At 35.8% G+C, this 72,089-nt stretch overlaps 2 protein-coding genes across 2 annotated transcripts; both read left to right on the top strand.

The window, feature by feature from the left end:
• The first annotated feature begins 32,784 nt into the window (after positions 1–32,784).
• Positions 32,785–33,221, top strand: LOC115960948. The gene is made up of 2 exons (XM_031079989.1): positions 32,785–32,897; positions 33,005–33,221. Exons 1-2 carry the CDS (start codon positions 32,785–32,787, stop codon positions 33,219–33,221), a joined length of 330 nt encoding a protein of 109 aa, XP_030935849.1.
• An 18,068-nt stretch (positions 33,222–51,289) lies between these two features.
• Positions 51,290–57,949, top strand: LOC115974902. The gene is made up of 9 exons (XM_031095465.1): positions 51,290–51,547; positions 51,770–51,972; positions 54,175–54,356; positions 54,437–54,721; positions 54,812–54,870; positions 54,981–55,017; positions 55,147–55,218; positions 56,695–57,019; positions 57,391–57,949. The coding sequence occupies exons 1-9, from the start codon at positions 51,430–51,432 to the stop codon at positions 57,748–57,750; spliced, it is 1,641 nt and encodes a 546-aa protein (XP_030951325.1). The 5' UTR covers positions 51,290–51,429; the 3' UTR covers positions 57,751–57,949.
• Positions 57,950–72,089: the final 14,140 nt, after the last annotated feature.

The raw sequence follows: 72,089 nt of genomic DNA on the forward strand, positions 1-72,089 counted from the left end.
AGAGTTTTCCTTTACACAAACTTAGGGTTTTCAAGGAGGAGATATTTTCAACACCTTGACGATCAATTCAATTGCTGCCATTAAAGCTTAAAAAATACACAAGCGGGGGTGCTTGTAGCTGGTGGGAATCCAAGAAAGAAGGAGTCCGTGGATTCAGAGCTTGTACGTGGTCGTGTCAGTAAGTTCTACTGGTTGGTAGCATTAGGAAGTCAAGCGAGGGTACTTGTAAGTCCTTTTGTATGAATTTCGATTCTTTCAAGATAGTGGATTCAAGTTTACCTTGAGGATAGCTAGGTCAAATCCTCCCCAGGTTTTTACCGGTTTGGTTTCTTGGGTGATCATATCGTGTGTTATTTATTTTCCGCTGCTTTGGATGATTTGATCTTTATTATTGTGATAACCTAGACTTGTTTAATTGGACTAAGTAACAACTTGACTAATTACCTAAGTTTAATCAATTGTTTGAGGGGTTTAAAAACTGTCAAGTGGTATCAGAGCGGGTAGCTCTTTTGTTTTTGATCCTTTGATCTCTGAGCTGATCCTTGACCCCTGTTGTCATGGAACACAGACACTCTCTAGTTATTCCTCCTCACTGGAGTAATTATGCTTACTGGAAAGTAAGGATGAAAACTTTCCTGAAATCCATTGATGAGAGGGTGTGGAACTCCGTTGAATACGGATAGGAGAAACCCACTACTCCTGTTAGTGAGTGGCAAACTTCTCAGAAAGAAGCAGTTTCGTTTAATAGCAAGGTTATGAATGCGATTTTTAACGCTGTTTCTATGGAGGAATTTAAGAGAATCTCGAATGTTGAGATCGCTCATACTGCTTGGAATATCCTTCAGACTGTGCATGAAGGCACAAAGGCTGTCAAAATAAATAAATTGTAGAAATTGACTTCTAAATTTGAAAGCATTAGAATGTCTGATGATGAATCTTTTGATGAATTCTATGCTAAACTGAATGATATTGTTAATTCTGTTTTTAATTTGGGTGAAATCTATAATCAACCTAAAATTGTTAGGAAGATTCTTAGATCTTTGACTGAGAACTTTAGACCCAAGGTGACTGCCATTACTAAAAGCAAGGATGTGGACTCCATCCCTGTTGATGAACTTGTAGGATCTCTTCAATCCTATGAGTTGAATCTACCCAAAACTACCAAATCCAAATCAATGGCTCTTAAGTCAGTTGATGATGTTGATAGTGGTGGATTTGATGATGAGCTCTCTGCTACAGAAATTGTCTATCTTACCAAGAACTTTAGAAACTTTCTCAGGAATAACAATAGAAAGGCAAGAGGCACAAACACTGCTGAACCTAGAAATTTTAGGAAGCATGATCCCACTAAGGTGAATAACAATGATAAACCTAGAGAAAGAGTAGGTCAATCTTCCAATAATTCTATGGGCTCTCAATGTTTTGGATGTCAAGGGTATGGACACATGAAATCTGAATGTCCAACCTATTTGAAGTCTATGGGTAAGGCTATGGCTGTAACCCTTAGTGATGGTGAAGTTTCTAATCATGAGTCCGATTATAATGAGGACGGAAACTTCATTGCTTTCACTGCTACTACTGTAGTTGATGAGAGCATATTTGTTGAAGAGAACCCTTCTGATGGGGAACTCTCTGAAGATGCAGATCTTCAAGAGGCCTATAACAAACATTGTAAAGTTGCTGCAAAGGATGCTATGAATGTTGAACTTGGCCTAAAGAAAATTGAATCTCTTGAGCTTGAAAAGAAAAATTTGCTTGTTAAATTGTTTGATGCTAATGATCTTTTGAACAATGTGAAAACTAAAAACATGCTATTGCTTGATAAAGTTAAATCTTTGGAACTTGATTTATCTGTTGCTAGATCTGCTAGTTCTAAACATGATCAAATGCTGAGTGTTCAAAAGTCGTCTTCTGACAAAACTGGTTTAGGTTATGTTGATAGCATCTGCGTGTCCGCTCCCCATTCCACTAAGTTTGTTCCTTCATCTTCTTCTTCTGAACCTTCAATGAGTGAGATAGTGAGTGAGACTGTCAAACCCTCTATGAGTGAGGTTGCTAAACCCTTAGAAGGTTCATCATCTAGGAAAATTAGGGTTGATCTGAAAGAATCTAAGCCTAAGAAGCCTACCCTATCTAAGGACAAGACACATGATAAACTTGCATGGGTTTGTCACTTTTGTGGAAAGAATGGACACATACGTCCAAATTGCTACAAGCTGCAAGCTGCAAAGAGAGCAAACAAACCAAAAGTACCTGTGCCTCAAGCACTTGATCCTATGGTACTTATTGGTGATTTGGTAAAGGCTTTAAACCTTTATTCCAATCCTGGAGTTGGTAATCATTCTCAAGTGAATAAGAACTCCAATGCTCGTGGTGCATCTAAAAAGTTTTGGATGCAAAAGACTCGACCTAACTGAGTCTTTTTGACATGGTCCTTGTGCTTCATTTGCTCTACCCTTTGTGACCATTGTTCTTTGGTTTTGTTTTTTTTGTTTCTAGGATTTGCATAACATAACATTCATGCATTTCATTCTAGGTGTTTTTTATTTTTATTAAAATAAAAAAAAAAAGGAAGAAAAAGGGAGCACATTTTGTTTTGCACTATTCTTCTTGTTTTTTTGAGAACAAGGTTGGTCAATTTATTTTCACATAACATGTCTTTTGTACCTTGTTTAGCTTTGATGAGCTTATTTATTGCACTTTACTAGTTGAAGATTTGTAGTGCATGTTGTGTGGGAAAGATGTGTATGGTTTTTGATTACTATGTCTTAATCTTGAAGTCACATGTTTTTAAATGTTGGACTTGAACTTTTAGAGAAAGGCATAAATAACCATCTCATCACTGTTCACTAGCCAATCATGAACACTTTAGTGCATATCATAAGATTTTGTGCTCGAGAAAGTGTAGAACATGCACAAAAAGAACATAAGGTGAAGCCTCGGTTAAAGTGCTTAATTCTTAAAATCAAAATTGGTGTGTACTATTAGGCTTGATGCCAAACTCACATAACTTAAAATTGGAATGTATATTATGAGGCATAAATACAAGAAACTTACATGATTGCAAGCTTATGATCTAGGAGATGTGGGAGTTATATGATGTAACTCTTTAGGTGATAGTCTCTTTTAAATTCTTTGTGATGAATTTTGTAAACTTTGTGATTGATTGCTATTCACATATCACCTCATATGTATCTCAAGTCTTTGCTAGTCGCACACACTACACAAGTTACTCTTTGCTAAACATTGTACATGTTATTGTGTGTGTTTATGGTTTGACCAACCAAGTTTTTGCAATCACTTTGAATTATGTGCAAACTAAACTTGTTGCTTGAAAATTTGTGAAGAATGCAAGATTTTGTTTTTGGGAATATTGGGCTTAAAATTCTTGTTGGAAAATCATATCATCTCATACTCATGCATTTTTGTTCTTAAATTTTAATGCTTTGAGTTAAATCAACTTGTCTTTCAAAAATTGTGTTTTTCCTGAAAAATATGGTGAGCGTCTGCCTGATTCGATCGGTCCATTCTGTTTTTCGACCGATCGAAATTTTTAAAATTTTAAAATTTTTTAGAGAAGGAGTCTCTGTCTGTTTCGACCGGTCGAGGCTGATTTTCGACCGATCGAAACTCGTGAATCAGGTTTTTCAAAAAGGCAGAATTGGACTTTTTCAAACGTCTTTTTCAAATAGTTCTTTTCCCTTCTCTCTCTCTCCGCGTTGGCTCTTGGCTCCACCAGTCAATTTTTGTCGTTTTCCTTCAAGATTTTTGCAAGGTTTTTGTCCTTAGAAGCCGGTAAGACCCTTTTGCCCTTCTTTTTCAAGTTTATTTCTTGATTTCATGCATTATCATGGGTATTTTCGGCATCTTCAAACTTTTTGGGGTTTTTGATGATTCAAGCCTATTCTTGTGTAATTGATCAATGGGCTTTTGTGCCATGATGTTATATTGATGTTCCCTATAGTTTAATTTGATCAATTTTGGGGTTTTTGAAAAATTGGAAATTCTAGGGTTTTGAATTTGTTCCGAATTGGATATTTTGTCAAATTGGTTTAAATTGATGAAATTGGCTTCTCCAATTGATGTATTTGGTCATTATTTTTGTTATTATATCATGTGTAATGATCAATTCGTCAATATTTTTTAAAATTGATCAAGTGGTTTCTATATTTTGGAGTTTTTGTGTTAAAAACCTTAATGTTCAAAGCCAATTTTGTAATTTGAACCTTTTTGAGTTAATTCACTGCATTAGAACATACATCATGACATTTAAATTTGTTCATGCATCATATAGATTTTGATTCTATATTTTTGTTTTTGTGCTAACTTGCAGTCTGCCCTTAGTTTTTGGTTTGTGGTTTTTGTTCTTTCGCTCTGTGTTTTGATCCTTATCTTAGCACCATGCCTAGGAAAACTAGAGCTCATAGGACCACTTCCACTTCCTCTGAGTCTCCCCCTAGAGTAGAGCTGTTTAAGAATGATAAGTGTAGAGAAGCTTTTGACACCTTAAACTGTAGGCGTAAGATCTGGTCTGAGCGAGCTGTTGTGTTAGATGCGCTTAATCCAGCCATTAGGGCCAATTTTGAGTCTAGGGGTTGGTTGCCTCTCGGAGAGATAGATTATCCACCTTCGACCGCCCTGATTAGAGAGTTCTACTCGAACCTCTCTTGCCACATCTATGATTCCAACACCCTAGTTAGGAGTTGGATACGAGGTGTAGAGTTCACCATTACTCCTCGGGTAGTGGCTGAGGCTTTTGGGCCGGTTGTTCGGGATGCTGACTATCCCTATGATGAGTCACCCTCTTTAGATGTTGTCATGTTGTACATCACTGGGTCATCTATCTAGTGGGGTTCTGATCCTCAGATCACGTCCGCTGAGCTTACCGAGACTGCCTATCTCTTCTTTAGGATTGCGTGTCATTCTTTGTGGCCTATCTCTCACTTCCACACCATCCCTTTAGAGCGATGTGTGTTTTTGTACGCCTTTGCTTCTGGAGCGTCCATCGGTTTTCCTTACTTGTTCCTTCGTTCTTTGAACGAGGTTCATAAGAGTTCTGCCGTAGGGCATGCGCTGATTCATCCTATTTTCATTTATAGGATTCTGCCCTATTTAGGTCTAGATGATTTTCCGTCAGGTGAGCCTGTTCATGTGATAACTCCTATAGGTGCCACCTTTCTTCGTCAGAGGGTTGCTCAGTTGAGAGTTCCTCCTTCTCGTCCTAGAGGTGCATCATATAGTAGTGTTCCCCCTCCTCCCTCTTCTACAGGTACAGCTGCTGCTGAGACTTTAGGTGCTGCTGCTGATGCTAATGCTGTTATTCCTCCACCGACTGCTATGGATGATTCAGACATTCGTCGCACGTTGGATCATGTCTTGACCGTTCAAGCGGCTCAAGGACAGATTTTGGTGGACGTGCTTGATGAGATCCGTGTCTTGCGTGCGGAGTGGGCGCAGTTTAGACCACCTCCCTTTTGATGATGGATATCTTGTTTGCCCTTTGGCATTCCGTCATAAAAAGGGGGAGTACTTGTAGGTTTTTTGTTTTCAGGGGGAGACTTTTTGTTTTTGGTTGGAGCTTGTGGAGTTTTTAGATTGTATCTAGGTGCTTCACTGTGTATTTAACATTTTTAGCTCTTACCTTGTTTTTGATGGGATATTCATGTTAGGGGGAGTTTTATATTTTTGTTGGTACTTTATTTATTTCTTGTTTCAAACTGCTTATTGATTTATATTTATGAGTTATTCATTGATATATGTCTTTATTTGTGTGTTGTTTGAAATCAAGAAATTATTTTGTTTACTTGTATTATTTTCACACATGCGATTATGCATTTTGTTTAGTGTTTCATGAAATATACAAGTTGATTCAATTGAGTTACTGTCTACACTTGCAACTAATGGATAGTAGTTAGGATTGAATTTGGTTTATGAGCATTATTTTGTAAAAGGCTTTTCATTTTGTAAACTTTGAGCTTCTAAGTTGTGTTTTGTCACGGATTGCCAAAGGGGGAGTTTGTTAGGTTCTAAAGTTTAAGATTTTATGTATTTAGAACTCTAATTTGTATTGTTGGCAAACCATGATCAAAACAATGTATTTAGAAGTGTTTAAAGCTAGCTCAAAGTTGTATGTCAATGTAAAGTTGGAATCAAGTGTAAAGCAGGAAGCACTGTGGCTTTCAGCTTGGCTCGATCGATCAAAGTTTAGGCTTGACCGATCGAATCTCGGGCAGATCGCTTTTCTTGCAGAATTTTCCAACTCAGCCCTATTTGTTTTAAAACGTTTTTAGGGTTTCTTATTTGTCCTAAGTATAAAAGGCAAACCCTAGCCACGTTTTAGTGTTGCTCATATTGCGGTTTGTGTAAATCTCTTGTGAGATCTAAAGGAGCTTTCCTTTACACAAACTTAGGGTTTTCAAGGAGGAGATATTTTCTACACTTTGATGATCAATTCAATTGCTGCCATTAAAGCTTAAAGAATACACAAGCAGGGGAGCTTGTAGCTGGTGGGAATCCAAGAAAGAAGGAGTCCGTGGATTCGGAGTTTGCACGTGGTCGTGTCAGTAAGTTCTACTGGTTGGTAGCATTAGAAAGTCAAGCGGGGGTGCTTGTAAGTCCTTTTGTATGAACTTCGATTCTTTCAAGATAGTGGATTCAAGTTTACCTTGAGGATAGCTAGGTCAAATCCTCCCCAGGTTTTTACCGGTTTGGTTTCCTGGGTGATCATATCGTGTGTTATTTATTTTCCACTGCTTTGCATGATTTGATCTTTATTATTTTCCGCTACTTTGCATGATTTGATCTTTATTATTGCATATTTTGCTTCTTAATGAAGAATAAGGATAGGTCTTCTTCTTGTTGCAATAATCGTTGCGGGCAATCCAGCAAACGTTTTTGCAATTTTTGCAAACGTTTTGGTCACAATATTGAGACTTGCTATCATAGCAACAAATCAGCTGTTTCAATTTCTACTACTACTGTTGATAACACTGAGAGTGTCGAACCAATGGCTCCCGTCTCTGCACAGTTTAAATCTTCAGGACGCACTTTCACCATGTCCACAGATGACCTTAAAAACATCATCGCCAATGCATTCATATGGTTGGTAATACATCTTATTCCTCTTCTCTCTCAGCTTTATCTGGTATGTCTCATTCCTCTTGGCTTATGGATTCTGCTTGTTGCAATCACATAACTCCTCACTCGTCCTTATTTTCTGAACTTAAACCTACACCACACCCTCTTAATATTCACACAACAAATGGTTCCACAATGTCTGATCATAATATAGGTTCCGTTTCGATCTCCAACCTCTTGGTTCTTGGTATCTTTAATGTTCCTAATCTTTCTTACAATTTATTTTTTGTGGGACAATTAGCTGAGTTAGGTTATCGCATTATCTTTGATTATTCTAGGTGTATTGTGCAGGATCCAAGAATAGGATAAGAGCTTGGGATCGGTCCTAGAGTTGAGCACATGTTTCCTATGGACAACCTTCGTCTTCCACTTGTTGCTCTTGTTTCTGTTGCTGCAACAATTGCAGTTTCTTCTACTCCTTCCCTTGCACTTTGGCATGCTCATCTTGGTCACGCATCTTCCTCTCGGGTACAACAATTCGCTTCTAGAGGTTTTTTAGGTTCAGTGTCTACAGAAAATTTTGATTGTGTTTCATGTTAGTTAGGAAAACAACCAGCTTTGCCTTTCAAAACTAGTGAATCAATATCTACTAATATCTTTGACCTTATTCATTCTGATGTTTGAAGGCCTTCTTATTTCTCTAGTATTGGTGGGTCTCGATATTTTGTTATTTTGTTGATGAATATTCTTGCTATATCTAGATTTTTAATATGAAACATCATTCTGAATTATTGCAAGTATATTCTAATTTTGCAAAAATGGTTGAAACTCAATTTTCCAAACGTATCAAAATTTTTCGATCTGATAATGCTCTTAAGTACACTTAATATGCTTTCCAAGCTGTTTTGCATTCCTATGGTACTGTTCATCAACTAACTTGTCCAAGTACCTCTCAACAAAATGGTAGAGCCGAACGAAAACTTCCTCATATTCTTGTCACTGTTCATGCTCTCCTTCTCTATGCCAAAGTTCCTGCTCCTTTTTGGGCCAAAGTTGCTCTTTATGCTGTTCATACTATTAATTGCATTCCAAGTCCTGTTATCCAAAATCAAACTCCATATGAGCGCCATTTTGGGTCACCTCCAGACTATCACCACTTTCTCTCCTTCGATTCTGCTTGTTTTGTTCTTCTTTAATCACATGAGCACAACAAACTTAAGCCTCGGTCAAGGCTTTGTTGTTTTCTTGGCTGTGGTGAAACTCAAAAGGGGTATCAATATTATGATCCTGTCTCTCATCGTCTTCGTATCTCCCGTAATGTTGTCTTTTGGGAATATCACTCCTTTATCGAGCTCTCTCACTTCCATTCCTCCTTATCTTCCTCTTCTATTTTAGATCTTTTTCCAGATGAGGCACATATTCCTTCTGTAGCTACTCCTGATCCTCCTATAGTTGCTCCAAATTCACCTATAGACTTCTCTGTCCAACATCAGATATCTTTGATCCCTTTCCTAGTTCACCCTTTAATGAACATGTGGAAAATACACAGGTTGAAGACGAGCTACCTAACCCTGAGCTTGGGTCCCTTGCTCCTGCTCTGCCAGAAGATCTTGCACAAGACATTCCACCTCGTCACTCAACTCTAGTAAGATCCATTCCTACACATTTACTTCATTATCATTATTACATTGCTCTTGTTACACTGCACGAGCCTCACACTTATCGTGAGGCTTCCACTGACCCTTTATGGCAGATTGCAATGAAAGAAGAACTTGATGCATTATCTAAAAACCATACTCGGGATTTGGTGACTCTCTCCCCTGGGAAATCTGTAGTTGGTTGTAAGTGGATCTACAAGATTAAGACTCGCTCTGATGGGTCCATTGAGCACTACAAAGCTCATCTTATTGCGAAAGGTTTTACATAGAAGTATGGGATTGATTATGAAGAGACTTTTGCTCCGGTTGCTCGTATCTCATCTGTTTGTGCCCTCTTAGCTGTTGCTGCTGCCAGTAAATGAGATCTTTTTCAGATGGATGTCAAAAATGCATTCCTTAATAGGGATTTAAGTAAAGAAGTTTATATGCAACCTCCTCCTAGTCTCTCTGTTGAATCAAATGAGGGTTGTCACCTTCAACATGCACTTTATGGCCTTAAACAAGCTCCACGAGCTTGGTTGCCAAATTCAGCTCTACCATCTCTTGCTTGGGTTACATGGCCAGTCGTTATGATTCTGCCTTATTTCTTCATCGCACTAACAAAGACACTATTTTACTTCTCCTGTATATGGATGATATGATCATAACTGGTGATGACGTTAGTGGCATTCAAGAACTCAAGGATTTTCTCAATCATCAGTTTGAGATGAAAGATCTTGGACATTTCAGTTACTTCTTGGGTCTTGAAATCACTCATTCTACAGATGGACTTTATATTACTCAAGCCAAGTATGCCTCTGAATTCTTGTCTCGAGCTGGACTCACTGATAGCAAGACTGTTGACACTCCAATTGAGCTTAATGCGCATCTGACTTCGTCAGGGGGGAAACCATTGTCTAATCCCTCTCTTTATAGACGCTTGGTTGGTAGCCTAGTTTATCTCGCTGTCACTTGTCCAGACATTTCCTATGTTGTTCACTAGGTGAGCCAGTATTTGTCTGCTCTACGATTGACTCACTATGCTGCTGTTCTGCGCATTCTTTGATACCTAAATGACACTCTTTTCCATGGCCTTTTTTACTCTACTCAGTCTCCTCTTATTCTCAGTGCATTTTCTGATGCTGATTAGGCAGGAGATCCAACTGATCATAGGTCCACCACTGGTTATTACTTTCTTCTTGGTTCTTCTCTGATTTCTTGGTGAAGCAAGAAACAAACTCATGTGGCCCGCTCCAGTACTAAAGCAAAATATCGTGCCCTTGCTGATACCATATCTGAGCTCCTTTGGCTACGATGGCTTCTCAAAGACTTAGGTGTGTCCACATCCTCTACTACCCCTCTTTATTGTGACAACCAAATTGCCATTCATATTGCTCACATTGATATCTTCCATGAATGGACTAAACACATCAAGATCGATTGTCATTTTATCCATTATCATCTTATCCATGGTGCTCTTAAGCTGATCTCAATCTCCTCTAAAGATCAACTTGCAGATATCTTCACCAAGTCACATTCTAGGGGACGTCTTTGTACTTTGTTGACAACCTCAAGTTGATCTCACATCCATCTTGAGTTTGGGGGGATTGTTAACGTGTATTAAAGTATGTGGGCTTTAGGCTCACCTTGTTTATTTGTATAATACACTTACTTGTACAGCACACTTTGCCTCCTATATAAAGACACTCATGTATATTCTATTACTTGAGAAATACAATACACTTATTTAGTATTTCTAACATCCTTATATAATATATAGTAAATATATACTCCTATGTCGTTCTCATTACATATAAATACATTCTATGTCACAGGTCCTATGTCCTAACCAATTATAATGGGTGCCTAAACTAAACCGGTGTTCAGGAATCAGAATCATATCAACTCCGTCCAGGTCCAGCAAAGCCAACAATTTGTATGTTTGATGTCTAATAATAACTAAGAACAAATAAAATATAATTCTTGAAGTAATTGGCTGGAGCTTTTCATATGAAAGAAAAGCTATTTGAAGCTGGCTTCCTTACTAATTTTGATAAGAAGGAAAAGACTAAGGTGTGTAGTAAAAAAAAAAATAAATAAATAAAATCTAAATTGAAATGGTGGGTTATTCTTTTTCATTCTTCTTTCCATTAAAAGGACAAGGAGGATGCCATTCAAGAATAGGTGACTATCACGCGGTGGATTTGAAGTACGTAACGTACTTAATTATCCTGAGCTTTTAAGTCCAAAATGGGTCCCTATAACCTAACTTTCTCTGCTCGTAGTCATGCCATGTAGTCTGCAATGTCAACTGTCAAGTACTGTACGTAACATTGTTAGCATCATGATTGAGTGAGCAAATCTAAGACCCAATTTTGTGCCACAGTTGAATAATGTCAACTGTCAAGTATTCTACGTAACATTGTTAGCATCAAGTACTCTACGTAACATTGTGAGTGTCAAAAAGAAAATGTTGAGTTTATGTGAAATTATAGACAACATTAAATTAACAAGGTAAAACATTGAGATCAGAAGGGGCAGGGGGTTCATTACTCTACACTTTGTGAACCCCCTGACTTCAATTTTTATATATATATAATATATTTTTTTTGTTAGTTTAATACTATAATTTATTCTTAAAAATATTATTTTTGCACACCTTGACTTAAATTTTTTACACCCTTATTACAAGTATTTCCAACCCTAAAAGTAGGAGTAAGTGTTTGTAAATTATAAATGCTACTCTTTATTATAAATTTATAGTATATGTGTGTGAGTTTGTCTAATATTGATTGTGTGCATTACTTTTTGTTATAATGTTATTTGTGTAAATAATGATGTGTGTGGAAGTCTGTGTGTACAATATAAATATAAGGGAAATGTTTTGACATAACTTTTATAGGAAATATAACAATTTCCCTTAGAGCATCCATTAACATAACCCTAAATATAAAATAACTTTATATAATTTAGTAATTAGGAAATAGAGAGGGTTTGTTGCATGTATATTGTTATCATGTTATAACAACTTTTTGTTATAAAGTCAGAAAAATTCAAGAAAAAAATTGTAAAGTTAGTGATTGTTCAAGTATTTGACTGAGTAAGTAGACACGTAGTGTATTATTAGGACCAAAATGGGCAAATGCCCTTTTCTTGGAAATTAAACATCCTTTTGCCCTCTTTCTCAAACTAAATAGGGAAATGTCCCTCTTTTGTAACTCGATAACTTGAGAATCGAGTTATGTGAAATACTCGATATTCCTATGATCGAGTTAGCTTCAGCTTTTTCCCACGCTAGCTTTCAGCATGGCATTTTCTTCTTGAATCCCTAAATAACTCGATTTTAAATTAATCGAGTTATGTAATTGACTATTTAGATATCGAGTTATGCTCTTATTAAACCTAATTTCGTACTGTCTTTGTGTTAGGTGTAGTCTTTCAATATAACTCGATTCCTTTAATATCGAGTTATAAAGTATACTCGAACTCCGTAAAATCAAGTTATTCTCGTATAATTTCTCCACACCTTCTCCCACGTAGAGTATCTTGCTTTCCGCTGAATTGAGTTCACTCTGGTCCACAGATCAACAGCTGCTTTCAGACTCAATTGAAATTTGTATCACCTCAGGTAAAAAACTCACACGACAATTTTAGGGCAATGGTATTTTCATTTGATATTGTACTAAATTTTTATTTTTTTGGTTAAATGAGTGTGAAGTAAGCACATTGGTGTGATTTTGGTTGTTTGTTGTAGTAAACGTTGGTCACAAGAGAATGAAATCTTTACTATAGCAACATTTTGTATTGCACATAATCATGATTGGTTAGACATTTACAACAACATTTAGTATTGAACACAATGTGTAGACATTACCAACAATGTCTAATGTTTATAGTCAAATGTTAGTGTTAGTGTTAGTATTTCATTTTTAGCATGCAATAGAACACAATTTTATGAATGTCTTTGCTATGTACCATCTTATGCAACATTACATTATTTAGCAACAGTTGATGCACACTATTAAATTGATCATTTGGTGTTATTGTATTCAGCGTCAATGTCTGGTTCTGGCAACCCACAACTCTATAGGCCTCATGATGTGTTCACTGCTATGGGTCGTTGTTGGGTATTGGAAGATGAGTTCAACTATCCAATCAATCCGAATCTGCAAATTAGTGCTTACGTTCACAATACCATGAGACAGAAGTGGGCTTGGTTATTTCGTGAATAGCAAATGTTTTATGATGAGTTGGTTGGTTTTAAGTTGCCAGTGCCTCGGTGACTCGCATCGCAGATGCCCAAAGACACCATTGATGAACTTCGTAAAGCATTGAACCGTATAAGAGAAGAAAATAATCGAATAAAGATACGTCTTAATCAATATCGAACCCAAGTCGAGATTCGAGAGTCAGTGGAGAAAGGGTGGTACGAGCATGCACAGTTCATGCAATCACTTCTTACTGATCCCATTTATCAGTCAGACATGGAGATGTCAGATGAAGAGTAATCATGTCGTGTCGTGGTGTAATTAGATTTTGTTAGAGAACTATTTTGCTTAACTATGTTTTATATGTATGGTTGCATTTGTACTATGTAAACCTTATTATTGATTGTGAGAAGCATGCACATTATTCGTAATGTAGATTATTCTCACATAACGCATAAAAGTTAAATATTCTCACACATGATGTTTTTCAATAAGCACCTATGACATAACACAGAAAACATAAAATAACTTACACTAACATTATTAACTTAACCCTAGATATAACACACACACACCATATAGGCATTCATTTTGATAGGTAGTTTTCATAGTTGAGGACATTGTTACGTTCTGCCGGAGTGAGTTGCCTGTTCGTTGCGGCAGCCAGCTCCTCTGCCAATTATAGCATATGATACCTGGACCTACGAAGTATCATAAGATTGTTCTCTTTTTTTATTTTAGTCACTGCACGCTCATATTGGTACATGTTTTGCCGTGGCAGTGTGAGCAAGCTACGATTGACAAGAGGCGCTCCGAGTCACAGGAGATCATCGTGCAAAGCGTTGGACTCGTTCACGCAAAAGTCCCACTCCCACCGCAATTCGGCATAGTATTCCTTCTCGTCAGAATCTCTTTCCCTTCTATAGTTATTTGGAAAACGAGGTAGCATCCAATTGCGCATTGACATTGGAAAATGTGACTTTAGATCGGTATGTGTAGAAGTTTTACAAAGGTAGATGTAAATGGGATTTTGGTATGTGTAGATGTTTTGCAAGGGTAGATGTAAATGGGACTTTATATAGGGGTTTTGCAAGGGCAACTATTCATGTGGATGTGACTATAAGTATTCACGTGAATAAAGATGATATGACTTGACAGTGTATTGTTCAGTGGCAAGGTGTTAAGGAGAACATGCAAAGCTGTGAACATGACTTGGTTATACAGTGGTGTTTGTTGGTGCATGTGATTCGTTGAAGTAGCTGTTTGATATGGCTATAGTAGTGGGCTGGTGATGTGTACTGCAAAAGAGATTGTGTATTTATTCACATGAAGACTATTCAACATTGCTGTGCTTCATTTGACATGACTTGACAAGACAATGCTGAGTTGTGTTAAATGTATCATAAACTTTTCAGGGATGCTTTGCATCCTTGAAAACAGTGCATTGCAAAAGGATGCATAGCTGTGTATTGATGTGCGTATAGGTGATATGACTGGACAGGGTCCAACAGTGCGAAGCTGTTGAGCAGCACTGCGAACATCAATGTAGCAAGGGTGGACAGCTCACCCCCAAAATTGATGCATAAAATTTTCTGGGATACTATTCACGTTAGTGTTGATGGGTACTTCTAATCAGGATTCAACAATGCTGAGCTATCCACTGTAGCTACACTCATTGCTCCCTATGGTGGTATTTGACAAGTGGGATTGAAGAAAGCTGATAACAACATTTGGTTTTGTAATGGTTGGTAGGATTTCGCTGAATACCATTCTATCTGTTATGGTTATTTTTTAGTCTTCAGATATTAAGGAAATTCAAGCTTTCATGTTCTTATATTTGATAAGACTGCCATTGAGATTCAATATCCACCCAGGAAGAATTGTAAATTGGAAGATCATCAGGTAAAAATAATAGACTTAGATGAAGATGATATAAACATTTTTTCCCTAATGTACAAACCCATAAAACATGAAGTCAAAGAAAATTTTGTTCTAAAAAAATTACTGATTATGTCCAGAGGAAGAGAGAGAGCAATCCAAGCAGCCAAAAAGTTCAAGCCTAAAAATCCTTCTTTCATGGGTATCTCACGGCCGCATAATATGGTGAGCCTTTATACATAATGTGATCATGATATTCTCTTAAATATGGCCTTGAAACATATATGAGAAGCAAGTATATTATTGGGAAGCAATTTGTCACACTGCAATGTCTTGTGCTATTACCCTCCATCAAAACATATTAAGCAATAAGATTCAGGAAGGGATGGGTTGCATTTTCGAAAGACAATAATTTAGAAGAATGAGATGTCTGTGTCTTTAAGGTGATCGAAAGGAAGCCTGTTGTGCTTAGTGTCTCAGTATTTCACTTGGTTGACCATCAGAGTTTGGACTAGGATAACCTGTTTAAAATTTAAACTAGTGATGTTTATGCTTATATTTAATTAGGGACTTTGATCATTAGTATGGTTTATATCTGATGGATGTGATTTTAAGACTTTTCTCTGACCAGTTTGGTATGTCTTGTTGAAGACAATTTAGCATTCCTGTGCTTTATCTGACATGACTTGACGAGACAGTGCTGAGCTGTGTTAAATGTATCATAAACTTTTCAGCCATACTCTGCATCCTTGAAAACGATGCATTGCAAAAGAAGGCATATCTGTATATTGACTAGACAGGGTTGAACAATGCGAAACTATTGAGCAGCACATGTAGCACTATGAACATCAGTGTAGCAACGATGGATAGCTCACCCCCAAAATTGATGCATAACCAATTTAGGGATGCTATGTCTCTTTGAAAACGGTGCATTGCAAAGGGTTGCACATCTATGTATTCACATGAGTGGGGATGGGTACGTGTGGTTAGGGTTCAACAATGTCGAGATGTTGAGCATCACATGCAGAACTGCATCAATCAAGTGTAACAATGATGGACAGTTCACCCCCAAAATTTTTCTTACACTTTTGAGGGTCCTCTGCATCCTGGAAAATAGTGCATTGCAAAATGTTGCATATCTATTTATTCACGTGAGCATGGATGATATGACTGAATAGGGTTCAACAGTGCTGAGTTGTTGAGCAACACATGCAGAACTGCGAACATGACTTCACTGAACAGTGCCGAGCTGTGTTAGCCTTCTCCAACCTCACTTGCCAAATGCTAGTATTACGAGCAGCGAGTGTAGCAACACTAGAGAGTTTTATCCCCATATTCCCTTACAAACATTTCAAGGAGTCTTTGCAGGTACAAAATGTAGTTACATTTTCTCAATATCAATGTAAAATTACATGAAGAAAACTATGCTTCCAAGTTTTACATCAATGGCTTCCAATCATCACAATTGCAATATTAGGGAGTTTTCGAGCAATGCTACAACAAACCAATAACTTGAATGAAACATTTTAAAGGCTGATCAGGCTTTTAGGCCTTTACCCTATTTCTAAGCAAGCCAAATATCGTTGTGACAGTGTGTTGTGTGAGCCATATGGATTTTCAATGAGTGAGTGGTTAGTCTAGTTTGGACGAGTCTTTTTGTAATGTAGCTATATAAAGTAGGACACTATTACAACTAAGATACACAGATACGTGCATATGATACCGCGACTCAAACAACTCATATAAATGAATTATTCGTATTATTGAATCATATGCGTGGTTGGTCTATGTGGTTTGGATGAGTTTGTATGTATTGAATCTATTAAATTTTCTTGCAAGTAATGTGCAATAAATATAATTTAGAGGCATTTCACTTCCTAAGGTTTTCCCTACATTACAAAGCAAAGGACATTGTCCAACCAAAGAACATTACTTGAATGTAGCAACAAAGAACACGTATGAAAAAAATGAGAAACTAATTTCACATAAACTTAGCCAAAACTAATAAACAGTTAATCTTTAGAGTTACAAAAGTTGAACGTACATAATCATCATTTGTCACACATTAACAACAACATTATGTATTGCACATAATGTGTAGACATTAACAACAACGTCTAATGTTCGTAGGTAGAAATTTTTGGAAATCATCATTGCTTGAATCTGAGAAGTCTAAAATATCTATTTCATCATCTAACGCAGTAATTTCATTAATAGACTTAATGGCTTGCTCTTACGCCTTCCCCTTTAGATACTTCCTAGCTTTTTGGATTGCGTGAAAACGGTCTTGTCCCCTTTGCATTTGATTGTTCTCTTGTTCAAGACAAGCCAGTATGTTGGCAAGTTCATCTCTAGGTAACTCGGCTGAGCATGCCTTAGGAACTCGTAACTTGTGCCATGGACAATACACCTTTAACTCGCACCTCTTCTCATATAAGGTTAACCATGGTGGTTCTGCTGGTTCTTCTATAGTGAACTCTATTACGGTGGTATCTATACTTAGTTTTGTAGGTTTGCCGACCATGATATGTCCGATGCTTCCAAGACTCTCGTACGTGTATATTGGCATATTAACAAAATCTCTCTTCTTTCCAACACATTTCCATCCATAGTGGTCTGTGTATGTATGTAATTGTTGATCTGTTGGAACTTGTGATGATGCATTTGTTGAAGTAGGTCCAAACTTGTTTCACATTGTACGATTTGATGTTGAGGCATTGCGACTTATAGCTTAATCAATCTACGAAGTTAGCAGGGTAGAAAGTTAACATTATATCACTGGTGCATTTATAACCTCACTTCATGGTCCAAGAATTACAATTTCAGTTATCAAGGCTTGTCATGTCAAACCCTTCAGGAAAAACACTATATGAACAGGATTTTAAATGTTCCTAATGTCACATCAAAGGTGGGAAGTAGTTGCAACATTAGATGTAAATGAGACATCTGTGCATCCAATTTCACAATTGTGTATTCACGTGAGTGTGGGTGTGAAATAGTGTCAAGCTGTTGAGTAGCACGTGCAGAGCACCGAACATGACTTGGCTAAACAGCAGTTTCTGTTGGCACATGTGCTGCGATTGGAGGAGTTTGATATGACTACATTGGTGCTACAGCAGCAGGCTGGTGACGTGCGTTCAGAGTTCAAACTTGGTCATCTTGAAACTTCGTTATATTAACTGTGTTTTGTCTTTCACGCAGCAATTTCGCTATATTAATTTATTAATTATATTTGGTCTTTCACAAAACAAATTCTGAAGATCACAGTTTTTATTATTTTTGGTCACTTTGAAGGTGTTTAAACATCATGATGTGTAAACATCACGGTGTTCATTATCTTTGGTCATTAAACATTTAGAGGTTAAAAGCATCACTTTGGTCTCAGAACCATCACAAATTATGCAACCCCACAGGCTGAAACACTGAAATTTCTCTTGTAATCGTAGCCAATCGTAGCCAATTAATGTGTCACTTTATTTTTGGAATACCTACTTACTCGACTATTCGATCAAACATTATGGTCAAAGACTTGCCGATTTGAAGCGAGGCCCAATTGGAACTGAATACCACATATGTTATACCTTAGATGTTGGTGGCTTGAGCTCACTGTTATATCTGTTAACTGTGCTTGGTCCTTTACAAAACATTAAACATCAGGATGTTTATTATCGTTGGTCATTTTCAAGGATGCCAGTCAAAATGCTCTTCCCATAATTCGTGACTGTTGGTTAGAAGAGATTGCACATGGTAAAAGCATGTTCAACCTTGAAACTAAGCTCTTAAGCAAACGCGTCCCACAAAAATTTACAGGTTGAAAGCACCATTTTGCTCTTAGAACTTTGATGTTGGTAGTTTGAGCTCACTGTTATATCTGTTTAATTGTGTTTGGTCATTCACAAAAACATTAAACATCAAGGTGTTCATTATCGTTGGTCATTTTCAAGGATGCCAGTCAAAACGCTCTTCCCATAATTCGTGATTGTTGGTTAGAAGAGATTGCACATGGTAAAACCATCTTGAACCCTGAAACTGAGCTCTTAAACAATCGCGTCCCATAAACATTTACAGGTTGAAAGCACCACTTTCTCTCAGAACTTTGATGTTGGTGGCTTGAGCTCACTGTTATATCTGTTTAATTGTGTTTGGTCCTTCACAAAAACATTAAACTTCACGGTGTTTATTATCTTCAGTTCACTGTTATCTAATATATTATGTAAGGGGCTTCCCCTATTTGGATTCCTCATATTTGATTAAAAAAACCGTTAGACCTAATGCGGGAGTGAATGAGCTCGTGCCAAGTGTCGATTTTATCTTTTTCGACGAGTCTGCACTGCAAGGTTTCATCAATAAATTTTGTAATGAAAATATGATGCATGAGTTACAGTCCAGGTGGTGACCAAATTTAGAATAATATAATTGCTAATTTAAGAGTAACAAAAATATCCAATTAGTGGAAAATACATGTAAGCTCAGCAAAACCTCCAATAAAAATAGTTGCCTGAAGTCAAGATATAGCTTGAGCCATTGTTCTAAGGAAAATCTCCTAGGTGGTTCATCGTTAATATCAAAACCTGTAAACCAATTGTGCTTTCACAAACCTTCCATTTGTATTAATAATTACTATAATCTAATCACATGTGAGCGTCGTACAGAATTATGAAATAAATCTTATTTACACACAGGCTTGGATCTACTTGATATTATATAGAATCATATAATAACATAAAAAATTCATACATTATTAGATCCATTTCAATAATACTAATGATAGTAACAATGGGCATGAAACTAACCATCATATTAATATATCAAATTACTTTCAATGGATACCATGTTCTTTAAACTGCCACTAAAATAACAAAATATAGAACTGTCATACAATTCTCCAAATATGCTACAGCAACTACGAACTGTAAATTGTCCCCCCCTTGGGTACAATGCCTAATGGCAATCATCAAGAGTCAAATGGTGGAGAAGGTGGAACAGGACATCTATAGTAAGCTAAGTCTGCTCGCATAGCTGCAACCTCGGTAAGAAGACCATGTAGAAGCTGCCCATGGGCTGCCTGAGTTGTCATAATGGTCTCCATCATAACATGAAGAGAGGGAGGAAGAGGGCATGTATGCGCTGCATCAGTAGTGTCAACATCTACCTCATCATCACCATCCTCAGCAACAACAGATATGGGATCCCCATGCATGTCCTCATCTGGAACATCTCCAGTAGTAGACCGTACTTGTGGTCTCTTGGATGGACCAACACTGAGGTCGACAACCTTCTTTTGGGCAGTTCGCTATTTCAGAAATTTGGCTCCTATGGGGGCTTGGATGTGAACCAACTCTTGGGGAGGAAAGTTCTTTAATCCTAAATATTTGAGGATCCTATGGATGAGAACTGGAAAAAACAAAGCATGCCTCTTATACTTGCTCCTACGCACCTCCACAGTGGTTTCGATGAATAGGGAAGGAAAACAAATGGAACTATTGGTGACGAGGGTGTAAAGAAAGAAACACCTATCTACAGGGATTGTATGGATATGAGAGATAGGGAAAATGTTGTGACAAGCTATCCTAAAGGAGATATAATTAAGCTCAGTCAACTCACTTGAGCTAATACTTCGGTCAGAACCCCGAGTGATTGATCATCCACAAAGGACATCCATAACATCAATAATACGAGGAGACATAGAGTTTGGATAAGTAGGTGTACAAATTATAGGTACATCAAGAGCTTTATATACGCACTCCCTAGTTATTGTAAACGGTACACCACGTATGGACGACGCCACCTTGTGACCACCCAAATCCTCATGCACTGATAGATTTGAATAGAATTCTCTAATCAAGTCAGCTAGAGGGGGTTGTATGTTTGTACACAGGGACAACCAATGTCTAGACTATAGATTCTCACGAACAAAAGGATGCATTTCATGTAGATTGATTTGCCTTTCTCCCTAAATACGCCTACGCTTAATCAAGGTTTCAAAGGTTTGCACATTTTCGGGCGTGAGGAACCTTAATTGATCAAACACCACTTTAGGTTCGGATGCAGCTTTGCATTTTCCTCTCTTTCAGAGCCATAACTAATCGATGGTTAGTAATGGAAACACGATCAGCTCACGCAAAAACAGAACCAAAATAAAGTTTGAAGCAGAGAACAAAAATTGGAGACTAACAAGCTACCATGTGTAGAAAATCATCCATACAATATACTATCTAGGGCAGTTTACAACAACAGAATGAAAAAACAATATTCTTATTCACGGGTTGTTTAACTGGTGAAATAATTGTAATGCATTTTGGTCTGAGTCAATAATTTGAAGTTAGAGACCTAGACTATATAAACTTTAGTTGAACTCAAAGAGCCAACATGCAATTTGTTAACATATTGTGGTACTCAGTCAAAATGATCAATAATGTCACGCACCGATAGCAAGTATTCTAATAGTAATAATATTATACAGGAAACATACAAGTGGATTTAGGACTTGACACATTTTCGAAATTCCTAGCTAGATGTAGTAAGTTTCACTAGCTTGTACAAAAAACGTAAAATAAATTGCACAATGTACAGTTCAGACATACAAACAGCATAAGGACTACCACACACATATGGAGCCACTGGCAAGTTCATTTTGTGGAAGGAAGACAACCTATGAGATAGGCAACCTTACTAACAACAATGCATTTGACTAGCCAAACACCCAATTTCATCACAATCTACATAGACAATGAAGTTTGAAGCATCAAAATTTTTTTTTGAGAATAACGCACCACCAATGTGTAATTTTAAAGACAACAATAGTTAAAAGAGTCTTACTATGTAAAATCTTCAAAGAATTTGCGTGGGAAATTGTCGATTCTAGCCGGATGCTGACAAATGCTCATTACTGAACCTTACATTTAACAAACTTTGCTTTATATTTCACATCTATATACTAAGCATTGATAAGTTTCTTTTGTTTGTTAGTTTGGCATATTTTTAATTATATCAAAGAGACAAATAAAATGTAATATACTATTACACATAAATAATTATTCCTAAGTGACACTTAGCTTGAATAACAAGAACTCAATGAATGTACCTAATGGCAACGGGCCCTGAGTGCACTGGCAGTAGAGGTGGCCTCACAACAAGGCATAGTCATGGGAACCTTGAATAGGCCCATAGCTGCACCAACAAGAGTGCTCCTCCAATCTGCATCGCATCCTTCTTCGATGCACCACAAAGTTGCCTATAGAGCCAGGCCAATACTGCACTACCCCAGCTATACCGTCTCGCATTGCTGATTGGGTTGAGCAACTGCAGAGGCACCAATGAGACCCGATCCGCAGACTTGTCCATGAACAAAAGGGCCCCCATCCGTACAAGTAGGTGGTAGCGGGCATGTTGCTACACGACTTCGTCACCAGCGTCTGTAGCTAGGGGAGCGGCAAACTGTGCATCAAGCCACTTGTATTTTATCCTCACCCCAACAATGGTAGACGTGTTTGAGTTCGGTATCATAGGCGGAGGTTCATGGCCCAATAACTCTTGGCACAGCAAGCTCCAGTCTTAGTCTGTCCTCCTAGTGATAGGCAATCCATCCACCGGAATCTCCAGCATCTCCTCGATATCTTGCAAGGTGATACCCATTTCTCCATCGGGTAAGTGGAACGTGTGTGTCTCCGGACGCCACCTCTCGACCAAGGTCGTGATCAAGGCGTGGTCGACCTCCATATCAGGAACCTTAAATAAACCAGTCAAACCTGCTGCATCTATGTATTGCATGATACGTGGGTCTAGCCCACCCTGTGACAATACACATTTACGGCGTCGAACCTTTATCATGCCAGGCACCTCCTGCACACGGATGAGTATTGTGTTAGGTAGTGCACATGAGGTAATTATAAAACAGACATGTATTAATAATACTACTACATACCTCGTCAGCAGCGTGCCTCCAAAGCAGAGTTGACTGATGATCCGGCTGCCGGGTTAACTGGGTATCAACATCAGGTCCAGGCTGCACTCTATTTAGTGCCTGCATATCTGACATGGCAGCAAATAGATTGTTAGCAATTATCTGACAAGTAAACCACAATTAATATAAAATAAAAGCATGGATTCAGTAAGACATATTATGACCCCAACAAGATTGTCAACATCACTTCTTAAAGCTTAAATAAATAAGAACTTGCCATAATTTTACATAAAAACACCTATTTTTTTTCTATTATCTGTAATTGAAGTAAAAAAAACAAACAAATGACTAATTAAAGTGCTAAAACTTGATTGATACCTGCATGTTCAACATCTGAGCAATATTTAAATGTGATAGTTCTTTTTGGTGTATGATGTCTTTGAGAGTGATTTTAACAGGGAAAATATCAATTACAACTATTAGGAGTTGCATATGGAGGGAAGACATATTAAATTTAACCATGCGACACACAATATGTGATCTTCCCCCAAGGACATTTAAATTCAACTCTATGGCTTATGACCAATGCAGTCACATAGTAAATATAAATTGCAACAACTCAATGTTTAGGTATTCTATTCCCAAACTTGTTCAATCAAACTTGGTCTTTTCAAAAAAGTAACACTCTCTATAAGGTCATCCTTGACAGCTCCCCATTTTATGTCCTACACAATTGCCCGTTTACGATGGACCACTAAGATCCCTACAGCTACAGGTTATTTAGGCTCGAGTTCTCAACTTAATATCTAGAAACCTATACTAATTATTCTACATTTCTACCACTAGATATGTAAGCATACCATGACTCAGTTAGCCCATTTCCCCTGCTTGTTAGGCCTATTTTCAACATTTTGGAGTTAATTCTACTCAATTGAACGGTGCTTGGTGAGTTGTTTTCAAATTTTAGGCTCATTTCCTTGCTCGTTGGGTCTGTTTTACAAATTTTAGGAGTTAGTTCTAGATCCATTTATATGAGTATGGATCTAGTATTACCCTATTCCACTATATTAGCTATAAGCAATAGTCAATCAAAATGTACCAAACTCATTAAACCACAATAATGGAGTGAATGTTGTTTCCTAGAGTAAATGCATTCATTTTTTTCTTGAAGTTACTTGAGCAGTTTGATGTTCCAGTGAATATCATTCTTGTTTAATAAAAGGGTGAAAAATTACAAAAGATTCTCCTAAAAAAAATTGCACATAATCAAAAGATCATAATCGCAAAGACAGAAAATCAATAAAATCTACAACATAATGCATGTCATTTTCACCAAAGGGTGCAGGACCACTTGAACAAGAATTTCAAATTCACCGACTTCAACCCAATAAGCTGGATAGTAAAATAAGTTAGCAAAAATAATATTTGCCAGATAGACTCTGTATATCAAGGCTTATTCTTGAGCATTGCATAATTTTTAAGTAAAACTCTATTAATAATTTTTTTTTAGATGCTTCATTTAATTTAATTTAAAAATAAATTTTAAAAACTGTTTAGATTATGAAACATGCTCACTACAGACCTTGCTCCAAATAACTCAATTTTATGTGTGTGTATTACACTATTATAATTAAAGTCTTTTTATCATTAGCTCTTTAATTAAAAATTATTAACATAGTTAATTTATTTCATGCAAAAGCCTATAAAATTTTTAATAGACTAGGATAATTTTGATATTATTAAAAAATTTTATATTTTATATTTACATATAAACATTTTTATTTCAATAATATTATCTTTTATACATATAATTAGTTTTAATAATATTAATAAAATATTATCTTTATCTATACATAATTTTTTATAGAACATATCTACATATAATTAATACTTTTATAATTATATATAATTTTTAATTAATCTATGCATGGACATATTATTAGTAAACAAATAAAAATAAAATTAGTGGATACCAATCACATATATTACCTCAGCTCCTTTTTAGCACTTTCTCAAAAGGGAAAATTCAAACCAATTATCATGATTTGGAGATATGTGTTTTTAAAAAAATGATAAAATCAATAAATGCTAATTCTATTTAGCTTGCCCGTTTACGAATTTATCTAATTAAAAATGAGATAACATGTCTCGGACCCTACCAATGACAAAATCTTTTATAGATATTTCATACATTTAACTTTCAATCCTTGGTCAACATAAGGTTAAAAGTATTTTTATATTGATACATGCCCTTAGGGTAATTATTAATAAAGTATTTAAAAAAATTTAAGTTATAACACCACTTTTATGAGAAATATAATTAACCGTCATAAAAACTAAATGCTTTTTTCTTGTCCTCTACAAAGTCCCTAAAAATGTATCCAAAATCTAAGAAAATTTTTAAGTACTTCTAAAATACGAAGAAATGATATCCTCTCCTCTCAAATTTATTATGAACCCCACCATGAATTTAAAAAATGGACTCTTCAATGAATGTGAGAACAACACCCTTTTCTTTGCTCTATTAACTTTTTCGTTGTTAACTTTTTCCTTATTACTTTTGTGCACCACCTAAAATATTTGTGCACCTAATAAAGATGACCAAATTGATCAAGAAAAATGGATCAAACATATATGCCTTAAAAAAACTGCCAAGAAACAAAATCCATAAAATAAATTGAACAAGTGACAAGATAACATTCAAACATTCAGCAGTAAAAAATGTGAAATCAAAAGAATATTTCAAGGGCTTTCATATTGCCCAAGAACAATAAAGATTCAACACTTCTACACCATACCCTTGCTGCAAAAGTAAATCACAATTTTTCCTCACGTAGACAAACCATGAGTTAAAGTCTTTTCACTAACAATAAATAGCAAGACATAATGAAAAATCAGTGTTTAGCATAAAAGAAGTTGCAAGCCGACAAGCTAAAGACAATCATTTTTTTTTCTTAACCAAGGCACTCGCATGTTGGGGAAAGAATAATGATTTCAATTGATAAAAACAAATTATCACCTTATGTCCTCATATATAAAGATTCAAGAGTTCTACGCACTCTATTACATAAGAAAATCAACATTTCCCCTCCCTATAGAGTGTAGACACATCATCACAAATCAAGATTGTGAATCACAATTTCACCTTCTGTAGACACATCAAGATTCAAAACTTCTAACTAACAAATAGCAAGACATAAATAAAATTATAAAAGTATAAAACTCCAGTGGTCTCCATCCTAACGGAAAATGATATCAATGATGATATAGACAACAAATAGCTAGACTTCAATTAACAAAAACGAAGTTGCAGTCTGACTAAGAAAAAACACATAAACTGAAACATTATTATTCAACTATTATGAAGAAAATAAATAAATCAATTGATAAAGAAAGATTATTCCTTAGGTCCTCATCAAACACCATCCCAAGTAGACATACCTTACTTAAACATATTAAACATATTGATTTAGGGGTAAAAAAATTCATAAAAAACCCTTGTATCCCAAAGCATGACCCAAAAATAGAAGAGTGCAAATAAGGAAGCACAGACCTAAACTTCTGTATTTAGATAAAAACCATGTATAAAGTATGCCAATCATTTCTATTTGCTCACCATTGACTAATGCAAAATATCATATGAGGCTGTAGAGCAAATGACAAATTCATCTTTGCAAATCTTAAGTTCTAAAAACTTGAGATGACTGCAAATGGATGACAGTAGAAAAAGAAACCAGGAAAACATGTTGGGTGTCGAAATGAGTTAGAACCGCACAAATGGGGCCTGAAATATCCACAATAGAAGCACCCATTTTCATTTACAGAAAGATTTTAAATTTCTTAATCCATAGTAACTAGCCAACTTAAAATAAAAGGGGGCAAAAAAAAGTTCACATATTTGTGCTCCTATAGAAGGTACCAAATTGATTTAGAGAAACCTTAAAAAGCAGGCACCCACTCTCCAAATTCTTTAAATAAAGAATTAGAGTAAAGAATATTATAATATTTCACGGATCAAACAAGAATCTCAAATTCACCAAAGGGTGCAGGACCATTGAATGTTCAATTATTCCTCTCCCCCTCCATATGGTCAATTTTAAACAAATAGGAGCTGTATTGCAAGCAAAAGAACTTCCATGCTTGCTCTTTTAGCTTCTCCAGCCGTACATTTGCACATATAAGCTGAGGGTACCAGGGAATGAATTTTTTTTTCAGTAAAGTTACTTAAAATTTTCTAGATTGGACTGATATGCAAAACAAAAGTAGTGTCAATTCCAAGAAATAATGAAATTTATAAAAACCTGGATATACCAAAAACAATGAGTACTAAAACTTTTAAGGGATATGAAAGAACTTAATTTCTTTGTTGCTATACTAAACACTACAATTTCATCACTCTTACTGGTTTTTAACTGGACTTACAGTAACTGACTTTCTGTTTCATGTGAATGTGTATTGTATTTCATAGATTTATGTATATAGGATGTCATTATGGGCAGAACATCTTGGATTTAAGGAAGACTGCTTCAAACAACCAGAGTCTCAAAGTTTTCATCATTTTTTTCTTAACCTGTGTACCCAATAGAACCAATCTTTACGAGATGGGTTCTGCTTCAGAGCTAATAGTTACTGCTAGAGGCATGACACACATTTTACACCATTTACAACAACTATTTACACTCAAACGTAATTAGTTTGACACCATTTACAACAACTATAACAAAATCATGCCTACAATTGGATAAGACACATTTTACACAAACCTAGAGACATCACTGAAACACCACCACTCAATTTGCCAAAACCCCCCATCAAAACTCCAAGCACATTTAAATTCATTAATGAGAAAATCATCATTGCAACATATAAAAGACAACAAAATTCTCATCTTGATTAGTAAATTTACTACTTTTTAAGTTTCAACAAAATAATCAAAATCCCACACAAAACACAACCTAATATTAACCAACATCGAAAAAGATATCAGAGGAAAGGACCGTAACTGTAATCAACGGCAGCGGGAACCAACGATGACTGATGGAGACTAGATAGGGAGAGTGAGATGATGGAGAGTGAGGAAGAGTGGGAAAGCCTGATCGTAGAGTGAGCGAGAGAGAGTGATGGCAGAGAGCGAGGGAAAGAGAGTGTACAGGGAGAGAGAGTGAGTGAATAGGCGTTGTGAGACATTAGGGTCCTATTGATTCAAACCGCTGAAGAAAACTCGATTTTACGCTTCCCAAGTTATGAATGTCTACACAAACATTTTTTTATTGGGAAAAACCCACGTCTGCAGTGCCAGCGTGGCACAATGGTTAGACTAACTTGATCATAGAAATGTCGAGTTCTTCATAAAAACTCGATTCTCGTATTGTCGAGTTACAAAAGAGGGGTATTTCTCTAATCAGTTTGGGAAAGAGGGCAAAATGATGTTTAATTTGCGAGAAAAGGGCATTTGCCCATTTTGTCCGTATTATTTGTGTATGAATAAGTGTAGTTGTGTGCATCAATAACTAATACAAAACCAATGAGTTAAGTTTATTCATTTAGTTTAAAATATTTTTATAAAAACAAAGACAAATAGATAATAATAACTGCATAAAAATAAAAATTTTAGACAAAATTAACAAAATATCCCCCTCAAAAAAAAAAAAAAAAAAAAAATTAACAAAATAAAATAGTCATAGCTATCTACAATGGCAATAAATACTCATAATGAATTATCATGTAACAATTCAAAATTTGAAAACTTGTAAAAGGAAATTATAAAACTTCTTTTGTTTTTTTGCCGATAACTCAATATATTCAAGTTCTCTTTTTATTAAAAAAATTTTCATTCAAGTTTTTAATGACCCCCCTAAAAAAAATTCCTAGAGCCATTGAGATCAGTATTGCACAATACAATTCGCTCACAGATTTTTTTTCTTTTTCTTTTTTACTCTTTTCAAATTTTTTTATTCAAGAATTTAGATTAAAAGTTGCTTTTATAACTTTCGATCTAGACCCTTCAATAATATTACACTGTGCAATACCCATGTCCATATATAATGGAATAACATAATTAAAGAGATGTGTGCTGGACCCTTTTTAGCTCTTATCCTTGTATTTGGTCTGTGTTTTATTTCTTTAATTTCCATCGATGCAAACATTTATTCAAAAAAAGATCAACAGAAAGAGCGGAAATGAATTGCAAATCAGATTCTGATTTTGCTATGGATAACAGATATTCATAAGTTAGTACACTCAGTACTAATTAAATATCATTGTCGAGGGTTCTTTTTACGTTTCTTGTACCTTAGACACGCGTCTTGATGTTATTAGACAATGCTTAGTCCAGACTTTTTCTAAGAAGGAAGTTGGGTCTAATGCTTCGTGGAATGGGATCCAAAGTACCATTCTGCCGCTACCAATTTGTGCACAAACATTTAGTCTAAAGTCCAAGGGAAGACGCTACAAAGTGGGCTTATCCTCTGTTTTTGCCGCAAAATGAACTTTTCTCTAGTTTCTGTCATAGGACTGACTTTTTTGCTACGCAGTAAAACCTTCTACTGTGCAGTAAAACTTTCTGCTATGCAGTAAAACTTTTGGCTGCGCAGCAAAGCCTTCTACTGTGCAGTAAAACCTTCTGTTGTAAAGTAAAGCTTTCTATACTTTTCTGCAATGTGAATGACTACTCTACATTTTTTATTGTAGAAATACTTTTCTACTTCCTGCACATAAACAAATCTAAAACCCAAAGAAAATACCCATCAAGCAAATGTTAGTTTACATGGATTAGCATATTCTCAAATATATACATACATATATTCATAAATACATATTTTGCAGAACATGAGATACAATGTATACATGTGCGTATGGTAGAATAATGATTGGTTCGTGTCAAGAGTAGAACACGTAATAACAAAGAAATAAGAAAGCTTTAGTAGAAAAGGTTTAGCTAGAATAATAGCTAACATGGTAAACATAACAAAAAAATGCTACAACATAATAATTAGTATAGAAAATGAAGATACCACAGCAGGACAACTAATGCAGCGAACGTGATAAAAAACATGCTACAGCAAAACGACTAAATACAGCAAATATAAGTTCTAATAAGTGAAATCAAATATATTTGCAATCGAAATCAAGTATTGAATCTTCCTATAGAATAAGTAAACCGAGAAAGAACCCAAACTTCAACTTAAACAACCTTGTCATAGGCTTTTGCCATCAAAGTTGTGCATTTTGGAGAATAAACCTAAATGGCTACTAGCTATTACTTTTGGGAGACTTCAAAGAGTGGGTTTGCTAAGAGGGAGGGAAAGGATGGTCTATTGATGCCATGTTTTCTCTCTTCATTTTACCACTTTATTTTTTCTTTCTTTCTTTCTTTCTCTTTCTTTCTCTCCATTCTTGTTACTCTTAGTTTCTGACTATTATCTTGCCGTGGGTTGTTTTTCTACCTTGGGTATTTTCCCTTTTGATCCCTCTCTCCCTGGGTGCTATCTACTCTCTTACAATGAATTCCTTTCCCCTCATCTATGACTACCTCCCCTTTTTATAGTGAGCTAATTCAATGGGATTTCTCCCTTTTACCCTTAGGGCTTCACCAACTGTTTTTGGTTTGTTGTGGGCATTCCTTTAGGACTACCCATCAACCTATTGGTTGCCCAGCCACTACCACTGCTTAATACATTCTCACTCCACACTACTCATTTCATAACAAAATTCTCTTTTATTTATTCTTGTTGTATACCTCTACCTCTAGGTTCAAATGGATAAGGATTAGACTACCTCACCACCTACCTTTATGGCATGCATCAGATGGTCCCAGCCATCTACTACCTCTTTTGGGTAAGATACCATCCTAGTAAGGTATATTTCCAAAAGAAGTCACAGTTGGAAACCAAATATAGACCCCTTTTCCCCTCACCACCAAACCACACCCTCTGAATCCCTTTGATCATGGGCCCACCTCCCTTGTATTGGCTAGGTACAGGTTGGTGGTGCTCCGACCCTTATGTGCTTGCTCCACTATCTTCTGTTTTTGTCTTCTTTCGTTCCCTCCCCATTTCTGCTGTAAAAAATTAGTTTTGTTTCATTATGCTGTGTGTCTTTGTCTTATTTCTTCACGCGTTTCCTGTGTTTGTCATTTCCTTTGGTTTGACTTTTCTTTCCTTCACGCAATTCCTACTACTAACACTTCCTGCTATTCCTTGTTTCCTTTCATCGTGCTTCTTCATATTAGTTTTCACACCTATCCTTTTATACAAAAGGATTTGGGCCTTTTGTGAGCCAAATAATGTTAACTGGATCAAAAGGGTCTTGGGCCAATTTGCCTTGATTTGTCGAAATCATTCTGTTGAAGAATTGTATTTTACGGCTAATCTGTATTCTGCTGCAGATTTGTATTTTGCTGTAGATATGCATTCTGCTGCAGATTACTTTCCCTTGCACTTCTTTCTTTAGGCCTTTCTTGCTCTTTGGTCTTCTTGGTGGGCCTTTGGGCCTTGCTTTTCATTGGGCTTTCCTCCGTATGGGCTTTTGGGTACAAATTTGCAAAAATGGGCATCAACAACCATGAATCCGATTTCGTCTCTTTTTTTTTTTTTTTTTTTCTAAATAAAATAAATTTATCTATACATCAACTATTGTTACTCAGACAAAGAAAATGAGTGACATTTTTGTTGTATCATTCACCCAAAAAAAAAAAACATAAGAAATTTTTGTTGCATTATGTTTTTTCCGCATTTTTAAATTGTACCTCGATGGTTAACTCTTGAATTTCTCCAACTTAAAAATGTGTACATCTATGGTGGGTCTAGACCTAGAATTTCAAGCTAGGAGGAATGGAGTATAAGCAAAATAAATATGATAGGCCAAAAATGTATTGACCCATTTTGGTAAATTAATCAATTAATTATCCAAGTGAATTAATTAGATTCAATTACATGCAATAAGCGTGGTAGCACAAACAAATCACCAACTAAGTTAAATGCAGCAGAAAATAAATTTGACACAGGTGAATTGTTTACGAATGGGAAAAACCATTAAGGCAAAACCCCATCGGGAAAATTTAAGGTCACCACTCCCAAGAATCCACTATTATCAAAACAAGTGGTTACAAGTAAAAGGAATCACAGTATCTAATACCAACCTACAGTTAAACCCTTACCCCAATACCCAATTGGACTTGTAATGTAGAGGTAATCTCTCATTTCAATTCACGGCTCCCAGTACGTGACTACTTAATGATGCACGGATCGCAGTACGTGACTAACACACCAACTTGAGGAAGATATTGGCTGCAAAGTTCTTTAGTTCATCCAACAATAAAGATCAAGAAGCTCCTTTGTTACAAAACCCTTGGCACAAAGACATAGTAGCTTCTAGAGAGAATATGATGAACTAGGGCAAATTGTATCCGGTCACAATATGCATGTATTATCACATTGCATCAAGTTGCATTATCTGTGACGACCCTTAAAATAATCCTTATATATGTCTAAGGTTGTGACAAAAGAAACCTTACACAAATACACATGGATATGCGTGAAATTAAATCTAGCAATTCTAACTTCATAATTCTCGCCAAATACGGCTTCTGTCAAGCTGTTGTTGAGCTACATCATTAAACCTCGATGGATATGATTCTGTCAAGCTTTAATGAATAACACTTCTTCACTTGTTTCTTGGACAGATTTGCATGACTTCAATACTAAATTGGCATAAATGCTCTTTTCATCCCTACATTTTGGGGTCATTTCTATATTGATCCCTACATTTCTATTTTACCACTTTTAGTCCTAAATCTAATTAACACTTGTTATTTAAGTCCTTTCCGTCAGCCAACAGATGGAAATGGCTGACGTGGCTAACGGACTTATTAAAATATTAATAAAAATCCACCGTTGCTCTCGTCTCCCATGCCACCTGGGTTTCCCACCCCATTTTTCGCACGTGACCCCCACTTACCCCCCAAATCAGTACCAGAAACCCAAAATCCCCCAAATCAGTACTAGAAACCCTAAACTCCCAAAATTCGAGCTAATCCTCATCTCCCAAAACCACGATCAAAATAAACAATCTTCGAAGCCCAATGGAAGCAAGTTGTTCAACAAATTCCAGTGTGAGGAGAGCACCAATGAAGTGCTACTGTAATCAAAAACCTGTCCTAGTTGTGGCGTGGACTGAAGACAACCCTGGCAAAAGGTTCTATGGTTGTCCAAACTATTAGGTATGTCAATTTCAATAAATTTTTTGAGTGGGTTTTAGTTAATTTCAGTATGTTTTTCGGATTTCCATTTTTCATTTTTCAGAGCATTATCTGTGTTTCAGGTGGGGCGGAAGTGTAGGTTCTTCCAATGGCATGATGATGAGATATGTGAACGTGGTAAGGTGCTTATCCCACAGCAAAGGCAAAGGATCATTAAACTTGAGGCTGAGCTTGCAAACTGCAAAAAGAGAGAGAAGTTTTTAGTCGTAGTTGTGGCATTGTTAGTGGTGATATTTGCAGTTCTATGTTTGCTTAGATAGGGGGTGGGAATAGCTTGTGTGGGTTGCTGTGCTTGTTAGTGCATGTAAGGTTGCAGTGTTTATGTATGGAGGGTTGTAGTGTTTATGTATGTTTATGTATAGAGGGTTGCAATGTTAATGTATGGAGGGTTGGCAGTGGTAGTGTGCTCTATTTTGGTAGGATTAGTTATTAGCAATGACACACACCTGTTGCTTATTTTGTACTCCTTCTGTTGAGAAATAAATGAATACCTTTCTCATTCAATTCAATGTGTGGATGTGTGGATTGGAAATGTCCATGTTGAACCAAGTAGCAGATTTCCAAGTGCATGCAACAAATAAAACTGGTAACAAATAACATATTCCAAGAAAGCACTATACTACACATATAAAACAAGACAAAAGGAAACAACAAACTCAATCTTGAAATCCAAACATCTTAAATAACATACTGCCAAACTTAACCCAGACATAGTTATCATTAAAAAAAAGCAAAAGTATGTTTAAATAACAAAAGGGCATTGTTCAACTGCTAATCTTAACCCAAACAGCAGGGTATTGTTTAACAAAAGGACATTGTTCAACTGCCAATCTTAACCCAAATAGCAGGGCATTGTTTAAGTAATACCAATAATACAAAATAAGAGCTTGGCTATAATTATACAAAACACAAGCCATTCATCAAAAGATATAAAATGACAAGCTATTCATTTTTTTCTTAGATCATGCATTGATGACTGACTCCCAGCAAACTTAATAGCCCCCATGTATCTAGATGCATTCTTGGAAGCATTCAGGGTCTCTGATGTGACCATCATTTTCCTCCTCAGTCTTGGAATTGGACTGCTGCCTAAGTTGGGTGGTGCAATTGGATTGGATGATCCTGTGGGGGTCTGGTGTGCACTTGGACTAGAGCTGTACATGCTGGACTGGGGTGATGGAAAAGGTGTGGTAGTGCTGTGCATGCTGGTCTGGAATGGTGCAGTTAGGTTGGATGAGAAGTGCATGTTGGTCTGGAATGGTGCCCTTGGGCTGGATGAGAAGTGCATGCTGGTCTGGAATGGTGCACTTGGGCTGGATGATAAATGCATGCTGGTCTAGAATGGTGCACAAGGAGTGAAGGTGTGCATGCTGGACTGAAATGATGGCAATGGCTGAGGTGGTGCACCAAGAGTGAAGGTGTGCATGGTGGACTGGGATCATACAGATGGCTGAGGTGGTGCAAATGGGGTGGTTGAGCTTGGTTGAGCTTAAGCTTGTCCTGTTGGCTGATTGATGTTGGAATAGTTTCTACATCTACTGGTCTATAAACAAGAAATCCACATTTATTGACATGTAATATGTACAAACTCTTACACATTTACTTGACAGATATGGTAGAATGTTACCTTTTTGGCTGCACTGGCTCTGTTTGTGGTGCCTGGTAGGGAAGAGTTTCCTCCAACGTCACCCTTGCAACTTCTTTTATTGTGTCCTATTTTACCATAGGTCCGACATTGTTTGGAGATACCAGCTCTCCTACCTGTTGCTTCACCAGGCTCTCTTGTCCTCTTCTTCTTGGGCCTGCCAGTTCTTTTGATAGGAGGCTGAACAGGTTGGACACCACTGGGCCTCCACATATTCTGCCCATTGATGGGTGCAATTACTGGCTCATAACAGGCCTTATATGTGGAGACATGAAAGCACCTATGCACATACTGCTCAACCTCTTGCCTATTGAAGAATATGTAGGAAATTGCATGGGCACATGGTATGCCAGTCGTATTCCATTTCCTGCAACTACAATCTCTTTTTTCCATGTCCACATTGAAACTTTGCAGTCCACTTTTAACCTCAAACTGTGTATGACCTGCCTAACAAGCAAACCACCTGCTACTTGCAATCTTTTCCCTATGCAACCTCTTAAGCACTTTAGGGCATATCTCTGATTCCACTCTCATGATCGTTTGTCTGTTATCTTGAAACTTGGTCATAAGATATAACCTGATGGACTCCAGCTGTAATCACACAAAATGTTAATCAAACAATATATCAAATAATGTATTTGACTAACTGTTACTCAAAGGCTTAGAGTCATACCATAGAAATTATAGGCTTAGATCTAAACTTCAAAATCCTGCTATTAAAACTCTCACACATGTTGTTCAGCACTGTATCACTCAACCCATCCTCACTGAACATGTGTCTGGCCCATATGGTGGTTGAATGATCTTGCAACCAACTTTGTGCATCCTCATCAATTCCCTTCAGTTCATCCATCAGCCTATCAAACTCAACTTTATAAGTAGCTTTGGCTGCTTTCCAAAAGAACTCTCTGATTAGAACACCAAGATGATTCTTCCTAAGATTATTGTAGAGGTATCTGCAGCAGATCCTATGCTCATATTGTGTCCAATTATCAATGAAGGTCTGCACCAATCCCTATGAGTACAACAAGTGCAATTGTGGTGTTAGTAACTCTCTTATCACAACAAGTATAACAAGTGCAATAGATATGGTAATAAACATACATACCTTCTGCTGGTCTGATATAAACGTCTATCTTGTGTTTTGACCTATGTCTGCAAGTAGCAAATTTATGAACCATGTCCAGGAGTCTTTAGTTTCATCCTCCACTACAGCATAGGCAAGTGAGAAGTACTCTTCATTAGGGTCTCTAGCAACTACTATGATTAATTGTCCACCTGACTTATTCTTCAAGTGGTAGGCATCCAAACCAATTATTGGCCTGCAGCCAGCTGTAAACCCTTTCTTACAACCCTCTAGGCATATATACAACCTCTAAAAATATGAAACCCCATAGATCAGGTCCATCTCAGCAGCCAAATCACCTTCATTGAAGGTGTGTACCTTCATAAGTAAGGTACTGCCAAGGCTAGCCCTCCTCAACTCTTCACAATACTCCCAAAGTTGATTGTACTGCTGTGTGTGAGCCCCATCAACATATTCTCTTACCTTCTCCCTAGCCCTACTGGCTTTTCCCGAAGTTATGTTTAGTGTAAACTTCTCATGTACAGCATCTTGGATGTCTTTTAGTTTCATGTTAGGTTGTCTTCTCACCCTCTTCATCAATTTCCTCCTAATGTATGAAGAAGTGCATCTTGGATTCTTAAAACTCCCAGTGCATGTGTGTTCTAGGTTCAGTGTTCTCAATTGGTAGCTTTTCTCTCTTGGCACCTTTGCTAGATATGCCACAAACTTGTAGCTTTCCTGCAAACTGCTCTTACCCTCAGCAAATCATTTGTTACAAACCTAATCCCCCAGCCACCATTAACTGCATAATCAGTTATAGCTTCTTTGAATTGCTTAGGTGTTGTGAACAACATATCTTTCTCAAATCTGATATGTTCAGCCTTAGTAACTGGCTTGAACACTGGGAAGGTCCTCTTTTGTCCCCTTCCCTTTCCCACAGGTGTTTTCAATTCATCCTCAGAGCTATCAATATCATCCCCAACATCATCATCAGATGATGATTCCTCAAGACTGTACAGCTCCTCACTCTCATAATCAGAGTTTATTACATCAGCACCCATTTGTACTGGTTCAGTCTGATCCTCATCAAAAGCATCCCAACTATCACTACTGTCCTCCACAAACTCCCTCCCCTCAGGATTCACTACATCTTCATCCTCTAGGCCACTTCCTTCACCATCACCTCCTCCACTGTCACTGCTATCAACTACATCCTTGCCCTCAGATGGGTGCTAAGTCATAGGTTCCTTACTTGCTCTCCTAGAATAAACCTCTGCAGCATCAACCTCAACAACATCATCATCATTATCAACCTCCTCAACCATTGGTGTGTTACTTTCTCTCCTAGAGTAGGCTTGTTTAGCATCTACTTCAATGTGATCCTCATTATTATCCTCATTATAACTGTTATTATCCTCATCATTATCCTCATCATTACTACCACATCCTAAAGGGTTTTGCTCCACTGGCAATGGCTGCACATTTGCCCCAACAAGCTCACCTTCATCCACTAGTATAGGATTATCCACAGGATGCTCTAAAAACACATGAATTTCTTCATGACCAATCACTAAATCTGTCATAAACATGGCATCATCATCATCAACTATCAAATGGAAATTAGCTCTCTCTAGATCACTACCAGGCATTTTATACCAAATCCTGCTCACAGAGGTGTACCCAAAATCCCTGCATATACTCTCAATCTCTGTCTTGGACCACCTATCAGGGTCACAATTGTCCATTATATCCACTGTACCTTCCACATATTTTCGAGGGTCATCAGTAAAATACCCACCATGATGCACAGACAAACTAAATAGCTCACTCATGCTGCATGCAAAACACATATAAACCATTGGTTAACAAAACAACACTCATTATTTATTAGTTAAATAATATTGACTACATTCCAAAATAGTACTCATTAGTTAACAATATATCACACAGTAATTATTTCCTAACTCAGCACTCATCATTCCACAATCCACCTCAACTGTTTTGAATTATATGTTATGATAATGCATATTATCTTCAACAGAGGAGTAGGGGGACCACGTTGGAAAGCACAAACAAACACATATTAAACAGCAATGTCATAAGCATTTTGTCCCACAGCAGAAACACATTGGAAGCCACAAAGAAACACATACCCAGACAAGGACCAACAAATAGTCAAAAGTAACTAAACAAACATAATAAAGCCAAAACCCAAACAATGAATATACAAAAGCAACATTGTGGCCCCTACGCATAATATAAAGCTAGCTATATATAAGGACATACATAGAGAGAGAGAGCTAATACCTGTGTGTTTGGTCTCTATCTCACAGAGATAGAGATCTCACTACTCTTCTTTTCTCTGCTATTCGAAGAAAAATGGGTTTGGGTATATATATATTTCTAGGGTTGTTTGTCTGCGATGGTGGTTTGTTTGTCTGCGATGGTTGTGTTTTGATTGAGAGAGAAGGTGGACTGATTTGGTTTGGGGGTTCACAGAAAGAGAAGGTATATTGATTTGGTTTAGGGGAAGGTGGACCTATTTTGGGTTTCTGGTATTGATTTGGGGGGTAGTGAGGGTCACGTGCGAAAAATGGTGCGGGAAACCCAGGTGGCATGGGAGACAAGAGCAACGGTGGATTTTTATTAATATTTTAATCAGTCCGTTAGCCACGTCAGCCATTTTCGTCTGTTGGCTAACGAAAAGGACTTAAATAACAAGCGTTAATTGGATTTAGGACTAAAAGTGATAAAATAGAAATGTAGGGACCAAAATAGAAATGACCCCAAAATGTAGGGACGAAAAGAGCATTTACGCCTACTAAATTTAAACACTTGTTTCTTGAAATACTAAACACATCCTAAATCTACCCAATTACAAGTAAATTGTGTTTTGTCAAAGGATTAGCCAATATACATAACATATGTCTCTAACAATTTCACATATGTCCCAACAAAATAAATAAATAAAAACTTCAAATAAACATAGTAATAAAATTGCTTGAGTTGGACTGCGCTGGGTTGGGCTGGGTAATAGGGGCTAAGATTTTGGAAGAGATGAAGCCCAACCAAAAAAAAAAAAAGACAAAGTATAGCAAAAAAAAAAAATTGGCCCCTCTAGGTCCGCCCTTGGTCTCAGAGAAGAAGCATGAAAAAAACACTTATACACTTATACGTATTCACATATACATATATAAAATATATTTTGTAGAACATGAGATACAATGTATACATGTTCGTATGGCAGAATAATGATTGGTTAGTGTCAATAATAAAACACATAATAACAAAGAAATAAGAAAGCTTTAGTAGAAAAGGTTTAGCTGGAATAATAACTAACATGGTAAATATAATAAAAATGTGCTACATTAGAATAACTAGTACAGAAAATGAAGATATCACAATAGGACAACTGCTGCAGCGAACGTGATAAAAAACGTGCTCCAGCAGAACAACTAAATACAATAGATATAAGTTCTAACAAGTGAAATCAAATATATTTGCAATCGAAATCAAGTATTGAATCTTCCCATAGAATAAGTAAATCAAGAAGGAACCCAAACCCCAACTTGAACAACCTTGTCATAGGTTTTTGCCATCAAAATTGTGCATTTTGGATAATAGACCTAAATGACTACTAGCTATTACTTTTGGGAGACTTCAAAGGGTGGGTTTGCTAAGAGGGAGGGAAAAGAAGGTCTATTGATGCATGCCCCTATTTCTGTCGTGTTTTCTTTCTTCTTTTTACCACTTTTTTTTTTCTTTTTTTCTTTCTTTCTCTTTCTTTCTCTCCATTCTTGTTACTCTTAGTTTTTGACTACTATCTTGCCGTGGGTTGTTTTTCTCCCTTGGGTATTTTCCCTTTTGATCCCTCTCTCCCTGGGTGCTATCTACTCTCTTACAATGAGTTCTTCTCCCCTCATCTATGACTACCTCCATTTTTTACAGTGAGCTAATTCAATGAGATTTCTCCCTTTTATCCTTAGGGCTTCACCAACTGTTTTTAGTTTGTTGTGGGCATTCCTTCAAGACTACCCACCAACCCATTGGTTGCCCAGCCACTACCACTGCTCAATATGTTCTCACTCCACCACTACTCATTTCATAACAAAATTCTCTTTTGTTTGTTCTTGTTGTACACCTCTACCTCTGGGTTTAAATGGATAAGGATTAGACTACCTCACTACCTGCCTTTATGGCATGCATCAGATGGTCCCAGTCATCTACTACCTCTTTTGGGTAAGATACCATCTTAGCAGGGTATATTCCCAAAAGAAGTCACAGTTGTTCATGTGAAACACAATCATTTTTGGCAAAAAGGACACGTATATAAAAAGGGGGTCTTCTAGTGAAAACATGGAGAGTTGTTTATGATGGTTTGGTCATATGCAACTGCGATCTAGATCTATTAATGCAACAGTTAAAAAAAGTGTTTTACTTCAAATTGAGAGTGTGCAAAGAGGTAGAGATTAATTAAGGTTTTAGAATGGATAGAATGCCAGAAACATATGACTGATCCCAATTAGTTTATGTGATCAATGTCCCAATGTATTGGGATGAAGCCTTATTTGATTATATACACATATATATTTCTAGTTACATATGGGAACATGACACTGCTAGCATTCTTGGAGGCAATGGCTTTGGTGGAGGGTGTCAAAAAAAAAAAAATATATATATATATATATATATATAGAATTCATGGCTATTTTAGATGTGTCTGTTGTGAAAGAGACGAGTGAAGTGTCTAAAAGAAAAAAGCTGACATTTGGAGGATAATTAATCAATAATCATTAAGTGGATTAGCTCTCTTTTATATCATGCAATGCATGCGGATGATACAGTTGCATAAGAATATTTAGTATAGCATCACATATTCAAGACATGCTTAAGATGGATGTGGAGAAGCAGGCAGTTTGGGTTGATACTTTTTGATCATTCTATTAACTACTTTTGTCAAGATTTTCTGCACCTTTAATATCATTAATTGGTTCCTCCTAATATTTTCCAAGGTTAAAAAATTTATGAACTGTTGACGAAACTTATGGGGGTACAGTATTAGCAGCTTTGTCACTTTTTCTTCTGTAAGTGAATTGCAATCTGATAGCAAGGCCCAAACTATTAAAAAAAGGAGTGGGGTTTGAGGCCGGGGTGGCAGAAAGTGAATACAAGGTATATAAAAAGAAAAAGAAAATTAAATTAGTAATCCAAGGCTATCCAGTTCCAGTTACAATTATTGTAGGAGAATAATCCAATTTTCTATCGATAACAGTCACCTTGGTTTAACTCTGGATGCAGACACACCCCTGAACCAAATAAGTCTAACAAAGTATCCCTGTTTGGCGTTTTCTTTCTTTCACATTTTCATTGAGGTCTTGGTCTCATATCCATGTCAATGATATTTGTAATTTGTAATCAATTATCATTTGGATGGGAATGGTTTACAATGATCCTTAAACAAATCTCTACTTTGGGTTTCTTTTCTTCTAATTTCAGTGTAACTTTAATATCTTGAAGTAGTTATCGCACATGCATCTTAGCTATTTGTACTTGATAAATTTTATTTCTGCTTAGGCTGTGTTTGTTTTGGATGTAAATAAAATTAGGAAAATATTTTACACCCAGATGCGTGTTTGGGTGCACATGTAAAATAAAGTCAAATTGAAAATTTTAAACTTTAACCGTAAAGTTCGCCCCTCAACCCTTAAAATGGATTACATATCTGATTTACCTTCAAATCAAATTTTTTGAACTCACACACCCAGAGAGAGAGAGAGAGAGATAGAGAGAGAGAGAGAGAGAGAGAGAGAGAGAGAGAGAGAACCTAAAGAAGACCTATCATTACTCACGCCAAGCCCAAGCCGAGTAAGGAGAGGGTATTACCGATGATGTCCAGAACCACCCCTTGACACACGGCCCCACCGTTGTGCATGCAAGCCACTTCACCGACCCATCCCTTGTCCTCATCCTCACTGACCCACCTCCATTGACCCATCCCTCGTCCTCACCAATCCATCCACTATCCTCACCGACCCACCTCCACCAATCCATCTTTCTCCTTTCTTTTCCCTCAAGATCTAGGATTTTATGGGGTTGTTCATATAGTGTTTTTTTTTTTTTTTTTACACAATTTGGTTGGGGTGATAACAATAATTTGTTATTGGTTGCAATTGATTATTTTTTTTGCTTGGATTTGCTTGCATTAGGTAAGGTTTTGACAATTTTTCTAGAAAATGTTTTACATGCAAAACCAAACACCGGAAATACTTTTTTAGGTGTATTTTACATAACACAACCAAATAGATAAAAATATTTTCCTTTCCGTAAAATATTTTCAACACTCGGAAATTATTTTACATGTTGCCAAACACAACCATAGTTTGGTTTTGCCAATCAAATTCTGATTTTGCTATGGATAATAGATTCTGATTTTTCTAAGTTAGTACACTTAATACTAATTAAATACCATGAATCTGATTTTGTCTTTTTCTTTTTTTGCTGAATAATATAAATTTATTTATACGTCAACTACAGTTATTCAGATGAACAAAATGAGTGACATTTTTGTTGTATTATTCACCCCCCAAAAAATCATAAGAAATTTTTGTTGCATTATATTTTTTTCAGCATTTTTAAATTGTACCTCGGTGGTTGACTCTTGAATTTCTCTAACTTAAAAATGTGTAAGTCTGTGGTGGGTCTCAAATAGGGACAGACCCAGAATTTCAAGCTAAGAGGGCTGGAATATAAGCAAAATAAATAAATAACTTCAAATAAATATTCATATAGTATTAAAATTGCTTGGGTTGGATTAGGTTGGGTTTGCTAATGGGGGTTAAGGTTTTGGAAGAGAGGGATCCCAACTAAAAAAAATTAAATTTTTTTTTTTTAAAAAAAAGACACAATATAGCTTTTTTTTTTAGCCCCCCCCTAGGTTCGTCCTTGGTCTCAAGGGAGAAGCATGAAAAATGTAACTTTGTGGGTTCAAAAAGTCTTAGCGAGTGATCAATTTGCTCTCCTTGTCCAATATAATGTGCGAGTTGAATATGTTAAGATCAAACTTACTGTAATAGTTCCAGTTGTACTAGAAAAATATATTGTACTAGCTATTAAACCAGTTACCGAAACTCCTTTAAAATGTATCAAATAAAATATCGAGTTGTATTAGCCTGTATTAGGAGTATTTCGAGTGTTTCAACTTGTACAATATAAAAATTTTAAAAAAATTGAAAAACAAAATTTTATGTTACTTAAGCTAATATATTTGGTTAATGTGCCTAGCTAATATTTAGGCTTATAAAATACGTGGCTTTAAAGTTTATGTTGGTAAACATAAAAATAATAATTAATAAATTTAAGCTTACATAAATAAATACAAACATATATACATGTATAAAATTATGTAAGTAGCAAAAATCTTGAAACAGTACACTGATTTCAACCAATACCAAAATGGCTTGGGTTGGCTAATGGGGGCTAAGGTTTTTGAAGAGAAGGACTCCAAGTAAAAAAAAAAAAAAAAAGACAAAATATAGCTTCTTCTTTTTTGGGCAAGGAGGGGCTTGGGCCCCCTCTTGGGTCCATAGCTATTCTCGAGGGAGAACTATGAAAAATGTAACTTTATGGGATTAGGAAGTCTTAACCCCCTCCTGGGTTTGTAATATGTCTTGGGAGAGATATATTAGAAATATGCATCCAAGGGAATGAGAAATCTTAGCCTTTTACCAATGACCAATTTGCTTTTATTGTCCAATATAACGTGAAAGTTGAATATGTTAAAATCAATAATACTGTACTTAGTACCAGTCTTACTATGAAAATATATTATACTGGCTATTAAATCAGTTACTGGTACTCCTCTAAAATGTATCAAATAAAATATTGGGTTGTAACAGTCTATACTAGAAATATTTTGAGTGTTTTAGCTTGTACAATATAAAAAATTGAAAAAAAAAGTTATGTTAGTTAAGCTAATATATTAGGTTAACGTGTCTAAGCTAATATTTAGGCTTATAAAATATGTGGATTTAAACGTTTATGTTGATAAACATAAACATAAAAATAAATAAATTCATGCTTACATAAATAAATAAAAACATATATACATGTATAGAAATATATAAATAGTGATAATCTCGAAACGAGGCCTGTATAACCAATATCGAATATGTCGTTCATCTTAACAAACAGAAACGGCTTCTAGTACAAAATTGAATTATTTAGTTAAAATTCACGTGTGGCATGTCATGCATACACTCACCATACTAGGCGAAACTCAATCCAATAACAAAGTTAAGCATTAAGATTATAAATGTTTTTCTCCCAGTGAACCATGCAAAATTTTCATACCTGATGGCTTGAAAGCTTTCTTATCGAGACACATTATTGATGGTTTTTAGCTATAATAGCCAATGAACAGTAAGCTCCTAGTCCAAAAAATTATTCAATGAGCAATAAAGAATGAGAAATGAGAAATTTGTAATAAGCAACTAGTCAATGAGCAATGAGAAATTTATTTCAATAAGCAACAAAATCAATGAGCAATAAGCAACTAGTCAATGTAAGGTTTTTTCTATTAAAAAAAAAAAAAAAAAAAGTCAATGTTAAGTTTCACTTTCATGCATGGCAACAAACACACCAGCCTACTGGTCCGCATTCAATTCGATGGCAAACTTTACTAGAGTAAAGAAATTTGTTTGTTGCAATCGATTGATGAGACGAGTATATTAGGAGATTTGATTGCATCTGCATACTATATCCATAGTTTTATAATTTAATTTTTGTAAGATTTATTTGTTTTAGAGATTAAGTTACCAGTGGGATGTATGCAGCTACCCCGACCAATCTAATATTGCTCTAGGCTGCGATGAGTCAATGACCAATACAACATAGTTCATCTATTTATCATACATTAAATGATAAAAGCACAACAATAGAAAATCAAAATGAAAAATAACTCATGCATGTCTTGCATGATTAAAAATAACAACTAAAAAAACCTAGATATAAACAAGTTAGTCATTAACATGACAATTGATAACGTGTTAAACCAATATAAGCAAGAAACAAAAACATGCATGTAAACTATTTTGACACATACAATTAATGCATGAAAGTGCATGGATATATGAGCATGTAAAAACGCATGTCCTAGAAATTGTTATTACATGTTGAATGAGCTTTTTCACATAGATTAGCAAAAATTCAAATTAAATTTCAAATCTAGAAATGTAATCTAACTTATTTCAAACTGTGTCATGCGAAACACTACCATTTTATGCAAAGAGTACACGTATATGAGTATATCTGTCCAAGATTATATCTTAATGATATTAATCTAAGAAAAACATCATTTTATTTGGTTTTTCCATGAGTTTAGATGATGCAAATTAAAACACATGTTGAAAATTTGATGAACAATTCATGAACATGTTATATATTTTATGGGCTGAATTCATGATTTATGACATATCTAGCTCATACAACTAACCTAGACTCATAAATTTACGTATCAACATGAGATATACACGAAAATCATGCTCATATGATTAGGTACATTGTTCTAAACTTCTAATTAATGGTTAGTGGCGGCTCTAGGATTTATCATGGGAGAACTAGAAATTTATCATGGGAGCAAATAAAATAAAAAATAATAATTAATTATTATTTTTACATGTGCAACTTCCATATTATATACATTATACAATAATCTAAAATAGTATTCTAAATATAATTTAGTATAAATATCGGTAGAAAACAACTATTGAATGCATAAACAAATATAATTAAATAACTAATAATACACGTGGTTAGTCTCTTAGAGTTAGACTAACGGCAAATGTGAAACTAAGAAGAAAAAAAATAGTAACTGATATAAGTTTTAACATTTGAAGTGTATGACTTCTTAATCATACACATGGTCAATCTCTTAAAATTGGAGTAAGCACTAAAAAACTTTTTGGATTTGGAAATCTATAGATTATTTATTAAATTACTTGATCAAATAGAGAGAAAAACTAAGAAAACATAGAAGGGAAAAAGAAAGATAGAGAGAATGAGGAAAGAATCACAGATATAGATACAAATCTATTGGTTGTAACAATGGTGTATTTTTTTGTTTATGAAGAAAAAAAACGCAGGGAAAAATAACTTTTTTCTGCTGTCAATGGAAAAGTAAGCCCAAGTCTTGAAAAATAATTTTTTTTTTTTTTTTTTTTTTTTTTTATAACGAATGAGTAAAACTTTGAAACATTTTTTTTTTCTTTCTTTCTTATAAAATTAAATATTTTAAGAGTAGTTCTATTGACACAACACTTTCGCAACAAAACCCATGTGGCAAGTTGTTAAGGTAGGAAAAAAGTGATGTTAGTTGTAGGTCATGATAAAAACCAATTATAACTTGTCACTTAACATATTTAATTAAATTATCGTGAAAATATTGTGAAAATAACATTAAAATGATCATATTCAAACTTATATTAGCCAGGTTTAAACAAAACTTAGAGTTAGGGGGTTCAAAATTATATTTTAGGGGCTAAAAAAAATTTATTAAAAATTTTATATATATATATATATATATAATTATGGCCAGGTCAGGGGGTTCATTTGAACCCCCTGGCCTTAAGGTAAAGCCGCCCTGTTAATGAATCATGAAAAGTTGTGATGCATGATTATAATGATTATGGCACGAAAACAACAGAAAATAGAGAACTTTAAATCGTAAAATTAAGAATACAATTAATCGAAATGACATGTGATAACTAATCAAATATACCCTAATCTAGCACTTGCTTTATATATTTTTGAGATTTTATGGGAAAAAAAAAAAAAAGTGTGCTTGATATATATAAAGAAAACCATGTTTAAATGTAAGAAACCACCCTATCATCTAAGGAAACAAAATTTGAGGAGCTTGATGAATGTCAACCACCAATTTTGAGGTATTTTCGATACTTCGAAAGCGATCACAACTCAAATAGATTAATGATTTTAAGAGCTTGTTTCGTTAGCGTTTTTTAACATTGTTTCTACCATTTAAAAACAAACTGCAGTGAAATTCAAATAAAAGTCAAATTTGAATTATTGTTTTATTTTATTTTTTAAATACATCTTAAAATATTTTCTAAAAGTTTACCCAAGCACACTTTAAGATTTTTTCCCAAATGAATCAATCGGTCATGTTCGATTTTTAAAACTACGGGCTTAAGCATATGACCGCCTTAGATCCTAAAATTGTTAAGAAACATGAGTTACTAGCCCCTATTTCTTTGTTCTGGAGAGCATGAAAACTATGAAAAATAGATTGTCATGACCTTGCATCTATTCCTGAATTATTTAAAGGGAAAAGTTAATGAATATCTTAAGGGTATTGAATTACAATTTTTTTTTTAAAATTTTTTATAGGAGAATAAAAATAATCAATTTTTTTTTTTAAATTACATTTTATATTTTTTATAAAAGTAATGTCAAAATGACAAAATCTTTATTTAATGCAATTTTTAGAGCCTATTTGTTACCGTTGTTTAAATCACAGTTTTCAGTGTTTAAACAATATTATACGTATTTTCAAAAAATACAAACAACATTAGTAGAACAATATTACCAAACGGGTCCTCATTTAAAAATATATAAATATATATATATATATAGATATGAGATTAGTTTAAGTTACACATGGTGTAATCCTTTACAGTTATTACACCTGGTGTAACTCTTTATAGTTACACATTTTTTAAACCGTTGGATTTAAGTAGATCCAACGGTTAAGAAAAGACCCTTATTATTACAAATATTTTTAGGGAAATGCTAATAATCCATTTAAAGAAAGTTTTTATGGGAAATGAAAAAAAAAAGTAATTAATATTTTGATAACATTTTTCATTTCTCATAAAAGTGGTATCAAAACTTTTCTAAAATTGATTATTAATGAGTGTCGTAAGGAACTCGTTAGCATGACATTTCTTCTTATTAGGATCTCATTAATTACTCTCATTTATTACATTTTAAACCCAAAAACGTCTGTCTCTCTCTCTCTCTACGTTTCTCTCTCTCTGTCTCTGGCTCCTCCACCATTGTTCCACCTCTACAAAAAAAAAAAAAAAAACCAAGCTGAAACAACAATCTGAGAGAGAATGATATTTGCTCTTTTAACCATAATGTTGGAGCTGGTTTTAGTTTCTGTGTTTAATAAAAAAAAATAACATGAGACATTTAATTACTTGTTCAAAAGAGATAGCAGTCAGAGTACATGAGACATTTTATTTTTTTACTAGTCTGGCAATATAGAGATTAACTTGAATTGACTCCCTACTTTTTACTTTTATACTTTGAAAATTCTGAAAAATTGCTTACTGTATCGGATGGATTTGAATACTATCTTTATTCTTCTAATAATGAAGTTGCATAATCTAATCTTTGGCTTGCTAATCAATGTAATCATTGATTTGGTGCTTATTTCTCTCTTGACCTTGTGGATTCCCAATTATGATATGAGATTGAATATACGTTTCTAAAACCTTCAATTGTTTATATTGAAGCATATGAGGAAAAACCTCTAATGTCAGTGTTTCACGTCTATTCATGGAGGTGGAACAACGATGGAGGAGAAAGAGATAGAGAGAGAAACGTAGAGACAGCTAAATATAACACTTTTTTTGGATTTAGAAATAAATATAAAATATAATTAATGAGATCTTAATCAGAATATTAACATTAATGAAAATCCTTTTTTTACTGTTGGATCTACTTAAATCCAATGGTTTAATAGTCATGTCATCAATCAATTGTTAAAATTCAAGTTTTTGTAATTTAAAATAATGCATAAAAGATGAGTTTATGGATCAAATGGTAAATAACATTCGATTATATGAAAATTGGCATGCACGTTAAGAACATATAAAATATGTAATTCGACGGTTAGATTTTCAAAATATTAATTTAATAATAAGTTATTGGGTTGTGTAATATTACTTAAAGTTATACCATATGTAACTTAAACTCTCTCTCTCTCTCTCTCTCTCTCTCTCTCTAAATATATATATATATATATATATATACATATCAAATAACGAAGGCGGGAACGTCGGGAAGACAAGAAACACATCCTGAAATTGTGGTCCAGAATGGACATAAGAGTCAAACAATCACAGAAAGTGTAATTTTATAGGGGAAAGAGCTCTCTGCTTGACAACCAGACATTGCGAATTTGTGACACCTCCCTTCACTTTTTAGTTTTTAAATTCCACCTTCCTGGCCCCCAATAATTTACCTTGGATTATGTCGTCGACGTCGTACACCTTTTGATCGCAAAAACACATGCGTTCATACTATTTTCAATCGAGTTTTTATACTCTTTTTTTTTTTTTTTTTAATGATTTGTTTTACTTTTATTATACACTAATCATAACATTTTGTGTTTTTAAACTTTGTTTTCAAAGCATCATCTTATCATTGACTTAAGAGGGTTTTTGGTAGGTTCAAACACACTTTTGAGCATTTTAAACAACATTACACATTTTTTCACACATTTTTTTTCACCCACACGTATATCAAAAACACCCAAACAACATTGCCCAAACTCCTCTGTTAAACACCCCAATTTTTCCTCACTAGCAAAGAAATGCTTTTCTATTTTCAATCATTCCATTACATTTGGAGAAATCACAACACTTGTTTTCAAACTATTTTATAGGAAGGTTTCTTCAATTGATTGGGTGGTAACTCAACTAACAACTTATGTATATTTTTAATCATCTAGGGAAAAAAAAAAGTGTATTTCTAATCAAATTATCTAATTCGATCTTTTTGTGTATATAACCTTCTGAAAACTCCATTATGCCTTTCACCTGAGAAATATTACAGAATTTTAAGAAAAATAATTAGAAACTTTGGATATTGATCATTTGATTATTCACATATTTTTATGTTTTACATGTTAAGTCACCTAATCTCAACAAGAATAACTTGGGAATGGAAGAGTAACTATTACTAGTCTACTCATTCACATGGTACTTGAAAATACAAGAACACCTAAGAGAATTATTTTTTAACATATAGAAAAGTTACTTTATTTATTATAGCATAACATTTACAATACACCCTACATCACAACTCTTACTTTAGCACATTATTCATTAAAATAACTTTTAAAAAATCCTACTTTTTTTTTTTTATTAACAAACAAATAAAAGACTTTCACCACCCCCATAAGCAATAGCTAACCAACCACCTATTGTAGTTTATTTTAGCATTTGGGTCCATACCCTTCTACCTAAGATCATTACCATTAGGTGTGTCAAATGCCAAATATTTGGCATTTAACACACCAAACACCAATATTCATGCTTCATAAGATGTTCCAAATCTCAATTTTTTTTGCAACATGCTACAGTGCAGTTTCATTTATGAAACCGCATTGTAGCATGTTGCATAAATTTTTTTATCATTTCTTTCGTACCTGATGGGAGTCTCTCTCTCTCTCTCTCTCTCTCTCTCTCTCTCTCTCATTAAAACAATAACAAATTTTGTTTAAAACATTATACAGTACCCTTCTAGAAGGGTATTGTAGCATGTTGTAAAAAATTGGGATTTGACACATCTCATTAAGTATAATTTTTAGTATTTGGTACGCTAAATACTAAAAATCTTAGCATTTGGCACACTTGATGCTAATAATCTAAAGCACACAGTAAGACTTTATTTTTATTTTTATTTTTTTGTTAAGAGTGAAATACATGCTAACCAATTGTAAATTGTTAGATTCTCAAAAAAAAAAAAAAAAAAAAAATTGTAAATTGTTAGGAAAAATTTGTTTTTGCTTGAATGAAAACTTTTATTCAACCCAGGAATTACAACAAAAAAGCCACCCTCCTTATGAACACGATTAAAGGATCCAAATTTACATAAAAGCAACAAACAAAACCATTTGACTAAACCCATATATTTTATTTAACAATAAAAAAAAATTCACTAGTTAAAATAACTGGATTTTACTATGTAACCTTTTAACTTATTTGATTAAGTGCAATTTTTATTTTATTTTTTATTATTTTTTTTTATAAAAGATAGAATTTTTACTGTAGTCTAATCTAAGTGTATATGTGTTTGAAGTTTCCTCCTAGATACTTGAATTTCAGCTCTTACCCCCCCCCTACATCGCACTATACTTGTGGAGTGACCACCACACTAAAGGTGCGTAGTGGTGCTAAAAGCCAATTAAATATTACAATGAGACTTATAAATAATATTAAAAAGTGCAATTGACACATGAATAGTAGTAAAAATAAACTAAAAACTTTAATAAACAATGGATTTCATTACTTCCTAAACACACTCTAAATAACTTTTTTTTTTTTGTTACATATGGAAAAGTTAACAGTGGTTTAAAAACTATTTTTAAAAACATTTTAGGAGAAAATAATAAATTTTTTTTTGACAACTTTCTATATTTTCTATAAAAATAATATCAAGAATTCCCTGAAATATTGCTAATTTCTCAAAAGCAACCATTAACGTCAACCTTAAAAAAAGCCACTAAAAAGTTAAAAAAGCAAAAACACAGAGGGGGTAATACCGTCACAATTTCCCGGCACAAGGTGGTGGTGGGAACCAGCAAGGTAACTAGGACTAGGAGTAATGACTAACGAGTAATCTATGCTCACTTACCTCTATCCCCTTTCCATTTCCCAAACGGTCCTGTCTCTTCCTCTCTCTAAAACCAGTACTGAACAACCAAAGCTCTCTCTCTCTCTCTCTCATAATGTTATGTTACAGCTCTCTGTTCTTTTACTTTCTAGCCACCTTTTTCTCTGCTACTTTCTTTTCCCTTTCACACGGCCATTATTCTCACTTTCCACTAGCAACACCACCCACTTCAGGTACTCCCTCTCCACTACTCTGTTTCTTTCTGTTTGGTTGCTGAGAATAATGTATGACTACAGACTAAATCACACTGTATCCACAAAGTTCCTACTTCTCTAACAACCAAGCAGAGGAGCCATAACATTTTTGTTTTTCCAACCGCATTGTCACTGGTGCTGTTTGTGGATGGAACATTAATGTTTCTTTCTTTTCTTCCATCGTTTATTTTTATTTTCCAGGGTGGGAAAATGAGGGAAAGTATAGTGTGGAGCGGGAGCACTCATCGAAGACTCGGAAGTATTTTGTGGAGGGTCCCACTGTTTTACCTGTTGTGAACTCAAATTTTATCTTGGCTTCAGAGAGAACTCAGAGAAAAGATCCTCTTAATGGCTTCAAAAAATACACCAAAGGATGGAATATCCGTGACCGCCATTACTGGGCTGTAAGTTTATCAAACCCCCCTACCATATAAATTTATGCAGTTTGATATGAGTGGATTGAATTTTGCAGAAAATGGCGATACTGATTTTTAGTATAAATTTTTATTACCTGATAAAATCTAGTACTTCGCTATTTTATCACTTATTTCAAAATGGATGGATAAAATTTTAAGACTAAGAACTTTAGAAGATCCTAATCGATACTTAGATGTCTTGTAGACTTGTTACACTTGTACTTTGGTTGGATTTCTTTTTAATTGGTAAGCATGTGTGGTATATGAGTAATTATTAGTATTCCGGAGTATGTGTGGTATATGAGTAATTATTAGTATTCCGGAGTATAGTGACGAGGTGATTCATGGATGTATCCTACCAATTAAATTCATGATGGGTCTATCATAATGTGAGAGGGAGCGTCACATTGCTATTCCTAATAATTTTCAGTGGTTTATGACACTGTCATTATTGTTTGTGACTTTGTGTTGGAGGGATAGTTTAGGAAATTATGCCATCCAGTAAAATTGGTCAAACTAGGTAGTATCTATTTAGCAAGGTGATGTCTTATGTAACGTGTTACTTGTTAAAAAGGAAAAAAAAAAAAAAAGTATACCCGTGTGTATATGCAACATTATTGTTAAATGTATGACGGGTCCTGCTTGTGTGCATCCACCTGAGTATGAGAGAAGTATTGCATCAATGAGAAACATTCAATGAGAAACTTAAAGATTAAGAAGGATTTATAAAATAAAAGAGAGAGAAAACCTTGATTAAGAAAATAACATAGTTATAGAAGATGGTATATTGATGTAGCCTTTTTTTTTTTTTTTTTTGGAGAAGAATGCTGGCGTCTCATTTAAGTTGATTGAGTCACAACTTTTTATTTTTATTTTTATATATTATTAAAACGTATAGTAGGAACTTTGTGGAGAGTGGGAATACTAAGAAAGATAAGATGAGGAATGAAGTTATTTGTTCAAAAGTAGGGGGCAGGTCTTCTAGAGAAAATAGGGAGAGCTGTTTAAGAAGATTTTGTTGTGTGCAACTGAGATCTATTAATGCACCAGTTAAAAAAAGACTTTTACTTCAAGTTGAGGGTGTGCAAAGAGGTAGAGAGTATGGTTTTAGAAAGGATAGAATGCCAGAAACATATGACTGATCTCAATTAGTTTATGCAGTCAATACCCTAATTTATTGGGATTAAGCCTTATTTGATTATATACACATATATTTCCTGTTACATAAGGGAACATGACACTGCTATTATTCTTAGAGGCAATGGCTTTGGTGGAGGGTGTCAAAAAAAAAATTTATAGAATTCATGGCTATTTTAGATGGGTTTGGTGTGAAAGAGACGAGTGAAGTGTCTAAAAGAAGAAAACTGGCATTTGGAGGATAATTAATCAATAATCATTGACTGAATTAGCTCTCTTTTAGATCATGCAATGCATGCGGATGTAGAAAATCATGAAGTTTGGGTTGATACTTTTTGATCATTCTATTAACTACTTTTACCAAGATTCTGCACCTTTAATATCATTAATTGGTTCCTCCTAATATTTTCCAAGGTTAAAAAATTTATGAACTGATGATGAAACTTATTGAGGCAGTATTAGCATTTAGCAGTTTTGTCACTTTTTCTTCTGTAAGTAAATTGCAATCTGATAGCAAGGCCCAAACAATTAAAAAAACGGGTGGGGTTTGAGGCTGGGGTGGCAGAAAGTGAATACAATGCATATAAAAAAAAAAAAAAAAAAATTATATTAGTAATCCAAGGCAATCCAGTTCCAGTTACAATTATTGTAGGAGAATAATCCAATTTTCTATCAAAAACAGACCTTGGTTTAACTCTGGATGCAGACACAACCCTGAACCAAATAAGTCTAACAAAGTATCCCTGTTTGGCTTTTTCTTTCTTTCACATTTTCATTGAGGTCTTGGTCTCATACCCATGTCAATGATATTTGTAATTTGCAATCAACTATGATTTGAATGGGAATGACTTTCAATGATCCTTAAACAAATCTCTCCTTTGGGTTTCTTTTCTTCTAATTTCAGTGTAACTTAAATATCTTGAAGTAGTTATCACTCCTGCATCTTAGCTATTTGTACTTGATAAATTTTATTTCTGCTTAGTTTGGTTTTTGGTTACTTTTGAATAGTTGTATTATTTTTCTTAACTCTCTCCAAATTTCTCTTGAATGCAGTCAGTGGGTTTTACTGCAGTTCCTTTGTTTGTCATCGCTGCAGTCTGGTTCCTGGCTTTTGGACTGTGCCTATGTCTCATTTGTCTCTTTCATTTCTGTCACAAAAAGGAGTCTTATGGCTATTCCAAGACGGTTTATGTTCTTTCTCTTATTGTCCTCATAATTCTCACGATAACAACCATGTACATATCTCTCTCTCTCTCTCTCTCTGGTGTTAAGTTGAACTTTTGTAATAAACTGATGTATTCTACTGTGGTTACAGTATTGGATGTGTTATTTTATATACTGGTCAGGAGAGGTTTCACCGTAGTACAACAAATACATTGGAGTATGTTGTACATCAGGCAGATCTCACAGTTGAGAAGCTCAGGAACGTGTCAGATTATCTTGGTGCAGCTAAGCAGGTTGGAGTGGATCAAGTTTTTCTACCTTCAAATGTTCAAACTGATATTGACCAGATTGAAACCAAGATTAATTCTTCTGCTAGTATCCTCGCTGGCCGAACAGTGGAGAATTCAGAAGACATGCATGATCTCTTGGATTCTGTGTAATGAAGAATTATAAGGCTTTCTTCTTTTATTTTTGTACTTCTGATATCTATCTTGATCATTAAATGTGTATGTTAATGTTCATGCAGGAGACTTGCAATTATTGTAATCGCTGCTATTATGCTTGTCTTGACATTTCTTGGATTATGTAAGCCCCTTCAATAGATTTTTTAAGATCCCATGTATTTCTATCTTCGATAACTTCTAAAATCTTCCATAGAGGTACTAATTCATTATTGTAACTCTATTTTGCTTCAGTATTTTCTGTATTTGGCATGCAGTCTCTTGTTTACATGTAAGTAATATAGTTATGGTGCAGCACCGCATTTTCCTTTTATGTTGTTTCCCTCATTCTATGTTTCAACTATTTCTGCATCTAGTTAGGAACTTTTCTCACAGAATGGTTTAATTTATATATGTGCAGCGTGGTGATCACTGGATGGATACTTGTTACAGGGACCTTTATTTTGTGTGGCACGTTCCTTCTTCTCCATAAGTAAGTTTTTGTGATATTGTGTAAAGTTTATAGTTTTCTTGTAGATGTTTTTCCTTCTTTATATATTTGCAAGCTTTGGCTAATTCATTTGACTAGTCATGTATAATAGAATGGTTTGTAGAGACACTTTTCATTTCTCATAATAGTGAAAACTCACTCAGATGTTACATTTGTACATAGGAAAAGTATAAATTTAGCTCGATAATGATGTCTAGCTCAATTTTCTTTTGAAAAGTAGATGCTTTACTTACTGAAAAATCTTTTACCCAAGATTAAGCCCTCTACCGGTTTTAAGTTTTTTGAATCATGCAATTGTCCTTATTTCTGAAAATTTCTGAAAGTGTTCTTTTGATATGTGTCTTGAAGTGGACATTTCCCACCCTTGGAATTCTCTTTAACATAGTTTCATTATAATTTTCAGTCATATCCCAATAGATTGCTTGTATCCCGTTTCCCCTGTCTTGTTCTATGTTTATGGTTTTGTTCCTGTTTTCTATATTCTACGTTGCTTACCACTTTCCAAATTGATTACTGTGGCTAGATCTGCAACCTTGCATTCAGTTTGACTGCAAGTATTTAAAGAATGATGATAAAGAGTCCCTACCAATTCCTTATGGTTCTATTTTAAGGAGTAAGGGCATTGCTCTAGTCGTCTATTCTTAGTATTGTCTTATTCATATGCTTCTTGCATTCACTTTTTAATTGATATTTTGTGGTAAAGCTAGACATTTAGTTTATCATAAACTGATGGAAGGTTTGTTACAGTACAAAATAAGGTATATTTATAATTTTTTATGGAAAAGTTACATGCATCTAGTGGGTCTTGAACCTACAACTTCTCCCTAGACCTTGCTCTTACAAGGGGAGGAGGTGCCATTGAAGCTAGAGCTCATTGGACGTTAGGTATTTATCATAGCGAAAGACTGATGGACTGTCTCACAATGTTGCCTGCAAAGCCATGACACTAGAGGCCAAAGCATAATGGTGTTATGCAGTATTTTCATCATCTTATACATCATCATATTCTATTATAAGCTATTAATACAAAGAGAATGGATCTTTTCTCAGTTGTTACAAGCCATCACATTAAGCTTGTACCCTAAACACATTAAGAGAGTTATCCATCATTTCTCAAAGTAGAAGGTGCCATCTGTGCTTTGTGATAGAAGTTTGAAATAGCAGTCACAGAAGTTAGAAAGGAAAATTCATAATCTCCTTTGCTCAAGTGCTAAAATTTTCAAAGCTAGTTTTGTGTTTATAATGAAAACCAATTTAAAAAAGTTTCAAATTTATTTTTCTGCAACAGTTGTGATAATTTGCAGGTTTATTCTAAATGCAATTTTACTGTGTTTTTCTTTTTATGTTTTCTCAGAAAAACATAAATTTTTCCTTTTCCTCTGAAAGTTTGTTCTTTTGCTGCTGATCTTTTAACCAATGAATGTGTTTTTTTTTTTTTTTGCCCCTTTGACCTACTAGCGTAGCAGCAGACACTTGTGTTGCAATGGATGAATGGGTTCAAAACCCAACTTCTTATACAGCTTTAGATGATATACTGCCCTGCGTGGACAATGCAACTGCACAGGAAACCTTGTTGCGGAGCAAGGAAGTCACTTTTCAACTTGTTGATATGATCAACTCAGTCATTACCAATGTCTCTAACATAAATTTCTCTCCCAACTTCAAGCAAATGTATCTGAATCAATCTGGCCCATTGGTACCAATCCTCTGCAATCCATTTCATCCTGACTTCACTGATCGTGATTGCTCTGATGGTGAGGTGGAACCGAGCAATGCAACTGAAGTAAGAACCTACCAACACTAGGGAACTTGGAAATGTTTGAATAAAATAAAGAGAGCCAGGAAACTCTTTTCTGGAGTTGGTCCTCTTCCATACATATAATTGGGAAAAACTTAGATACAGTATATTAGATCCTCCAATTAAACTCAAACACTTGGTTGCGTTGAATTAAATTGTCCTTGGGAAAGAGTATGTGCTGCATTAGTTAATGCAGTTGAGTGTTTGAATTTAATTGGCAACCTAACGCCTAAGTTTTTGCCATATTTATATGGTCTCATTTTTACAAAATCAACCAATTTTGTGAAGCATTAGGCAGTGATTCTCTGGTGTCAGCATAAAATAGAAGGCCTAATACTTTGATTTAATCCATGCAGGTTTGGATGAGCTACGTCTGCCAGGTTTCTACAACTGGGATATGCATCACAACAGGGCGATTGACCCCAGCCCTTTTCAACCAGATGATGGCTGGAGTAAATGTGGGTGTTGCCTTGTACAATTATGGTCCTTTCCTGGTTGAGCTTGAAGACTGCACATTTGTGCGTCAAACTTTCAGCGAAATATATAGGGATCACTGTCCTGGTCTTCGGCAATACAGTAGATGGATCTATATAGGATTGGTGATGGTCTCTATTGCGGTTATGCTCTCTCTAATCTTCTGGCTTATATATGGGAGAGAAAGGCGCCACCGTGTTTATACCAAACAATTAGTGCCTGAAGGAGGCAAGGAGAATTAAGAGAGGCTTAAAATTATTTGCATTGCTGGTATTGGTTGGACAATTTCTTTTACCTTCAGTTTGGCTTCCAGGTTTTGTATATATTAAATTGTACTGTTGTAGTTTAAAGAACTTTGTTATTATGCTTTTACATATTTTTGCTGGGTTGTATCACTGTATGCTATGACTGTTATCATTTAAATTTTATTTTACCTTGTCAGCCAGTCACATTACACTGATTCTGATTAAATTGAAGGATGTTGTTGATTATTATGATTTGGGGCTAACGGAGCACATTAACATAAACAAGAAAATAAAATATCTATGAGGGACAACAATATTTAATGTGGTTCGGCCAACTCCACACTTACGTTCATGTCAACAAAAATATCCACTATCAATGATATGAATTACTACGACATTAATCAACACTCACAAAACCTCACTAACAGAACCTCACAAAACCTCACTAATAGAACCTCACAAGCCCAAAGCCCCAATATACCCAATAACTCACACTCACAAAACAAATGACCCTCAACACACAACTATGGGTGATCTTTCAACTCCAAATAATCTACCAACTACACTTCAAAGAAATCTACCATATTCTTCTAAGAGTTTTTCATCTCCCTCCACGTGGGAGGAACCTTGGGCAAAAGTCACCAAATTCTTTGCAACAATGCTTATTTATAAGGTTTCAATCTTATTCCTTGTTGAACAAGGAATACCAATTACTTCTTCAATAAAGAATACTTTTCCTTTATGACAAGGAGAATTCTTGTCTTCCACACTAAGGAAAAACCTTTTTCTACACCAAGGAAAAACTTTTCCTTCTACATCAAGGAATCCCAAACAAAAACTAATTAAGAATTTGAAGCAATATTCAACAAAGGAAAAGAAAGAAGCCATGCCTTTTATAAAAGCAACAAATTAGTCCATACCCTCACACATCAATGGAGTATCTTGTTAGAAAAGTAATGATGTGGAGGAATATACACCGATTTGTCCTTTGAGGTAAAACACACAATAGGCACAAAATCGGGTATCACAACATGATTGCAACAAATATATTCATCCTTTTTAGCAATAGGTTCAACAATCAAATACTTGGCATGCATCTTAAGAAATTCATTTTCACATTTTAGCTCATCTACAAGTTTGTTAGATAAAACAAGTTTAGCATCCAAGTCTATATTCAAACATTCAAACTCTTTCAGCCTTTCAAGATAATTTTCAGCAAGTTTCTTATATTTTTCAATCAATTTGTTGGATTTTTGAGCTTAGCAATCAAATCATCATTTTCACAAAATAACTTGCTTAAATTCTTATTAAACTTAGCATTTTTCTTCAAGAGTTTGATGTTAGGAATATCAACAACACCCAAAGATTCATGTAAAATAGTATCACAATCATGAGGATTATCACTAATAGAGACATTTTCACAAACACGTGGCATGTTACATTCATTAACATCCAAAACATGCATTGAGGCATACAAAGCACTATCCATGGCAAATAACACAAGGGATTAAGGATCACACTTAAGTATTTAAACCACAGCAAGTATACCCACTCTGATACTAATTGAAAATTCAAATAGTGTGTAAAACACCTATGAACGTTTAGACCTCCAAATACAAAAAATACCAACACAAGCTTATAATCAAATAATATATGTGCGGAATATGAAATATAAGCTATAACCAAATTGGTAACACACTCTAAACTAGGGGTGTCAATGTTCAACCCAACTCGTGAACACAACACGAACTTGACACGGGTTTTTTCGGATTAGGGTTAAGCCTTAATAGGTTTGGGTCATAAACGGGTCGACCCGAAAGCGACATGATAAGAAACATGTCATAACCGAGTCAACCCGTGTAACTCGCAATAAAAACGTTTGACATGCCAATTTATTTGTGTCAACCCGAAATGACTCACTTAACACAACCTGTTTAACTCGTATAACAAATAAATATTTATTTTATTTTAGATTTGTCAAATACATTTTATATCCAATATATATTTTAAATTTAAAAAGAAAAGTGAGTGATTACAAAAATTTACAAGAGATATAATTGGAAATTGAAACTTTACAGACCCTAGAACTATTAATATATATATATATATATATTTTTTGGCTTAGAACTTACACAAATGAAATTGGATGAGCTTGTGGAAGATGTTATAAATTTGGACATCAACAAAGAATCTATGGATGATAATGGTGGTCATGGTTAGGATTAGTTTACTTTTTGCTCAAATTCTTTCAATATTGATATTTAGCATTTGGCGAGTTTCAAGGATATTATATTTTTATTGAACTATGTTATTTTATTTTTTTAAACTTTGTTATTTTGAATTTGGGTTGAAGTGTATGCACTTCTTTTAGAGTGTAAAGAACTTATTTTTAGATGAATGTTATATTTTTGTTAAACTATATTATTTTGAATGTGGGTTGAAGACTTGAAGTGTATGCACTGCTTTTTGGGATGTAAAAAAAATTATTTTTAGATGGATGTTATATTTAATATTATGCAGGTTGAAATAGGTTGTGTTACATTCGTATCAATCCAACACGACTCGTTTATTAAACGTGTTAAATGGGTTGGGTCAGGTCAACCTGACTTATTAATAAGTCAGGTTAGGGTTGAAAGATCATGACACGATTATTAAATGGGTCGGGTTAGGATTGAGCCATTTAATCGAATACCCCTACCTCGACACGACACGAACCCGACACGCTAACCCGAATTAACACCCCTACTCTAAATTATAATTAATCACAATTACAACAGTAATTAAAAAGTAAAGAAAAAGGGAAGATGCAAACACAAAGATAACACGACAATGTGTTATCGAAGAGGAAATCAAAGTACTAGGTGAAAAATCTCTCCGCCACCCTCTGAGCGGTCAATAATCTACTAGAGAATGAAGTTGGGATACATGAATAACAGAAGACCCTTCAAGCCTAATCTACCCAGTGTACCTAAGCCCTTAAGCTTCTTACTCCAATAGAGTTATGCCGAATCTTGTTTTCTCTAGCTTACCAAATCCCGCAATAATGCCATATTGCATCCGCCATCCTTGGCATCTTCCAATGCTTCCCAAGCTCCAAAAACACTCAACACTCTAAATGGGTATGGGTAGTTGAAAGTTCAAATATGTGTATAAACACCCTTGAACGTTTAGACCCCCAAATTACAACTTAACCAATTCAAGCATTATGTCAAACAACTAGTGTGCGGAAACTTAACATAAACTATAATATGGAATTGGTAAAACTATCTAAGCCAAATTAAAATCACAATCCACAGCAGATAATAAAAAGGCAAAGATATAGAGGAAGGAAGATGCAAACACAAAGACAACACGCGATGTGTTATCGAAGAGGAAACCGAAGCCCTCGGCGTAAAACCTCTCCGTCGCCCTCCAAGCGGTAAACAATCCACTAGAAAATATAGTTGGGATACATGGACAGCAATAGACCCTCCAAGCCTAATCTACCCAGTGCACCTAAGCCCTCCAAACTTCTTGCTCCAACAAGGTTGCGCCGAACCTTTTTCTTTTATAACTTCCCGGATTCCGCTACTAGACCGTAGCATCAACCAATGAAGATTGGTTCATTCCTAACTGCTTCCCAGAAATCCAAACAGCTCTCTCACAGTAATGAAAATGGTGAGAACAAGGTTTGGTAAAATGTCTCTCAAGGATTTGACAATGGAGAGGAAGAGAGTTGAGGAATTTGAAGAAACTCTAATGTATATATTGTTGGTGAATCAATCTTGTTTTTCTTTAGGATTTCTCTCTCAAAATTCTCTCTGGAAGCTCTCTTACATTTGTGGGTACAAGGGGTATTTATACTGGAGTGGGAGAGGAATGTGAAACGTCAGGTTTTACAAAATAGGGGTGGCTCGCGGCTTGACTAAGTCGCGAGATCCAGTCGCAAGATAACCGTATGGCCAGTTGTCCTGTTTTGTCCTGTAGTGCTCCAGCTAGCATGACTATTCACCTTCCGGCATGCTTGGCACGTGTGCTGCGTCTGGCGGCTTACAGCTGCGAGTCACCCGCAAGGCCAAGCCGCGAGTCTCTGTTTTCTTGCACACTCTTGAGCAAACTTCACTCTATCTCACTCACTACCCTTACAACAAACCCACCTAAATACAGGGTTACTAAATGCTGAATTACAAGCAAATTTGGCATGGAATAAAGCCAATTAGATGGTTGAATAAATTTAACCTTACAATCTCCCCCTTTGGCTATTCCGTGACAAAACTCTAAAACAGACTCTAGACTTAACATGTGAGTTGGGAACAGTTGAACAAAACTAACTCACACCTAACTCTAGAAGCTGTGAAGCACTTGAATCATAAGAACATGAAATTCCTGAAACATAACAATACACCATGATCATTGTATGCAGAAAAACATGAAATGCATATGAAGCAAGCTAAAGGTGATCAAGCAAAGATGGAGTTAAGAAACAAACCATGACTTGATCAACCAAGTGAACACCATAAGGTAGTGATCACAGCGCTCATTCACACTTGGAATGAATACAAGGACGTACAAGTTAACAAGCACAAGGCAAGATACTTGTATGCTCAACACTCAACCAATGCATAATACACAAAGTATATGCATCTAGGAACAATCCTACAAGGGCACAAGAGTGACAGTACATGAATCAAAATGCAAGACATTTAGATTAAAGTACTTATTTCAACATAGCATAAAGGCTGCATTAAGCAAGGTACATACCATAAAGCCTACAAAATATGCATAAAACATTAACCGTAAAAGCTTACAAAAGCACATGGGTACAAACACAAAATATCCTGAATAACATCAATAAAATATATAAAATATTAAACCAAGAGTATAAGTTATGAGTTAGAAACATATATACACCAAAACCACAGTGTATCAAACCCATATAAACACTAAAAGTCCAAAAATATAAACCTATAAGTTTAGAGGATAAGACTTAAAATAAAAGTATGTCAAAAGTATGTGTGTACTCCCCCTATCACTATGCACACTTCCCTTTGAACTTTCTCCCCCTTACTGAATGCTCTCCCCCTTTTTGGCACGAATAGCTCAAGGCTGTCGTCCAACTTTTGTTGAATAGCGTCTAGCTGATTTTCCATAGTCTCGAGACGCATTTGAACATGGTTGTTTGTGGAGTAGAGAATTGTCACAATCTCATCAATGCGTTTCTGAATATGCTCAAGTAAACTGCCCACTCTATCAGTATGAGGAGCAGTCTGTGCTTGCGGAATACTAGCTTGTAGAACTTCAAGAACAGCACGCGAAGTATATGTGGTATGTGCAGGTGTCTCTGACTCAGGGGCAGATGGAATAATCGAAGAGATGTGAGCACTCCTTGGTGTTTTAGAGGAGTGACTTCTGCTAGCTTGAAGAGTGAACATGGAAATAAGACGCTAACGGGTCAACATTTTTCCATCTGTAGGAGGAACAATGCCTTCACAAAGAATGAGCTTCATGATTAGGCTGCAAAATGGAATAATTCCTCGAGCTGCAGTTCGAACCGCGGTCTTCCTCAAGGTGTAATAGATGTGAGCACATATATCAATGGGGGCTCCTGTAATAAGATCACAAAGGAATAGAGCTCTCCCAAGATTGATGAATGTAGTGTTGGACAATGGGTAGAGATTAGTGAACATGATCAACTTCAGTGTGGTCAGCTCTGGTGCAAACTTTGCGGTGCTGATGGATGTTCCTGTACTGGATACTTCATGATCAGATCCTAGGATTTGTAGAATTTCTTCAACTTCTGGAGTTCGTTTATCGTAAGGAGTTAGATTCACATTCTGAGGTCTGGTGATGCCGAGAAGATCTGCGATGGAATCTGGGGAAACGCTAAACTTTGTTCCTCTGACCCAAAAAATGAGTTTAGCTCCAAGATCAGTTGCATTGGAGAAGCATTCTTTGACCAGCTCATCCATTGGATCGTCAAAGTTCCCAAACAAGTTTGCCCAATCTCGTTTCTCAAAGATTCGAGGGATAAAGGTTGTCCCTAAGGTGTTAAACTCCACCACCCGTTCCACTATAGTAGTTGACTTGTCAAAAATGTTTGAGTAGACATGTGAGGTAAGCGGAGTTCTGAACCTATCCTCATTGGGGTCTTGAGATGCCTGTGATGATAGTCGAGTCCTTTTAGCAACTGGTGTTGCTGGATCTTCAGCAACAATGTCTTTACCCCTGGAAGATCGACGAGACATCTGCAAGAGAACAGGCCCACAACAAAGAACCAACAACAGTACCACACAAGATAAATGTCAACATGATTCAGTGCCAATAGAAGAAAAAAAATTTCAATACATAAAAACAAACTGAAGATAGTGCAGACCCAACCAAACTTCCAACAATACAAAGGAGCACAAAATGACAGGTGCAGCAAAATGGTGAAAGTGCACAAAGGCATAGAAAGACAAAACACTAACAAAACTGTCAATGAGACAAGTTACCATGACCATGATATGCAAAAAAAAATACAGCATTCGAACATTAAGAACAGATATCATAAAACACTCCACAAGAGATATGAACATGGGAAAATATTTCAAAATGAAGTAACAAAGCATCCAAACTAGAGCACATGGTTGAGAGACACACATTATGTTATCATAAAAACTCAGTAACCCAATACCGAAATCCAACATCAACACTCAAGCAAGTGAAATGAGCAAGTCAAATAAACTCTAAACCCATTTAATAAAAGATTTTCAGACTCAACAACAGGCAAATATCAGAACAATGAAAAAGCACATTGTGACCGCTTAACATGAAAACAGATGAGAACAATAGCAAACATAACACGCCATACCCATTACACAAAGAGAGAAATATTTCGAACACAAAATCAATCCAAACGGTAACAAAAACATCCAGGAAAAGGGAAAATGAGATTGAGAAAGCAAAACCCATACCTTTTCTTGATGATTTGGATAAGAAATGAAGCACCAATGAGGTTTGAAAATGGATTCACGGAGTGTTTGGAAAGGAGATAGTTTAGAGAGAAGATGAACAGTCACAAATGTTCGAGGGAAAACTGAGAAAGATTTAAAAACTGCTCCTATTTCTGCCAAACACGCGTTTTTCGCAACTTGATTAAGTCGCCACACAGTCGCCAGTTCAAGCCGCCAAAACACTCAAGGACAAAAATTTGAAAAAAATTTTCTAAGTGTTTTTCGCGACTGGAAGGTCTACCCGCGAGTGAGTCGCGAGCTTAGCCGCGAAAATCTCTGAGTAACCCTCGCGACTGGACCTTCCACTCGCGAACAAGTCGCCAAAAATGACCCGTGAAGACGCGACTGAGGCTCGCTACTTGACATACCCGCGACTGAGCCGCCAAAACAGAGCAAAACTGGATTTTTGAAATTTTCAGATTTTTCAAACAAAATACTTTCCAAAAACACCTAAAACACTCAAAAATCTTTTTGTACTTGAATTAACAAAGATTAAGCATGTGAAAACACATTTCATCAAGTACAATCACACAAATGAATATGGCATTTATTGAATATAAACTTGTGTGTTGTGTGTGGATATCAACAATGAGATAGTCCTTAGTCTAATGTGAAATTTCAATGATCAATTCAACCAAGACATACACAATTAGCACTAGATCATGTGACCCATCTCAATTATAGAAATATGTATATATGACCTCCCACAAAACTTGATAACATAACTTGGAGCTTTACATTTGACTCCACTTTTAATCATAACATTTGATCTTTTTGATCTTTTGAGGCAATCACCTCTCATTGTGAGAGTGATATTTGACATTTCACTTTAATGAACAAGCTTTTGGCTTTTTGAATAAACATTTTCTTTAATATAAAGTCGCTTACCCTTTTTCCTAGTCGAATACTAGAATGTGCGACAGGCTTTTGCAGCTCAATATCTCTTTTCATTTGGAGATTTACATTTGGTGAGCTCTTTTTAGCAAAACAAAAATAAAGAGTGGGAAGATATATAGATACAAGTCTATGCATGTCTCAAGATCAACAAAACCATTCACTAATCATTCATGACAAGTTTGAAGATCTATTTACAACAATCACATAGATTTCAAGATTTCTCCCACAGAGATATGAGTGCATGAAAATAAGCAATGCTCGAAAATGCACAAAGCCATTAGCACAAAGGTACAAGACAAAACAAGTTTTGAGACAAAAGCTCAACAAAGTCAATCAAGCTTTTTGATTTTCTAATTTTTATGTGATTTTTGGATTTTTGACACTAAAACCAAAAAGATTGATAAAACAAAATTAAAAATATGCACAAGAAGACAAGCAAACAACTAACAGCAAAAACAGCAATCAAACAAACAAACATTGTCACAAAGTATAGGAAGTATTAATGCATGGACATGTTGTAATGCTTATGCATGAGTACCCTTTTTCACCCACACATCACTTGCGTTTGGGGTGATTTCCTTATAGGATTGGGTACGAGAGTTAGGGCTTTCAAACCTTCGTGAGAAGCTTTCCAAGCAGTTGGTGAATGCACCAATCATCTTCATCACGTTCATCATTCCGGGATCACCATTCTGATCTCTAGATTGATCACCTGCCCAATTTCTTCTATCATTTCTAGGTCTTCCTGACCTTTGAGGAGTTGCACTATTCTTTACTCTCAGTTTTTGGCAATTTGGTCGAGTATGCCCTTGAAGTCCGCAATAATGACACACATAAGTTGCTCTAGGACCTCTTTGTGGTCGTGGGCGTGACTTGGCACGAGATTCAAACCTGCCCACAGATTGATTATGGGGATTCAACATCCGTTGGTTCACCACATTCTTCTTCTCCTCCACCTTGAGCTTCTCATCAGTAAGGTCATCTACAACTGGATCTTTGGCCTTTACAAACTTCACTTCTTTAGTGACATTTCCAGATGAACTACTTCCTCCGGTATATCCCAATCCGGATTTGTCTGAAAAACTCTTTTGAGATGAGATAACATCATCTAGCTTCTTGGTGGTGACCCTTTCTATTTTAGCATTTGCTTGCACAACCTCATTCTCAAGAAATCTCACTTTTGTGTAAGTTTCGGACAGCTCACCATTCAATGTTTCTATCTCACATTTGGCCTCCCTATATCGGATTAGGAGACTTTTGTAGTCCTCCTCTACCTTCTTCATTTTTCTCACAGCAGCCTTGGCCACCCTTGTGTACTCACCCGACTTCTCCAAGAGTGAATTATAATTCTCTTGAAGATTTGCTGTGCTTTCATCCTCTTCAGCATCTGATTCTTCAACAATTCCTAGTGATTCATCATCACTATGTTCTCCAAGGTCTCGTACAAGCAGATTCAACTCATCTGAAGACTCAACATGAGCAATAGTCATAAAAGCCGAATAGTTCCCCTCTCCATCACAGCTTTCTTCTGATTCTGAGTCAGATGAATCCGAGTCACTCAATGTCATGGCATACACTTTTCCTTTCGATTTCAAATAATTTGGACATTCCTTCTTAAAGTGTCCATACTCGTTACATTCGAAGCAAGTTACACCTTGTGTAGGTTGGGATTCTTTTCCATCTTTCTTTTTGAATTCCCTTTTCTCCCAGGCTTCTTTGGCAATGGTAATATGAGAAATCCTGTGAAATTCATCTGGAGACACATCACAGAAAATAGCATTGAGTGCTTTACTGTTAGCATTAGATGCAGCAAGTGCTGCCTTATCCCAAGTGGATTTAGCTGCCTCAAGTCTGGTCCAACCAATCTCAACAGCATCCCAAACAGATTCATCAATAGAACACAGAAAAGCTCTCATGCGAACCTTCCAAAAAGCATAATTACTACCATCAAAATATGGAGGTGCATTTAGGGATTGAGACCGATCCATCTCAAAAGGGAGTCAAGGATCACACAATGGTAATGAAACCAATAGCAATGTACCCGCTCTGATACCAAATGAAAGTTCAAAAACGTGTATAAACACCCTTGAACGTTTAGACCCCCAAAATACAACTTAACCAATTCAAGCAATATGTCAAACAACAAGTGTGCGGAAACTTAACATAAGCTATAATATGGAATTGGTTAAAAACTATCTAAGCCAAAACAAAATACAATCCACAGCTGATAATAAAAAGGCAAAGATAGAGAGGAAGGAAGATGCAAACACAAAGACAACACGCGATGTGTTATCGAAGAGGAAACCGAAGCCCTCGGCGTAAAACCTCTCCGCCGCCCTCCAAGCGGTAAACAATCCACTAGAAAATACAGTTGGGATACATGGACAGCAATAGACCCTCCAAGTCTAATCTACCCAGTACACCTAAGCCCTCCTAGCTTCTTGCTCCAACGAGGTTGCGCCGAACCTTTTTCTTTTATAGCTTCCCGGATTCCGCTACTAGACCGTAGCATCAACCAATGAAGATTGGTTCATTCCTAACTGCTTCCCAGAAATCCAAACAGCTCTCTCACAGTAATGATAATGGTGAGAACCAGGTTTGGTATAATGCCTCTCAAGGATTTGATAATGGAGAGGAAGAGAGTTGAGGAATTTGAAGAGACTCTAAGGTATAGATTGTGGGTGAATCAATCTTGTTTTTCTTTAGGGTTTCTCTCTCAAAATTCTCTCTGGAAGCTCTCTCACAATCGTGGGTAAAAGGGGTATTTATACTGGAGTGGGAGAGGAATGTGAAACGTCAGGTTTTACAAAACAGGGGTGGCTCATGGCTTGACCTTGCGGCTTGACTAAGTCGCGAGATCCAGTCGCGAGATAACCGTATGGCCAGTTGTCCTGTTTTGTCCTGTAGTGCTCCAGCTTGCATGACTGTTCACCTTCCAGCATGCTTGGCACGTGTGCTGCGTCTGGCGGCTTGAAGCCGCGAGTCACCCGCGAGGCCCAGCCGCGAGTCTCTGTTTTCTTGCACACTCTTGAGCAATCTTCACTCTATCTCACTCACTACCCTTACATCAAACCCACCTAAATACAGGGTTAATAAATGCTGAATTACAAGCAAATTTGGTACGAAATAAAGCCAATTAGATGGTTGAATAAATTCAACCTTACAATGCCCATCAATTCGAAACAGCTCCAATTGTTTAGGAGAGAAAAGTGCATCTTGTAGATCTTAAGGATTCTTTCATTCTTAGGTGTTTTGAAGGATGGGGCTGGGATAAACTTCTTGGCGAATTCCCCGGAATTTTTGAACATTTGATTAGAGAGTTTTATGTTAATGCATCACTCAAAGAGAAACACATAGAGTGCTGGGTTAGAGGTCATGTATTCACTCTTGACATTGAGGACATTGATGCTATACTTGGACTTAAAGAACAAGATCATGAAGGGTTCACTTCGTTCAAGGATAGAATGCTTTCTCTAGAATCTGTGCAACTTCGCATTGGTGGTCATAGGGAAGGAAGAAGTCTCAACACTACCTCCTTTCCCCCGGATTTGAGATGCCTAGCATATATCATGATGTTTAACTTGTAATTGGTCAAGAAGTTGTCAATCATCAATAATGCTAGAGCCATATTCCTCATGGAGTTTCGTGAGAACACCTACATTGACATTAGTGCACACTTGTACAACATCATTGTAGAGTCCACAAAGATAACCTCAAGATCAAAGCTTGTTGTCCCAAATCTTATAATGAGGATTCTTCATGGAAATGGTGTGGAGACTCCACAACATATAGGCCAAATGACTCCATCTCCTTCCATCAACTTTCAAACAATCCTAAGAAATAGGGTTCGACTTCTTAGAGATGAACAAGTTGAAAAGACTAAAGAAGCACCTCTTGCTAACACAGAGATTGAAGTGGAAGGACAACAACCTCCTCCAAGATATGGTGGTGGTCGAGGTAGGAGAGAAGCATTATCATCGTCATCAGTTCCTCTCGATACTTTTCAGATCATACTCGAGAGGATTGATGGTCTTTGTGATGTAGCAGATGAGCATTCCAACAGACTTGTAGCTATCCAGAACCAAATCAACTTGTTGGTAGCCAAGTTTAACAGTTTTACTCACCAACTTAGCCCTTTGGCTATTCCGGTCAAAAATGGGGAGTAGTATGGTAGCTCTTGAGGGGGAGCTTATTTTAAGGGGAGTAAAAACATTGGTTTTAGTTTATGGTTTTATAGTTTTTATTAAGGTTTTCATAGCACTTTGATTTAGTACTCTATGGTTTTAGTATTTTGTTTTTAAAATACTTGGATACTTTGTGTTATGGATTCTTGGATATTTTAGTTATTTAGACTATGCTGTTATGCACCCTTGCTTATGTAGCTTAGTACTCTTAGTTAATGTCTTACATTTTCTTTAGTACTCTTGTGCCCTTGTTGGATCTTGTATCCTTGATGCAAGTTAAAACCTAATGCTTCTTGTTTTAGTGTTTTTGCATCGATTGAGTGTTGGACATGCAAATGATACTTTGCATGAAGCTTATTTGCTTGCATGTTCGGATGTTCATTCACTGTGTGAATGTTCATTGTAGTCACCATTTATATAGTGATTGTTCTTGTTTGGTCAAGTTATATTTCATTATCATATTCATACTTGCTTGACCGTATTGTGCTTGCTCCATATGCATTCTAAAGTTTCCGCTTACAATGAACTTGAATGTTTAAAATGTGTATAAAACACCTATGAACTTTTAGACCCCTAATTAATAAATTACAAATTCAAGCTTATCAGTAAGCAATGTGCATGTGGAAAATGTAAATAAGCTAAAATAGAATTGATAACATAATCTAAACCAAATAAAATCATATTCACAGCAGAAATTAAATGGCAAAGATTAAGGAAGAGATATACAAACACAAGGACAACACAGCGATGTGTTATCGAAAAGGAAACCGAAACTCTAGGTGTAAAACCTTTGCACTACCCTCCAAGCGATAAATAATCCACTAAAAAATGTAGTTGTAATACATGAACAGTATAAGACCCTCCAAGTCTAATCTACCCAGTAGGTGTAAGCCCTCCAAGCTCCTACTCCAACGAGGTTACACCGAACCTATTTCTTCTTTAACTTATCAGATTCCACTATAACCCATAGCATCAACTAATATGAATTGGTTCCTTCCGAATTGCTTCCCAAAGCACCAAAAAGCCTTCTCACAAATATGGGTAAGGTGAGAAAAGAATTTGGTTAAAGAACCTCTCAAGGATGTAACAATGAAGATGGTGAGAGTTGAGGAATTTGAAGAGTCATTATGTAAAGATTGTGGATGAGTCAATCTTGTTTTTCTTTAGGGTTTCTCTCTCAAAATTCTCTCGAGAAGCTCTCAATATTTTGTGGGTATAAGAGGTATTTATACTAGAGTGAGAAAGGAATGTGAAGAGTCAGTTTTTCCATAATAAAGTGGACTGGCGATTTGGTCTCGCGACTTGACTGAGTCACGAGTCCAAGCCACGAGCTAATTGAATGGCCAGTCTGGCCTTTTTGTCCTGTAGTGCTACAGCTAGCATGACGTTTCAGCTTCTCTGCATGCTTCACTTGTGTGCATCTTCTAACGGCTTGCAAACCGCGAGCCACCCGCGAGATCCAGCTATGAGTCCCTGCTTCACTGCACAGTCTTAAGCATTTCTTCACACTCTCTCATACACTACTCTTACATGATTCCCACCTAAACACAGAGTTACTAATTGCTAAATTACAAGCAAATTTAGCACGGAATAAAACCAACAATATGGTTGATTAAATTCAACCTTACAAAACTTAATGAGTGCATTTTGTGATATTGTTTTCAGGAGACTTGTTTGTATGGTTCAAGAGCTTTTCAGATCTAGAATTAGGTATGAGTGAGTTTTGGCAATTGTTCTCAACTCACATTTTTAATTCTAGGGTTTTTTTTTAGGGTTTTGTCATGGAATAGCCAAAAGGGAAGATTTTAAATTTGAATTTATTCAACTATGTGTTGGTTTTATTCCGTGTTAAATTTGCATATAATTCAACATTTAGAAATTTTGTATTTAGGTGGGAATAATGTAAGGGTTGTGTGTGAGAGAGTGTGAAGATTTGATCAAGAGTGTACAACAAGAAGGTGACTCGCGACAAGGACTCACGACTGACTCATGAGTGGTGACTCGTCAAAATGAAGCACACGTGTGAAGCAGGTAGGAAGATGAAGAGTTAGGACAGCTAGATCACTACAAGACAAAAGGTACAGTCTGGCCTAGACTGGTAACTGGCAACTGGAACTCGCGACTCATCCTAGTCGTGAAGTGACTCGCCATTGCACCATTGCACCCTGTTTTGTTGAAAAATGACTTTTCACATTCCATCTCATACCCTACTATAAATATACTTATACCCATGAAATGTAAACAAAAGAGAGAGAGAGAGAGCTTCTAGAGAGAATTTTGGGAG

This window comes from Quercus lobata, chromosome 2 (genome assembly GCF_001633185.2).
Source record: "Quercus lobata isolate SW786 chromosome 2, ValleyOak3.0 Primary Assembly, whole genome shotgun sequence".
NCBI classification, from domain to species: Eukaryota; Viridiplantae; Streptophyta; class Magnoliopsida; order Fagales; family Fagaceae; genus Quercus; species Quercus lobata.

What these genes read in the sequence shown, in the direction of transcription:
- LOC115974902 (XM_031095465.1), top strand. Translation starts at nt 51,430, where the DNA reads ATGTTATGTTACAGCTCTCTGTTCTTTTACTTTCTAGCCACCTTTTTC. An exon ending in CATGATCTCTTGGATTCTGT is followed by an intron (nt 54,722 to 54,811) that starts GTAATGAAGAAT and finishes ATGTTCATGCAG; the next exon opens with GAGACTTGCAATTATTGTAA. An exon ending in CTTGACATTTCTTGGATTAT is followed by an intron (nt 54,871 to 54,980) that starts GTAAGCCCCTTC and finishes ATTTTGCTTCAG; the next exon opens with TATTTTCTGTATTTGGCATG.
- LOC115960948 (XM_031079989.1), top strand. Translation starts at nt 32,785, where the DNA reads ATGGAAGCAAGTTGTTCAACAAATTCCAGTGTGAGGAGAGCACCAATG. An exon ending in GAAGACAACCCTGGCAAAAG is followed by an intron (nt 32,898 to 33,004) that starts GTTCTATGGTTG and finishes TTCATTTTTCAG; the next exon opens with AGCATTATCTGTGTTTCAGG.